This window comes from Procambarus clarkii, chromosome 60 (genome assembly GCF_040958095.1).
Source record: "Procambarus clarkii isolate CNS0578487 chromosome 60, FALCON_Pclarkii_2.0, whole genome shotgun sequence".
In the NCBI taxonomy this organism is placed as follows: domain Eukaryota; kingdom Metazoa; phylum Arthropoda; class Malacostraca; order Decapoda; family Cambaridae; genus Procambarus; species Procambarus clarkii.
Genome location: NC_091209.1, coordinates 21,530,269 through 21,602,357, shown reverse-complemented (window position 1 = coordinate 21,602,357; position 72,089 = coordinate 21,530,269).

Genomic DNA, 72,089 nt, shown 5'->3' with positions numbered 1-72,089 from the left:
TTATAATGTTTCTTTGTGGGTAAAAGATTTGTATAAATCTTGCGGTAGAAACGAGGTCACGGCTGAGGCTAGTAGTTGCAGTGATAGTAATAGGAGTAGTGGTAGTAGTCTCCATAGGAATAGTTTGATGTCCAATCTACACGTCAGAAAATGAAGAAACGACGACGTTTCAGGACTTCCTGGACCATTATTAAGTCGTGTAATAGAATGGAAGAGACACATAAATAAGGTAAGACAGTGAGGTGCAAGGTAAAAAGCCTGTAAGAGAAAGAAAAATGCAAGAATAATATGAAATGTAAGAATAAAAGACCAGGTAAAGTAAAGGCAAAAAGGAAGAAGATAGGAAAAGTATAAATTAGAACAAATTAGATAAACAGGAAGGAAAATATATAAAGAAAAGAAAAATTGCAATAGGAAAAATGTCGAAGAGGAAAAACCCAGTAATGTAAGAGACTAACAGGAAAGAGATGCTTGGTTTGGCAAAGATTAAGTCAGATCACGTTTGTAAAGAAGGGTTGGTGAACTTGAGTAGATACTGTGAAAGGGAAGAATCCAGGACTAAGGTTTATATTGGGCATTTGACTTCAGTGTCGGAAATGAGTGATGTTTCTGCGATCAGAATAGGGATGAAGTGAAGTTTCTATTTTCATTATGAGATTAATGCCCCAACGTGCCTGTATAACTAAACATCCTGGGACATGTGGATTTTCATCATCACTTGCTCTTAACAGCCTTAATATAATTATGGGTCTCTGCATCAATGCAAATGTACCAGAATATGACAATAACAGGGTCAGTGAAAAGAAGGTCTGAAGTTTCTGTTGTCAAAGTACGAGAAGTGAAATTTCTGTTGATGAGTGATAATAACTCGCTTCTATCTGCCTCCTCTCCCCCCCCCCCAGCCACTGAATATACTGTACTACATCAAATTTTAATATTGCTATCAAAAATGTATGTATATGGGGATTGAAAGAACTAGAACTATCCCCAAAAATAATAATGAAAATTAGATGAGTCATTTATCTTTACTAGTTGTCTTAAGAATAAGTGACAGTGAGAATACTTCACTGTTCCACGCTGCTGTGATTTCGAGGTGACGTTCCAAGGAAAACACCGGAATGTCTTTCAGTGACGCCAAATACGTATTTCTAGGATGAACTTTAAAAAACTACATAAATTTGACGACAAAGAAGAAAAATGCAAAGTTATTTCATAACTCAGGCTAACCCATTGAACAAGTGTTGTTTGAAAATAGGGATCTGGGGAGATCTTCGAACATCCTAATTCATACGTTCAAGGCAATTTTCAAAAGATTTAATACAATATATATTTTAAAATTTAGAAATGAACACATTGGCTACTGAATAAACTTCCTTTCCATTCTGCCCAATCAGCGTCACAATATAACCATTTTCTAAAAAAAATATGATATAAATAATATTTAATTTTAAATCAAACCGAAACAACCGCTTAGGCTATGAAACACTTGATTTACGTTGTGCTAAAAACTTATATATAAGTTCAAAGTTCAGCGTGTAACGCCTGGATGATACAATAGCAGACGGCCAATACTTCACCTTAACTTGAAGAAGTTGAGCGGTAAAAATGACACCAATACTTCAATATTGCATGAAGTTGAGAGGTAAAATGGAGCCAGATACAGATGATAAGAAAAGGAGCTAGTGTGGCTTGGAGGGAGGCCGACGCCCCTTTGTAAGGATGAAGGAGGATGATGCAAGGATAGCCACGAATAAGTCATTTTTATCCTGGGCAGAGCGATCTATTCGTCTCGCCTAGCCCCGCTCTGCTGCACTGACTGCCACACGAGATATTATTCTTCTCTTCCACTGTTGGTTCTTTTCTCCTCGCCTTTAGATGCTCTGCAACTTTATTCTATTTATTATAGTGGTGTTCTATTTTCTCCTTGTTTGATAATCCGTTTTTCATATTTTAGTCCTAGAAATAAGTCACGTTATTCAAATATATCTTAATTGTACGTTTTGGATTTAGAACATCACTCATTTCTTGCACGCTGGCTTTTGTATTTTGTACTGTAGACGCTGATTTGTTTAAACTTACTTCCTTTGTTCGCTTGTCATGATTCAGATTCTACAGTTTTAATTTTTGTTGTCGTTGGTTTCTTGATTCTTGGTCTAGACTTTGACTCCCAGTTTTTCAAGTAAGCTAATAATGTTGGATTCCAGACTGTCAATTCTAGATATCGAATATTTTATTCTTTTTACTTGGCATTAGTTCTTACCAATTTTTTCGACAAATTGTGTCAACAAAATCCTTCTCTAAACACGGATTTGTTGATTTTCATTCAGACATATTGGCTTGTTGATTCTGTTTTTTATACGTGGGTATCGTGGTTCCCATTTCTGTCTATTTTCTTCCAGAATTTGCGTCAATGTTTCACCGTCCAAATTCCTACTGTTTATGTATTGGGTTCCTGATTTTCATTCCTTTGACATCTGCTCCTTGCTTTCAAATTTTGGAGGTAACAACTCTGATTCCGTCTCCTTGTCGACCGGAATTGTTTTGGTTGTCGCCCGAGGTGGCCTGGTTGTTGACACTGCATAACAACCTTATCTCTTGTTCCGCTGATAATGAGCCTTGTGTTGCTGAGATGTCAACACTGACTTCCTGCTCCATATTCTTCACTGTTATCTGAAGTTTTTCTTTCATCGCCTCAATGCATATTTATATTCTATATTTTCATGTCTCTATCTCTGCGGCTCCGATTTGGAAGTATTTGTAATGTTAAGACTATTTTTCCTTCACACTGTATTTGTCAATCCATTTGAACTGGTTGGTTTAGTGACTTCTTGCAGGGTCGGCGTTCGATTGCCGATGGTGTAAGTCGTTGGGCCCAGATCTTCCAGTTCGTCCTTATATCCGACCTTATTGCCCTCATATCTCTTCCATGCACTGTAAAGTTATATTAATCGTTTATTCATGATAATTACCTTATATTCTACAGTGTATTAAATGTTAACAAAAGGAAAGAAAATAAGCAAAGATATTTACATTTCAGTAGGGTTTTATGGGCTATGCGAGGCAAAGACAAATTATAATTAACATTGTTAATGTTCATGCATAGGTATCGTTTTTTAGCTTACATTACATGTCGTTAATGTCGTTAATTAGTATTATCTGCGTCCCTTCTACGGTTTTCTCTCTTAAACGGTTCTTAACTACGTCCAATCTTAATCCAAATTAATCCAATTTCAATCCATTGTGACGAGTTCTATCTTCATCTGTTAAGCTCGATCTCTCCTCATTCGATGCGTTACCATTGAAGGTAGCATCGATATCCGTGAGCAAACACCCACACTATGCTCATCTAGTATTTGATCACTGTCTACTGTACTGCACTAGCTAGAGTTGCATCCCTCCTCCCAGATCACTGCACGTATCCTACTCAAACGTTTAAAATTTGCTCTAGAAGTTAATGAATTTTCATACAGCGGGTGATATATATGATTTGTTTTATATATCATTTTAATAGTTGGGGTACCCAGTAGTGCCTGGGTCAACCCGGAATTAGGTCACAGTTATACACACACACACACACACACACCTCCCTTCCCCATTTGCACGGGCGAGTGCTGCCATACGTATGAATGAACGTCTATACGATTACCCTCTTATCCACGCTAACTCTCACATCCGGATAATCTTTCTCATCAGTCAGAACTCTCATCTGCGTAATCCCTTTCATTAGAGTAACAAATACACTCTATAGAAGGTCATCCACGTGGCCTTATCCGTGTAACAGCATCCGGATGCTTGCTAATCCGGCGATATTACACTTGAGAAATGGAGACCACTAGCTTAGTGCCTCAGTTGATGTGTCTCTCACGTCCTGTGGTTCATATTCTCTTCTCTATTTATCGGAATAACTATCTTTTATTTTAATTATCTTTCCTCTCTCTCTCTCTCTCTCTCTCTCTCTCTCTCTCTCTCTCTCTCTCTCTCTCTCTCTCTCTCTCTCCCTCTCCCTCTCTCTCTCTCTCTCTCTCTCTCTCTCTCTCTCTCTCTCTCTCTCTCTCTCTCTCTCTCTCTCTCTCTCTCTCTCTCTCTCTGTCTCCATGCATTATTATGAACAGCTGACACTGCGAGAGTGTTTTCACCTGCCACGTGTCCGCCAGTGGGTCTCATGGTTCGTGGTGTTTTACTTCTTATTTATTTACTTTATTGTCAAAATTATAAATAGGATGAGGAAATCATGCTTTTTATTCCCTGTCTTTCAATATAAAACGTTGCCTCTGTTACCTTAACATTTAACTCAGTTAAATATCTAGCTCGTACTCAGTATAGCTGAATGTGACTTAACTTTTCCCTAGACACACAGATGGTCTGGGAAGTTCGGTTTTCTGTCTACCTTCACTTGGTTGAGTCAGAGGAACTCGGTTGGGACTGACAAAGCTATTGACCAGACCACACACTAGAAGGTGAAGGGACGACGACGTTTCGGTCCGTCCTCGACCTTCTAGACCGTCCTAGAACTTACTTTAGCTACGTTATTGTGACTCATCGCATGACAAAGCTATGCTTGGGGGGGTGGGTGTTTTACCTGACCATATCCCTCGTCTCACGTGATGTAGGTGCTTCCATCCCCTGTGAAGCATGATAATAACTGCCTGCTCCATTCCTCATTTGAAAGGGATACCCGCTTCTCACTTTAGCGTGTTAGCTCGATACAAAATAACTTGTCTCGCTCCTCCACACTCGCTAACTTACTCAAAGTGCCTTAGTCTGCCCTGCATCTCGTACCTCTCATCCCTATGTGATTTACCTTATATAAAACTCTATAAGGGACCACGTTTCTCATCCATCGTTTCTCTTTCCCTTCCCCCCATTAATTCCCTTCTAACCCAGTCCATCACTACCACTGCCTTCCCTTGTTCCATCCCCCCCTTCATCCCCACCTACCAACCCATCACCCATTCAACATCACCATCACCAATACCATCCCCTACCCGCCAGGCTAGAGTCTACCCAACCATGACAGTGGAGGCAGCATATCCATTCTCATCGGGTCAGCGCGCGAGAGCCATCGATCTTGATGTCTCTCTCTACGATGATGACAACAGCGAATTATAGGGTCGGAGAGAGGTTAAATTGTGGTCGATTGTCCTGAGAATGGATGGAGAGAGAGAGAGAGAGAGAGAGAGAGAGAGAGAGAGAGAGAGAATATAAGAACATAAGAATAAAGGTAACTGCAGAAAGCCTACGGGCCCCATACGAGACAGTTCCTATTTTTAACCACCCAATCCCACTCATATACATGTCCAACTCACGTTTGAAACAAGCAAGGGACCCCCTTGATTGTTTCTCTCTCTCTTTCTCTCTCTCTCTCTCTCTCTCTCTCTCTCTCTCTCTCTCTCTCTCTCTCTCTCTCTCTCTCTCTCTCTCTCAGAGAGAGAAGTAGTGTGTGTGTGTGTGTGTACTCACCTAACCTAATTGTGCTTGCGGGGGTTGAGCTCTGGCTCTTTGGTCCCGCCTCTCAACCGTCAATCAACTGGTGTACAGATTCCTGAGCCTATTGGGCTCTATCATATCTACATTTGAAACTGTGTATGGAGTCAGCCTCCACCACATCACTTCCTAATGCATTCCATTTGCTAACTACTCTGACACTGAAAAAGTTCTTTCTAACGTCTCTGTGGCTCATTTGGGTACTCAGCTTCCACCTGTGTCCCCTTGTTCGCGTCCCACCAGTGTTGAAAAGTTCATCCTTGTTTACCCGGTCGATTCCCCTGAGGATTTTGTAGGTTGTGATCATGTCCCCCCTTACTCTTCTGTCTTCCAGTGTCGTGAGGTGCATTTCCCGCAGCCTTTCCTCATAACTCATGCCTCTTAGTTCTGGGACTAGTCTAGTAGCATACCTTTGGACTTTTTCCAGCTTCGTCTTGTGCTTGACAAGGTACGGGCTCCATGCTGGGGCCGCATACTCCTGTGTGTGTGTGTGTGTGTGTGTGTGTGTGTGTGTGTGTGTGTGTGTGTGAGAGCTGATGGAAAGGAGCGTGTCACTGAGAGTACCGATGGAAGGGGGAATGAATATTTCTTCTCTTTCATCCATCAGACTGAGAGGAAATGTGGAGGTGGTGGGTAATGAAAAGGTAATGAAAAGGGCGGAGGCACGACGAAAAGAATGAGAAAGGGATAACGTAGAATGGAGAGAGGTAGTGAGAGGAGGGAGTGTGTGGGAGGGTAATGTGAAGATTTGGAGAGTGTGAGGAGATAGAGAGTAGTGAGAAGAGAGAAGAGTAGTTTGAGGTAGAGGGGTAGCGTTATGAGAGAGAAGGTAGCATTGGAAGAGAGAGAGAGAGAGCTTCGTGATGAGCGAGGGAATAGCGTGAACAAAGAGATGGTATTGTGAGAAGAGAGGAGTTAGTGTGAGCGAAGAGAGAGAGAGAGCGTGGGGCAAGCGGTTGTAGCGTTAGAAGAGAAATGTAGCTTGAGTTGAGAGGAGAACTATAAGAAGAGAGAGGGCTGCATGATGAGAGAGAGAAATAGTGTGAAGAGAAAGGGGTAGTGTGATATGCATGAGGTTGCGTGAGGAGAGAGAGATAGAGTGAGGAGTGAGAGAGAGAGGTAGTGTGAGGAGAGAGAGAGAGGTAGTGTGAGGAGACGTATGAGTGATCCACTAGACAACTTGAAGGAGATGCAGGAAGCGTGTATCACTGAGAGGAATCTCTATTAAAGCCGATATCAATGAATAGAGAGTGAGAGGATGGATGCTGAAACAGACGCCAGAGAGAGAGAGTGAGAGGATGGATGCTGGAACAGAGGCCAGAGAGAGGATGGATGCTGAAACAGAGATCTAGGAGATGAAGATGATAGGGTTAATGTTGCAGGAGGCAAGAAAGACCAGCAAGGATGCAACAGACGTCGACAACGATGCAATAGACACCAGGAATGATGCAACGAGCAATGTGGCAAGAAACATCAACAAAGATAAAAGAAACAATATTGCAACAGACACAGACAATGACGAGAGAAGTCCAACATCAACATCAACTAAAGGATAAGTTATTATATAAAAAAGTAGAGGGGCAGGTAAGTATATATTAAAACACTAGTAGAGAGGCAAGAAACACTAAAATAATAGTAACATGACCATCAAAACAGGAAATAATATAACATCAGATAGCAACAGAAACGTAACATAAAATATGTCAATAGAAATCTTGAGGTAGACATGAAATTATATAACAGGAAGCACAAGCAGGTCAAAGGCAATAATGTAACCTGAGACATAATGTTAGACAAGACACATTCAGACGAGGAATAATGTGACCGCAAGCACCATCAATGAACACAAACAAGTAAGCTTAACAAATCTAACAGAAACCACAAGCTAGGACGCAGAACAAAATATTACAGTAGACACTAGCATGGAACACAAACAAATATCATCAGAAATAATAGAATAAGGAGATATTTTAACAGGAAACATAGGTTCCAGAATTTATTTTATTGCAAACACAAGTAAGACGTATTTAAGTAATATATCAGTGTACTTTTATGGATATGTTGAAGGTTCATATAACAGCATACAAATGCAGATACATTATGTAAATGTAAACGCCTGTAGAGAAACAGAGAATTTTTTACCGCAAACCCCCAACAGGGAGTAATATTTAACCGCAGACTCCAACAGGGAGTAATATTAAACTGCAGGCTCCAGCAGGGAGCAATATTTCACTGAAGGCTCCAGCAGTGAGTAATATTCAACTGCCTTCTCCAACAGGGAGAAATACTTAACCGAAGGCTCCAACAGGGAGTAATATTTAACAGGAGGCTCAAGCAGGGAGTAATATTCAACCGCAGGCTCCAAAGTGGAGAAAGCAGGCAATACTCTCTCGACAGCAGACACCAGCTGTGAGGCAGGATATAATATACCCGCAGACACAGCAAACGATATTACCACAGGTGATAGTCAACAGCGCCTCGCCTGCCCAACGCTCCAACACCCAGCTACAGTGTACTTGTTCGATGCACAACGAAATAACGCCTGAATGTGTTTGTTGGACGTGTTTGTCGAGCACTAGAGCAAGTTGACTTACCCTAGCGCGCACCACATGCTCTTATGTACGGCTCGTTCTTCTGTGTATACTGTGCCGTGATGATTTGGCAGCGAGAGAGTGAAAGATTTCGGGAAATGATATGGGGGGGTTGGAGGATGTTTGCTCTCACTGTTTTTAAACCGAAATATCCGGTTACCGCCGTTTTCACCCTGTTGGGTAAAGAATGATTCAGTCCCGACTCAGGTACACAACAAAGGTAGATAACTTTTTAAACCCGCGGGGACTGAAAATTTGCAAGCATTTACTGGCAAAGGGAATCTAAAACCGGTTCGCCTCGCTTGCAGCTGAAGGGATTTTCACTAATGTAAATAAATCCCTCTGTGCGATTTGCTGAGGTGATATTGTGTAAATGTTTAAATGTAAACCCGGGGGTTGAGATAACATGTTGGCTACCAGCAAAGCATCTTAATTGAGATTCGCTCGCTCGGCAGAGCTCTTAATTTAATTGACAGTTTATTCCAATTGTGTTGACCTTAAGCTGCAGGCAAATTGTAATCAATCAATTTGTCTATTACCTAAATATTGCAGTAGTCCTATGCCTATTTGCGTTTATTCTCATTGCATACATTTCCTAAATGCTCAAGCTTCAAGAAGTAGCAGTATTCAAACCACAGTGATGCCAAACAATTCATCGAGAGATCTTTCGCCATAGCAAAGTTCTTAACCGAAACAAATGTAACGAAATATATGCTCCCATAATTGTGCTTGATCCAAAAGTGAATTGTGGATCAAACTTAATCATAGTCAATTCACTGAAGAATCGCAGGCAGTTGATATAGAGGTACACCTGTATCCGTATCTAGTTAATACTGATAACCACGTACATCACTTTTGCTTCTGGTCATCTAGGAGGTCCCAAAGAGTGTTGGGAAGAACACAAGCTAAATATAGGACATTACATTTTTCTTAGTGTCATCGTAGACCTTTGCGATCCTTAGTTTGTGACTGATCCCAACAAGAGGCGACTTTATAAACATTATTCCAATTAAATAGGTAATCGTAATCTATCATACACACGTTCAATGCATTATATTCCTTGTATGTTTTCAGTATATAATTGTGGAGCTTCATTTGGTATTCCAAATTCTTTCCATTTTCACCCCTGTACGCTTTATCACATCTTTTACAAGGTATTTTGTGAACACAACTGCGACTAGAAACTGATGACTCCTATATAAATCTTCTCTTCTCCTCACTCTATATTGCACTTGAATCGTTTGTTTCTAATTCTGGCACTGCTTTAGTGAAATCCAAGTCCTTAAAACTTCGTCTTTATTTTCTTAGAAAATGTCTCAGTGAATAAGTGTTTCCAAGCTCAGTATCTTCAACAATCTTTATCTTGCTCTGATGAAGGCGAATTGAGCTGAAAACGCGTTCAGCATTCTCTAATTTTTCATATGTGATTTTCTGCATACTTGAATCAGTGTTTTTGTGATCTTTGTTGTATATATGCATGTATATAAATTCTAGTTAATAATCACCTACTACCATTTCCATCGTTTACATATAAATGTATTCTTTACCTTTACCAGCTAATATATATGCATGATAGGTAGACACGTGGCTTACAGTCCGATAAACAGAGCAATACAACAATTAGAGAAAAACAGAGGACAAAATTGGCAAAGGAAAATTGGTAAATACACGATAGATAAACAATCTTATGTACATAACTCCTTGCGTCCTATACTTAGTCCCCAAACAAATTTTTCCACATGGAAACTTGAAATGCTTATATAAAAAAAACTCCCTTCTGTAGAGGTTGTAGCTCACTGTTCGTAACAACTCATATATTAGGTTGAACTACGTATTTGCTGGACACATGCCCTACAAATGTAGATAATTGCTAACGGAACCTTAGCACCTAACCTACCCCAGATCTCGGCCTAAATATGCATACAATGCTATTATAAAATGACATTAATTTATATATGAGATAACGCCAATTTTTGGTGCACCTCTCCCCTTCCCCTTGTCCACGTCTCTTGTGCTCTCGAGCCTTCATTTTCTTTCCCTTTTGTTCATCTCTACTCTTCCCTAGTCTACTTCTCCGTTCCCCCTTTGTCCACTGTTCGCTTCCCTCTTCCCTTCCCTCTTCCCTTCCACTCGTTTACCAGTCTCCTCTTCCTGGTCCACCAATCCCAGCTCCCTGGTCTACTTAATCCCTTCTTCTATTAGAGGTCAAAACTTGGCTACTAAGAACATCGCCAAGGAAAATTAAATTCCAGGCTGAGTACACGCACGCTCCAAGATTAGGAAACTCAGGAGTAGGTAACGAATAGTGGTTTCTGACGGTAGAAGATTTCATACCACATGTATACCCCACATCTTGTGAGTAATCTGAAGCCTCCACAAGCCGGCAAGTTTGTCTCCCCCTCCTACAATATTTAGACCAGAGAGATGCTTCTAAAACTTGGTCATTTAACTTTCGCTGCCATTAGTGTCTCTAACGAGGGGCGGGACCATGGCAGGCAGTCTAGCGACGCTCTGCTCTTAGTGAGGTCGTTGGTGTGTGGGTGGAAGTGTGGGAGGTAGTGTGGAGGTAGTAGGGAAGCAGTGACGTGAGTTTCTCACCTACTTGAATGACTCAAACAACTCCTTTCATATTTTTTTTAATGGAAGCTTGCACTCTTTATCTCCCTCGCCTGAGTGGCTACCTCAATTAATAAATTCATTTGGCTGTGATTCATTTGATTGGGTTCAGTGATTCATTTCCTGTAACAGCTAAACTCTATAATATGATATATAGTTGAGATATCGCCTCTTGATTTATATTTTACGGCTTTATCATATTGATCAACATATATCTTTTGGCGAGAATTTTGGTCTTGGGTAACGATGAAACTGCTAATGGGGAAAGTTTTCTGATGGCTGCTTTCCTAAGAGAGTCCGAGATGCCTCTTAGATACATGTAACAATCTCCACGGCAGACAAGGGCCCTCACGCACCCACACACACACACACACACACACACACACACACACACACACACACACACACACACACACACACACACACACACACACACACACACACACACACATTTACAAAAGAATTGTTAAAAATACGTATGTTCACAACGGGATTGCATAGATGGAAGCTTGAGAATCAGATGAGTCATAATGTTAGGAAGTTTTATTTTAGAGTAAGAGAAATAGGAAAATGGAATGAAGTTGGCTGTTGTTGCAGCCAATTACATTCATAATTTATATGTAGATTTGATTGATGAATAAGGCAAGAGTCATTGCAGTAGAGAGCCAGTGAATAGAAAGGCAACGTTCAAGAGCTAAATGATCGCTCCTGCAGGTAGAAATAAAGGTGTATACACACACACACACAATAAAATAATCTACTGATTCTATTACAATAGTAATTAGACATAATCAAAGAGCTACTAATACAATAATTTAAAACTATCAACAGAAAGCTCACAAAAAGTGTCACGTTCTCTCCGGAAACTGGACAGAAGAGCTAAATTACCCCTACACGTCGACCCAATCCACCCTCGAATTTGTAACATCTCACCTATTTCAACAAGTCTGATTAATGTGAATCGTGTTAGTATATATACTCACTTTCCCTCTGCCTCCGAACATGTTGAAGAGAGCTTCATCAAAATGTTTCATTTAAAACTAAGCATCACGTACAATAAGAATTTAAGATGAATTTTGTTGTGTAAATTTACCAGCTTCCTTCCCAATGTGAACTAGAATATCAGAGATATAAAGAAGAGTCGTGCAAGAATCACCGACTTTACCCATCTGGTCAATTGTGTATAGTAGATTTAAGCTGATTTAAGTATTGTCTTGCATCCTCTTTATATATATATATATATATATATATATATATATATATATATATATATATATATATATATATATATATATAAAAAGAAAGAATACTTAAATTGACTTAGACAACATGTTTGCAGTTGTAAATTAACTTATGCAAAAGTTAGATGTGTGGCGGCTACCAGCTGACTTCCACAAGTTTGAGACAAGTTTTTTGATATCAGGATTACATACGACTTGGTTCTCTCTGAAGGAAGAAGTTTTTTTTCCATAACACACACACACACACACACACACACACACACACACACACACACACACACACACACACACACACACACACACACAAACACACACACACACACTATCTTTCTCGTTTCCTGTTTGTCTTTTACGGAACTCTGTCAATAACAGCTTTAGGCATGAATGTTGTCGTGCCAAGAATCTTTCCACTACGACTATCACAAGGCCAATCTCTGGTGTTATGGGAAATCCATTAAAAGAAATCAGATTCTCCAGAGCCAGACCAACTTCTTTGAGAGGCGTGGCTGCTCTCCTGGAAATGGACCTTTAATGGCCAGTTATCTAAATTCAGTCCTGTCCATTCGGAGCTGTGTGCCCTCTGCTCCAAGATATACGATACGGGTCAGATCTTGCCTTGTGGCAATCAATTCAATTTCTGCAGTTTTTAGGAACGCATTATATTCACGGTAAAAAGCCTATTTTTTCCTTTGTTGGGGGGGGGGGGCCTTCGCTTGTGCAGGCTTTTGTATTTGTGCGTGTCTGTGTGTGAATATTTTTTGTGTGTGCATGTGTGTGAATAGTTTTTTATTTGTGTGTGTGTGTGTACTCACCTAGTGTTGCTTGCGGGTATTGTGCTGTCTCTCTGGTCCCGCTTCTCAACTGTCATTCAACTGGTGTACAGATTCCTGAGCCTACTGGGCTTTTATCATATCTGCATATGAAACTGTATATAGAGTCTGCCTCCACCACCTAATGCATTCCATCTGTTAACTACTCTGACAGTGAAAAAGTTCTTTCTAGCGTCCCTGTGGCTCGTCTGGGTACTACGTTTCCACTTGTCTCCCCTTGTTCGCGTACCGCTCTTATTAAACAATCATTATCTACCCTGTCAATTCCTCTGATAGTTTTATAGATAGTGATCATGTCTTCTCTAACTTTTCTGTCTTCCAGTATCGTGAGGTTCAGTTCCAGTAACGTTTCCTCGGGGCTCAGCTCGGGGACTAGGCAGGTGGCATACCTCTGAACCTTTTCTAACATCGTTGTGTGTGTGTGTGTGTGTGTGTGTGTGTGTGTGTGTGTGTGTGTGTGTTTGTGTGTGTGTGTGTGTGTGTGTGTGTACTCACCTAGTTGTACTCACCTAGTTGTGTCTGCAGGATCGAGCATTGACTCCTGGATCCCGCCTTTCGAGCATCGGTTGTTTACAGCAATGACTCCTGTCCCATTTCCCTATCATACCTGGTTTTAAAATTATGAATAGTATTTGCTTCCACAACCTGTTCCTGAAGTGCATTCCATTTTCCCACTACTCTCACGCTAAAAGAAAACTTCCTAACATCTCTGTGACTCATCTGAGTTTCAAGCTTCCATCCATGTCCTCTCGTTCTGTTACTATTCCGTGTGAACATTTCGTCTATGTCCACTCTGTCAATCCCTCTGAGTATCTTATACGTTCCTATCATGTCCCCCCTCTCCCTTCTTCTTTCTAGTGTCGTAAGGCACAGTTCCCTCAGGCGCTCCTCATACCCCATCCCTCGTAGCTCTGGGACGAGTCTCGTTGCAAACCTATGAACCTTTTCCAGTTTCATTATATGCTTCTTCAGATGGGGACTCCATGATGAGGCGGCATACTCTAAGACTGGCCTTACGTAGGCAGTGTAAAGCGCGTGTGTGTGTGTTTGTGTGTGTGTGTGTGCGTGCGTGTGCGTGTGCGTGTGCGTGTGCGCGCGCGTGTGTGTGTGTGTGTGTGTGTGTGTGTGTGTGTGTGTGTGTGTGTGTGTGTGTGTTTGTGTACACTCTTGGACTCCAGCCACCACCTTTAGTTCCAGGCAATCTCCCGACCTCAATAGTTACAAGACGCTTTCTAGGACTCTAGCAATGAGATGGAGATGAACGTTACACACGGAATTAGAACCACAATTCAAGCTTCCAGTCACCCGCAAGAATTACATACACTATCCGGAGTTTACTCGACACACGAAATTCAAGCCTCCTCTTAGATTTGCAGCCTGAAGATAATATAAAGTTCCGAGCTGGAACACCAGCCACCACCTTCAATTCCTGTCATTACGTGCAGTCACAGCCTAAGCCCAGACACGAAATTATCTTCAAGATTTCCATTCCTGGCAGAGATGACATATTTCTCCCGGTTACATCTCGCCTCCAGCAGGCAGACTCATCCCAGGTAAGTGCCACTGCTTCACTACCCGCTATTCGTGTCGGCTTCCTCCAACACCACTGCTCGTACATCTCGCGTCTGAGGATAGAAGGTGGGAGAGGCTCCTGATTCCACCTATTCACTCATCAAAACGCAAAACCTCTCTCGTACTCGACGATACTTGGGCATGTGGCTTGCTAGATGTGTATATATTCTTCATATTCCACTCCTCGTAATTATGGGGTCGAACCTTGTTGCAAACATCTTTCGCTTTTCCAGTTTCTTTAGATGCTTATAGAGGTGGGGGGGGGGGGGACCATAATGTGGAGAATAACCTTTGACCGGTCTCATGTAGGCGATTTGATCTATGTATGCGTGTATTTCTCTACGTTATGTGCATGTATTTGCGTACGGATGTGTGTGTATAAATACGAGTGCACATACATTTATATCTACAAATTTGGTCGTGTGTGTGTGTGTGCCTCTGTATAATCATCTACATTTATCACCTACGATATGTTTTACAGGGCGAAATTTAGCTCCTGGGCTTGTGATGGTGTTGAGACAGGGGAGGGTTGTGCTGTGCGAAGACGGTGGTGGTGGTGTTGTGTGGAATCCAAATTTATGTCTCTTCTTAGAGTTTCATTCTAAGGGAAATATCTAGTTCTCTTGGCAGCATTAATTCTCGTTTTATTTGATTTTCACTAATATATTTAAATTGGGCGAAAACCCAGGCCTCATTGTAACTGTATTGAGCAGACGACAGTAGTTACTCGCCTGTTTGGGTTGAGCTGTTGTTGATCCAGAGCTCTTGTTGACCCTTGGGCAAGTGTTGTTGATCGGGAAGGACAGTAACGGGTGGTAAATACAGACCCTGTCTCCATCTTCCCCACGCAAACTCCCCTCTCTCTCCCCACACACACCCTACCCATCTTCCCCCTTACACATTCCCTACCTACCTATCTTCTATGTCTCCCAACACAAACCCTCCCTATCTCTCCAAACATATACCCTCCCAAGTGATTATCTCTCTCTCTGTCTCTCTGTCTCTCTCTCTGTCTCTCTGTCTCTCTCTCTCTTTGTCTCTGTCTCTCTCTCTCTCTCTCTGTCTCTCTCTCTCTCTCTCTGTCTCTCTCTCTCTCTCTCTCTCTCTCTCTCTCTCTCTCTCTCTCTCTCTCTCTCTCTCTCTCTCTCTCTCTCTCTCTCTCTCATTTACAGAATTTACAAAAAGCTGTTAAAACCAGTTATAAGTCTTGCATAATAGAGCGCAGCGAAATGCTCAAAGTTTCAGGGAAATGTCTCTTATACGAACACTTTCTAATGAGTTTCTGATATGGAAATTTGTAATGGATATGAACTAAGAAACTAGTCAGTGACATCTACGGCCTTCAATAGATTAATTATCTATATATCTTATAAACCATAATCATTGTACCGGTTTAAAAAAAATGGTAAATGAGCTCATTAAGAAAATTAGAGAATTGCAATTGATATGGTATCTGAGGCGATCAAAAAGTTTTCATCTTTTTTTTTTTGTAACCTTTACTCTGTGTTTCATGTACCTGATCCTCTTCCACCTTTTAGAGTTTACATCTCTCTCTCTCTCTCTCTCTCTCTCTCTCTCTCTCTCTCTCTCTCTCTCTCTCTCTCTCTCTCTCTCTCTCTCTCTCTCTCTCTCTCTCTCTCTCTCTCTCTCTCTTTCTCTCTCTTTCTTTCTCTCTCTCTCTCTCTCTCTCTCTCTCTCTCTCTCTCTCTCTCTCTCTCTCTCTCTCTCTCTCTCTCTCTCTCTCTCTCTCTCTTTCTCTTTCTTCATTGCTAGTTAAGTCGATTATAAAGCAGTGTTAAAATATACATTGGATAGCTAAAGTAATTTCCTCTCATATTTGTTTCACTCATTTCATCGTGTGATTTATTTACACACAGTCAGCATAATCATTTTGTCTGAGGATAGAAGTGAACGATCTTAGCATAGCAAGTGAATGAATCTTGTTGATGTGTTCATAAGATACAATACTGATTAGAAGAACAAGAACGGAGGTGAACAGGTTATTTCACCCTGACATAGAGAAACTACTGATAAAGTGTGGAGAAAGGTTGACTAATTTCAGTGCAAACTTATGAAAAACATGGGAATTGTTAGAGAAAATTGAAGCAGCTCAAGGATAGCACATTGTGAACGTGATACCTCATGTCAGATAACATTCCAAGTTGCTTTAAAAACTATAAAATTGAATCTTCAGAGACATGTATAATACCTACGTGAGCCCAGTACTCTAATATGCAACCCAAGAGTTGGGAACCAATCAAAGTAAACGGAGAGGAAGATGAAACAAAGACTATTTAATACGGATGGCACTCGCACATGGGACACAGTTGTAAGCTGAGTTGATTGACAGTTGAGTGGTGGGACAAAGAGCCGAAGCTCAACTTTTACAGGCACAGTTAGGTGAATACAATTAGGAGAGTCCACACACATGCCTGTAGGGGATGTGTGTGTGTGTGAGTACGTAGATGTTATAGACGATAAATAGATCGGGATTCGTTAGACAACCAACAGTTAGAAAGGCGGAGTTCAAGAGCTAACAGCTCGATCCTGCAGGCACAAATAGTAAGTACACACACACACACTATTGGCCAAGGATGATGGCCACTCCCTTCCAACCTCACTCTCACTTTTCTGGCACACTTCTACCGTATTTGCTCGACCACAACTCCTGCTGCGCCTGCAACAGGAAGTGCTACAGGCAGCTTCTCGCCTCGACCTGTCCCCATAAACTAGACCATTGCTTGTGTGTTTTTCTAAAGTCGCAAAAGCGTGAGGGAAGCAAGTCCCTCACTTGACCTGCTCGAACTTACACGGACGACTCGGCGTTTCTCTTACCACAAATATTTCCCCAAAAAAGTAGATATTTCAACATTGACTTTATCCTACAATATAAATTCAGCCAGTTTTTATTGTTTAAATAAAAACAAGTTCTTCATTATTTTCTTCTTGGAAAATTGTTGGTTAGTGCTGAAGGCGACGGGTGAAAGGTGACCAAGTACAAAAAATTTTTACTCCAGAAAATTAAAAAGTGAAGAATTTTTGCATAAACATGACGAACCTATTTCCATTTTTGGAGTTAACTTCGCACTCAGAAAAGTTCGAAAGCCATGTGGCAAGATTATAGTGCAAATTTCTTGGTTTTAAAATAAATAAATATTAACTCTACAACGCGTCCAACTTCAAATTAGTTCCGCAAGGGAAAAATAGGTGCAGCCCCCCCCCCCCCTTCCACACACACAACCACATATACACACACGCGCGCGTGCGCGCGGCACACACACACACACATACGCACATATATGTGTGTGCGTATAAGAGTAAGTTATATGCGTTATAAGAGTAAGTGGAGACATGATCACTACCTACAAAATCCTCAGGGGAATCGACAGGGTAGACAAAGATAAACTTTTCAACACTGGTGGAACGCGAACAAGGGGACACAGGTGGAAACTGAGCACTCACATGAACCACAGGGACGTTAGAAAGAACTTTTTTTCAAACACAAATAGGTGAGAACACACACACACAACTACTTTTGAGGCAAAGGATAAAGCGTCACCCGAGAGAGGGACATTGCCTCTAACGCACTTGTTACTGGATACAGCAAACCTTTATATAACACTGAAATATATAGTTTATGTTTTATGCAACAATAGTTTATATTTTATGATCCGAAATTCTACAGTGTCCATTTTCCTCTTTACAGTGTCCACATTAAACGTTCACCAGGCTTCGAATAAACACCCACAAAGTTCTTACACAACCCTCTCATTATGCCCCAAACTTTTGTTTGCCTCGGAATTCATAACAACTACTCGACAATGAGGTGAGTGCTTTCCCACACTCATGAGTACTTTGTTCAGTGCAGAGCTGGAATTATTGTCCAAAGCTCTGCTTTAAATCCTTCCTAGATGCAATGTTTGGTGGTTGCAACGATTACTGGTTATAATGGTTGCTACCTACTATGTGTACGCTTTCCTTTCGACATATTAAAATATGCAATATTGCACAAATGCTGTTGTTTAGTCTAATTATTGTACAGCATTTCTTCATAAAGTGGCCCACTTTTCATAACGTTTTATGGCACAACGAAATGTGATAAGAAATGAAGAGCCATTTAGGTTTCATACTCATCTGCAGATGAGGATATGACCGAGACCAGAGGCTCATGATCCTGTACATCAGTCTATTAAAGGTTGAGATACGGACCCAGAGAGCTGAAGCTCAAATCCACAAAGCACATCAAACTGAGCAGTACACGTTTCGACGCCCTGTCAGGACGTTGCTGGTGTACGACCCATCCTCTCTCATGGGGTGTCATCGCTCCCTCGTGTTCTCTCCCTGCCAAGACGCTGTCTGCATACACATACATAATCCCAGTTGTTTATTAGGGGTTAGGGTGTGCGGTAGAGTTTTTTGGCTTCCAGCACACGTCAGTCATTGGTGTAAAGATCCATCTTTAGGAGGCAGCCCAGGGTTCCGGGGATGGAACGATCCTTTCTTCCCAAGACCACACGACCAATCTATTACATTGGATGTTTGCAATTGATTTTTTGGGGTGCGGACTCGTGTTGTGAGATTTCGTGTATGTGTGTGTTTTTATCAAGTATTCTATTGGTTTGTAGAGCAAGAGTAGAGAAGATGGACGACCCCTTACTCAAGATGTCCTGCTACTCTTCTGAATTAAGGAATTTTGACTTGGGATTATTTCATCTTGTCGTCTTCAAAATTTCATGGTTCCTGTTCTTTCAGTCATTCAATATCTTATCTTTCAATTCACTTACTATAATTCTAAAAATAAAATAATTTTCCTCAACTCTTTTCTCGTGTCTTTCTCCACTTCGTTGAACCTATGAGGTGGGAAAGAGAGTGAGAACGAGAGGGAAGAAGGGAGAGAGAGGGGAACGGAAGAAACGTCAATGGGAAGGAGGGAAAGCACGAGAGAGAGGGAGAAAGAGAGAGACCTGTATATCGTCGGGTCCATGTACTGACACTGCAAACCAGACATGACAGGGCTGATCTCACCAAAACCTTTAAAATACTGAACAGTTTGGGGGATACTGATCAGGACAACTTCTTCAAAAGTTCACATGTAACAGAAAACGGAAGATGCTATTTTACCCATAGCGTTATAAACCCTTCGAACCGCCTACCCACCGAAGCCGTGACTGCCAAAACACTGCTGAATTTAAAAATCCAGCTTGATCACACACACACACACACACACACACACACACACACACACACACACACACACACACACACACACACACACACACACACACACACACACATCTCTCCCATCTTCTCCAACAACTACCATCCCTCTGTCATCCCATCACTGTAACCATTTTCACTTGACAAAACTGGAAATTAAGAATTTAGCAGACACACCTCACCAATAACGTGATGTATTCCATACCAAAACCAAGTTTCTATTTCATGATTTCTGAAAGTAACAAGCGCGCGGCGACGAAGCACGACAAATATTTAATGATGCAAAGAATGTCGTAGGCGAGGGTGAAATGAAGAGAATATTGGAGAGAGAGTAATGCCAAACATGATGATCCAATATTGGGGAGGGAGGAATAAGGAGGAATGTGGTTCCGTTCGGGTTCTTTCTCAGGAGCGACTGTGTTCCTTCAGGACTCACCTAGGTGTTTAGCTGCAGGAATCTGCAGGTTTAGCTTAGGCATTAGAAACACACACACACACATACACATATATATACACGCCTTTGACCATATTAACGTACTGTAGCGCAGGCAGTGAGGTGGGTGGTGAGCGGTGGGGGCTGAAACCTTCCTGCTCGCCAGCCAGAAATTTGCAAATTAATGCTGCAGTTGGTGGCGAATCTCACAGCCGAATGCTCTGAGGCGAGCCACCTTGATCTTGAATGGTCTGGGGCTGGGAGTGTTTGGTGAGCATAGAGAGGCTGTTGGAAGTAGGTCGAGAAAATTGGCCATGCTTTGCAAAACCACATGTTATCTGTAATGGTATGCGCTAGAAGCAGCGGGAAGATATCACGGTCTTATCAAATTGAATCATGATGGTATAACAAGAGGAACCAAAAAGGAATGTAATTGATTTTTTTAGCTTTTGGTTATGAAAAATTAATAATTAGTTATCTATGTTGGTTTAAGTGATCAGGGATTAACATAATTAGAAAATGGAACACTATGTTGTTTAAGGTTTGCGACTTGAAACAAAAAGTTCCAAGTAACACAGGCTATGATGAGCCCGTGTGGAACACTATTATGATATATTTCGATTCATTATTCGGTGTTGGACCAGGTGTACAAAAACGAGAGATAAAAAGGGTGTGTTATAAACAGTTGCTACCCAGCGGTGCTCGGGGTAGTCTATATCTCTCCAATTTCCCCATATCGGTCCTCTTCCTCCATCTTTCTTCACGCTTCCCCTATTTACCCCCTCTTCACTTCCACCCCTTCCCCTCTCTCTTCCCCATGGGGAGAGAGAGGGGCGGGAGAGTGTTTCAGGGGTTTAGTTCATTTCTTACCTCTCTTATCTCCCATCTCCTCTATTTTCCCACCCTCACCCCTTCTCCCTCTCCTTCTTACGCCCTCTTCCCCGTCTGACCTACAGCCTCACCTCATCTCTCTCCTGAAACTTTCTCTCCCCCTTCTCTCAAATATTATTACAGAGTACTCAAAAAACTATGGGAAACACACCAATTATCTCATACTTGACTCCACGAAAATTGCATGCGTTTATTGTGATTAGATCATCCTAAACCCTGCAAGACGTGTAGAGATTGACAGACTGGACACAGTTATTTCGTCTTTTGTGGAGAGGACGAAGGGATTGTAACAACTGAACTCCTGTATCCTAGATGATACAGCTGAACTTATGAGACGCATATCCTGCAAGGGAGGATAGTCTGAGACTCCTCAATAGGAAGCCCAGTCGATTAAAGGATAGAAAGGGGCTTCTCCGAAGGACACTGTGTATAGGACGAATCATAGGTTTTAACAAGGAGAAATTTATTTTTGTACTTCTAAGAGGATGTTGTTTTAGATTCACCTACTCGGAACTAGTGTTGCAAGTAGCACGGGCTATGGTGAGCCCGTAGTGGACTTGGTCTAAGAGGAGGTTATTGGAAAGTGATCTTAGTTATTCGAGCAGTGAGAATTTTATGCAATATGATTAAAAGTTAGATAATTACCTGGTCTTGCGCGTCAAGGATGTTGGGCTCTACACCATCCACGCCACGTCCTATTGAAAGATATACATTTAGAAATTGCAATTTAAATTTACACGTTAATATGGTTTTAAGGAGAATTAGAGAGAGAGGGAGAGAGAGAGAGAGAGAGAGACGAAAAAAAGAGAGAGTGAGAGATGAACAGAGAGCGTGAATATGACGGAAAGAGAGGAAGAGAAGGAAAGTGAGAGAGCAAGACGAGAGACTTAATCTAAAAAATTTATAGAGGGGTATTTTCCCCCGGAAAGTGCGACCAATTGCATTGTAAAATGTGAGACTTCAATGTGAATTCTGAAAGCATAAATTCGAAATCGCTGAAACGCATTTCCTGACTAATGGATCTGCAGGTAGAAGGAGAGTCGCTCTATAACAAAAACAAAAAAAAACAATGACGATAAAAACGGAAAATTCAGCGGGTTGCCAAACGAAAAAATGGCATAGAAAAAAATTAAGGGGTAAAATAAATAAATATATATATATATATATATATATATATATATATATATATATATATATATATATATATATATATATATATATATATATATATATTAACATATATATATATGTGTGTGTGTGTGTGTGTGTGTGTGTGTGTGTGTGTGTGTGTGTGTGTGTGTGTGTGTGTGTGTGTGTGTGTGTAAATCACGAAAATTAACACGTGATGAAAAATGTGACAGTGTCAGACCACGGAGGAAGAATTGAAACAATAATTTCCTTAAGTACTTTCGTATATTAATACATCTTCAGAAGGAATGAATTCCTTCTGAAGATGTATTAATATATGAAAGTACTTAAGGAAATTCCTGTTTCAATTCTTCCTCCGTGGTCTGACACTGTCATATATATATATATATATATATATATATATATATATATATATATATATATATATATATATATATATATATATATATATATATATATATATATATACTCCGAAATTACCATCTCTTTTAAGGGTCTGAGCAGGTGGTGGAGTGGGTTAAGGCGTACCTGTTATGCCAGTTGCTGGAAGGCTTCTGTGCTGGCTAGGGTTCGAGTCTCCTGGTGGGAAAGTGTTCTAAAGTTGTATACTTCACTCTCGTGTTTAGGAGAGTTGTGCCTTAAGCATAGACACAGTGTTCTCCCATATTAACAGGGACTGGATGAAAAAACGTAAAAATGACCCCTCACTTGCTCTAGTGCTCTTGGGAGGTGGTATATCTTTGGAGTGTATAAATACTCCGAAATTACCATCTCTTTTAAGGGTCTGAGCAGGTGGTGGAGTGGGTTAAGGCGTACCTGTTATGCCAGTTGCTGGAAGGCTTCTGTGCTGGCTAGGGTTCGAGTCTCCTGGTGGGAAAGTGTTCTAAAGTTGTATATATATATATATATATATATATATATATATATATATATATATATATATATATATATATACATATATATATATATATATATATATATATATATATATATGTACATATATATATATATATATATATATATATATATATATATATATATATATATATATATATATATATATATATATATATATATATATATATCCAAGCCAAATAAGTGACCTTCCCCAGGATACAAACAACAGCAGCTGCCTAACACAGCTCTTTTGACCATGTCGTAGCTCAGTCGATTAAGCACAGCGTCTGGGATGCTCTCGGACGCAGATTCGAATCCTCGTCACGGCCCTTGTGGATTTGTTCAGCAGCTGCCTAGCTCTCCAGGAACCTATTTACTGTTAAATAGAGATATATAATTGTAAGGAAATATGCAAAAACGTCTCACCCTGCCCGAGACTCAAACCTGGGACCACGTAGTTTTGACGTGACTGGCCACCGCATAACCTCGTAACGTTATTTCAGTTCTTCAACTGAAATAATATATCAGGATTAATAATATATCAGCGTATTTTATTATTTCTTTTTAGATAAAATTTTTAACAGCGATGGCTGTTTATGCAGAATTTTGAGAACTGTCAATATGAATAATGATTTAGTTAATGAAAAATTTTCATCACAAATTTTATAACAAAATACTTCATCATTTTCAGTTACGTATCTGTCATACGAAATTCTTGAAACACATCTAGGAACTTGGCTCCCCATTTCAGACGCCAACTACTGTATAGTTCCCCAACACTTCAGGTGATTCACAGTCCCTTGCTGCCTGCAGGGGGCGCGTAGTGATTGGTTGAGACTCGGCTCACGTTTATCCTGGTGCAAAGTTGACTTCAGTATTTAAACTAACAATAGTTAAATGGATCTGACCCATGACTAGAATTGTCACGAGGGACGTAATCGGTCTCAGCGGAGCTACAGACCTCTCACACGTTCTCAAGGCTTTCGTCTCCTCGTTTAAACTTTCTCTTGTTACTGTGTGAATTCTCAAAGGTCATATTGCAGGTTATTTTCGCCAAGAGAAACATTTCTGGAATGCGTTTCAACAAAGTGGAAGAATAAAGGTATCTGAAAACTGTTGATGACGAAGAAGGGGCGTACCGAAACTGCCGATCCGAAGAGCTTAAACATTAAGATGTTTAACATCAGTAAAAGTCGTAATATCAGAACAACTCTCTCTCTCTCTCTCTCTCTCTCTCTCTCTCTCTCTCTCTCTCTCTCTCTCTCTCTCTCTCTCTCTCTCTCTCTCTCTCTCTCTCTCTCTCTCTATATATATATATATATATATGAGGCTGTGGGTCCCTATAATTGCACCAGTGGTGGTACCCCCCTATATATATATATATATATATATATATATATATATATATATATATATATATATATATATATATATATATATATATATATATATATATACACTTTAAACTTGTATTGAGGTCCTACCCCAAGGTCGAACTACTGACCCTCCCCAGAATGCTACCATAAAACAATTTCCTAACTCCCGGGTACCTATTTACTGCTGGGGTGAACATGAGTATTCTGCGAAAGGAAACATGCCCAACCATTTTTGTCCATCACGGGAATCGAAACCGAGAAACCTGATTGTGAGTCGAGAACGAAGCTAACTATACTACTTATGTTCACATAAATAGTATATTGTGCTCAAGTTCCCATACAAAACACATATCTATGAATGGAAGAAACATAGCCATCTGAACAGCAGAAACTTCGCTTTATGGAATGCAGAAACTTCACCTGGACGACAGAAACTTAACCAATTGGACGGCAAAAAGTTCACATCTGTATTTAGGAAATTCGACATACGGATGGTGGAAATTTCACCATCTAGACGGCAGAAACTTAATGTTTGATCTTGCGATATGAGCTGAGGTTTATGGTAATATCTCAGGAGGTGGGCGAGCTACGCATTACCAGTGATAAACGACGCGGAGTTTTATTAATACTATAGTGAGATCAATATATTGTTGGCTTGCTCTATGTTGGCGGGTGTATGTTGGCGAGTAAATATTGGCGGCGATTGTATTTTGATGGATTTATGGTGACCTGGTGTATGTTATCTGGTGTATGTTGTCTGGTGTATGTTTGCAGGGTAAGGTAAGATAATCATCAAGAGAAAGCACTAAGTCATTACGACTATATAGCACTTGGAAGGGATGAGGCTATGAGGCTAAGGATTTGGGATAGGACGGAGGAATGGAATAGTGCTTATAAAATATAGGCGATATACTTTGATGTATATATATATATATATATATATATATATATATATATATATATATATATATATATATATATATATATATATATATATTGCCACACTGAGGAACCTGGAAAGAAATGTAGCTGCTCTGGCTCTCCTTTCAATGAACCTTATACCCAGATCCCTGAGAAAGATCCTATCCCCCTTCTCACCTTAGACCTAGGGTCTCAGTTTCGAAAAAAAAACTTAGTTTTATCAGTGCCGTATTTCCCTGTATTTATTGAACTCGACCTGAAGTGAAAGTAATATTGGTGTCTGTCGAGGTAGACACGGATGTTGTTCCTCAATGGGCATAATGTAATTCAATCATATTGATTAGCAGGGAGAGCAAATTATGAGATATTAGAAAAACACGGCTCTCTCTCTGCTGGACACTGAGCAGCAGTAAGGTTTCTCTTAATGATGTAGTTACCTTCATCATGCCTTGTCATACCTTGGAATTTCCACAATTCAGAGTATGCAACCCTTTTTCATCTGTTTCTCTCTAGTTACATATGCACTCATATACAGAGAGGATTGAGGCTTCAGAGTGAAGAGGCACAGTCATAAGCTTGTGCTACAAATCAAAACATATGCCTGTTGCACAAGAATTGAACAATTATGTCGCATTAACTAGCGTCATTCTGTGAGATAATGGAAAGAATCTTCGGATAAGAGGGACTGTAAACAGAAGCTGGAAGAGCATAACAACATCCGACCACACATTACCACCACATAAAGTACTCCCACAACACAGCCGCCGTCCAACCAATACTCCCCTCTGCGTCGTCCTCCTGAAATATTACTGCGCAAATTACAGTCATTGTACCGTGTGTGTGTGTGTGTGTGTGTGTGTGTGTGTGTGTGTGTGTGTGTGTGTGTGTGTGTGTGTGTGTGTGTGTGTGTGTGTGTGTGCGCGTCTGCGTGTGTGTGTGTGTGTGTGTGTGTTATAAATTTGTGTAAAACGGACGGATCTGAGTGACAAATGAATGGAGTGATGGAGCTTATAAATCGAAGTAATGACGGAGATAAAAATATTTAGTACCCATAAATCTGTCAAGAAAAATATATTTTGTAACTGATCTAAATTACGAAGGTAGAGTTTCTTTTCTCACTATATATATATATATCAGTATATATATATATATATATATATATATATATATATATATATATATATATATATATATATATATATATATATATATATATATAATGTGTGTGTGTGTGGTAATTCTGGTGGTTATTTTAACTAACCGGTGGTAGCCAAGAATAAATAAATGCAATCAGAAACGAATGTGGCACTGTGCCTGCTATCTCTGGCCCCGAGGCCCGTGGCTACGTTTGGGAAGGACATTTAAATTATTACTCTTAACTCTTGACCAGCTGACGACCGGACCCGGGTTCTGGCCGCTAATGATTGTGTGACATTTTAATAAAGAAGGCAGCCTTAACGTGCCTTTCAAATAACAAAAGTTCTTGAGAGAATGTATTATTACTGTTATTATCCCTGAGGCAATATCGATTAGAAACCAAATGCAAGATAAAACCCAATAATCTCAGTATATTTACCCAAAGAGACTATTCACTTTTGGTTTATTGAGCCAGCTGTCTCCTACGGTTATTGAGATATCCCTCTTAGACGTTTTAAGCCATCGCTTCTGCCATCACTCTCCGTGTGCTTAGGACCATGAAAAAGGCACTCACCCTCACATCTGCAAATGTCTCCTCTCCTTTGTTGTGTTTGAAGGTACCTGGTAAAAACTTGCGCTGATGCTTTTATTAAATACGATTTAATTCCATGATTTTATATTTTGTAATCCACAAAAAGCGCAGAGATTATACTAAAGGTCAAAGTAATTACAGTTCTCAGTCGGTTGCTCGTTCGTAAAGCAGATACATAGTACTCAGTACTCAGTACTCAGAAGATTTATCGTATGAAATCAGTTATAGGCAGTATTGAAATCATTCTGTAAGTAGTTGAAAGTATTTTATTAGTTTCGTCGTTCGAAAACGTTTGGAGGCAGTTGTAAGTAGGTTCCTAGCTCGAAAACAGATGTAGAAAGATCTCAGTAGCCTAATCATTCGTTAAGTAACTGCGAGCCTCACTTTAAATTGTAAACCATTTCTTCTCAATTCTCAAAATCTTGAAAGTTTGTGAGAATTTCAAGCTTTTTCGTTGTCTTTCATTTACTGTTAGGACTGCAAACAATGTTATATTTTGTTTTCAAAACTTGGTTGTGTATTTAATTTGGTGCTAGAGGATCGGACTCAAATGTAACATACTTAAAAGTTAACAGAAAAACAGAACCAAAAAAGTTTGTTCTTTGTGAACTGTTCTCATACAATAAACTTGGATCGGTGAGGCCGGCTTCTATTAGCAGTATTTTGTGTAGAATGATCTTTGGACGGCTCCAAGCATGTGCATTATTATATCCGAGGCTGTATTGCTGCTCTAATTACAAGGGTGGGTAATCCAATGCATTTCTTCACTTTCCATTCGTAACAGATTATAGAATTCCTTTCTCATTCACTTTCTGCTGTAAATATACTTTCTTTGTCAGCTCTTGGATAACATCCACTTCCTCCATCTTCTACTTTTTTTCCTCTTCCCCCTCTTCTTCCTCCTCGTCCATTTTATGCTGCTTACGAAACTCTGGGGAGTGATAAAAGGTAAACTTCTTTTCGCCACGCCTACTAGTCTTTTCTTTAACTTAAATGGCTTTAGAGATTTTTGTGTTGTATCTGCCCTTGAAGTTATCGATGGAGATGTTTTTTACCATTTTTTATCTCAGAGCATTTTACTTGATCACCAGCATAGGGGTACGAGTATTTCCTTACAATTTTTGACGCATTTCTGCTTCAGGCTTCTACCTCTTGCATTGTGTATACTCCTTTCACACAGGAACTACTTTCACACTCTTAAGTGCACGTTGTTCTTCTGTTGCGATATTTAGCTTCTATAGAGGTTTCTCAAATATCGTAATTATTCTCTCTAGCACTTTACAGAAAATTTCTGTTTTATTCGTCTAGAATTTAATATCTACTCTCTGTCAAGTCTTTTTGAAAGTTTTTGAATATTTACCCAAATAGATATTGCTCCCGTTGCCGTCACGCGAACTCATACTATAGAGACCCATCAGACACTGCTGCTAACACAGCCACTGACACCACAACCAACCATACCGCTACCATGATAACTTGTACCTCTGCTGACACAGCTTCCTAACCTACATCCAATTATAAACACTCTTACCTATGTTAACACAAGCAACTCAAATACATTATGTCCAGATTCACCCATGGTACTGCAGCCAATTGCATACCACAACCACCAGCATTTCAAACACCTCAACCATCTCTATCTTGCCACCATCACTACCATGAGACACTTCAATCATAAGCTCAACTACCATACACACTACATTGTTCACTACGATAACAACCTCTTCTGCCATTTTTTAAAAGTTCTGTTACCAACACTTTATCATCTACTATCATTATATATAAGTATGAGTGCCACAATTACCACCCCTACGATGACCATCACCATCTCTACGACCATCGATACTGTACGACCAACATCGCTACTTCTACGACCACCATCACCACTTCTACGACCAATGTCACCACCATTGCGATCACTCATATCATAATCAATAAAGAAATAGCTCACTTCATCACTGAAAATTAAATTCATCATAATAAAAGAGCAAATTTTAATTAAAAGTGAAATTTTGACTCAAAAAGGTCGTAACAAGCTAACGTATATTTAACAAAAACGTTTTGCACGTAATTACAGCTGGTCTGCTATTTTTGCAGTGCTGTTTTATGGGAATCAACGCAGCTTTGGGGGAGGGGGGAGGGGGTAGTAGGGAGCTTATCGAGCTTGCTTTTGTGTCTAACAATATTACTTCCAACTATCCTCGCTGGTAATTTACTTCATACAATAAATACGCAGCTTGTGAACAGTCATTACTTAACCATTAATTAAAAAAGTAATTCTTTTTAATTTTAATTTTAAATCAATTATAAAGAAAGGTATTGGTGTGGTACATTGAAAAACATTTATTTAAAACAAGAGTATTAAAATTTGGAGAACATGATTCTAAATAACAATCAAAGCTTGTTTAGAAAACTTATGTGTACAGAGGTTTTAAATAGTTTACTTTTGCACACTGAATAAATTCTGCAACTCAGTGCACAACGTTCTTCGTTTGGCCGGCATTATTATCGTAAGCGAACCTGACGAGTTAAATACATTTCAGATTGTATCATGTAAATTAAAACAAAAATCGAGAATTTAATTCAACGCTTTCCTTCACCCCCCAAAAAAATAATTTGTCTTCTGAACTTCTTTGTATTATTGTTTAATTATTCGAAATTATTCCTGCCAGATTTGTTACATCGTCGCCATAATTAAGCTTAAAGGGCATCCATACTCAATTCTAGTTTACGTTTTCACTCTCAGCATGTGAAGCACACATTTGCTGGCAAGCTTACACAAGATGCCTCCACAATGACTGCGTATAACAACACCACTTAACAAATCCACAAGGGCCGTGACGAGGATTCGAACCTACGTCCGACTGAGCTACGACATTTTAAAAGAGTTGAAACCAGAAGTTCTACTGAACTTACTTGGATCCTGCAGCCTCTCCAAGACACAAACCAGGGTTTTACACAACTCCTCCATGCACTCGATCTATGCCAATAGGCCGTTCTACCTTTTCGTCCTTACTTCATTACACACAGAAATCACAATAGCGTGATGCATCAATGATGCATCACGCTGTTGTGATTTCTGTGTGTACAACACCACTATCACCAGCTCTACACCAATACATCCCACCTACGAAGCAGATATTGTCACTGCTGCAGACCACCACATCTATTCCTTTACAATCATAGTTATTGCAATCACTGAGTCCATAATCTTCACAGCAGCACCCCCATACAATTATCACAATACCCAATCTCAACCACCAAAACCCACTCTCACAACCCCCCCTCCCCTCACAACCACCATACCACCCCCGCATCCTCTAACAACCAACACTTAACGACCTCACAAACTCCACACTACCATTGTCACAATTATCCTACCTCACCCTCTCCAACCACAACACTGCCGTTTTAGCAACTACCAATCAAACACAATCAACATACCACACCGTTCACAATCACCACATCAAATAGTTTCGGGCAGGCCTTTAATCTTATTTTTTCCTGCAATACGAATCGCCAAATCGTTTAACAATCAGGTACCCATTCACTGCTGAGTGAACAGAGACGTGCAGTTAAGGATATACAACTCGTCCTCCAAAAATGGGGAGGTAAATGTAACAGCACAAGTGGATATGAGCCTAGTCAATCCTTCCCTGCCAGGATACCAGCCCAGACCAAATCGCTGTCGAAGCGCGGGGCGAGTGTCTTACCACCGCGTCACGGGGATTGCAATAATCATACCAATCTCCTCACAATCACACTACGGCTCATTATAGCCCGTGCTATATGGACATTTTGTTCCGAACAGCTGAATCTAAAGCACCAACTGCTACCTCCATCACATTGAAAACATCATCTCTTTCACAACCACCACACCACCCATCCCTCACCACCACCACCACCACAACAACCACCACCACCACCATCACCACCCATCCCTCACCACTACCACCACCACAACAACCACCACCACCACAACCCATCCCTCACCACCACCACAACAACCACCACCACCACCATCACCACCCATCCCTCACCACCACCACAACAACCACCACCACCACCACCACAACAACAAACCCACCACCACCACAACAACCTCCACCACAACCACCACAACAACAAACACCACCACCACCACAACAACCTCCACCACAACCACCGCCACAGACCACAGGGAGAGTCCTATACACACACACCATCACACATTATCATATAGATCATCACCTATCACGCGTTAATAACATTTCACATCAGTCTTCGAGCGGTATTTGTTAGGTGAAACCCGGCCCTTGATTGCATTAAATATTCGTAGGTAAATTGAAACTGTGTTTTGATACCCACGTTTAGTACACTTCCATTACAACTCGTCCTCAGGCTAGGCTCGTCTAGGCTGCGTCCGAGCTCAAAGGCGTTTTCATCTATTTAAACTTACAGTGTATTGAAAATCGATATCACATCAAATATAAAGTATTATTATACATTATGATTGTGTAGATGATTGGTTTGGTCTTCAGGTTCTTTGTATAATTATGTGGATTTTATACTGCGCGGGTGAAGCATTCACAGTTGCGACTCGAATTGTAGATGTTTGAGAAGCTCTGTTCGAGAATTGTTCTAACGTTGTTTGTGAGTCGGGAGTAAAGGGATTTCCTTTCATAAACAGAGGGGTTAGCGGCTGGATTAACGAGTATTTGGTCTTTGTGTATGAGGACGGGCTCCGCTACTGGCAATTAAATACAGACACGGTTTAATACGTTCAAGAGGCTTGAATGAACGGGTATTGTGTTCAGCTATTGAATCGAGAGTTTGATTCAATAATATCATCCCGTCATTATGAAGAATGGCAAAATACTCGTTAATCAAACACCTATTTTTTGAAAGGGAAACATTTTCACACGACTCACAACAGATGACGTTCGAATATTTACCGAATAATGCTTCGATGACGACCTCTATTAAAAATAGCAACTCTGTAAATGTTTCACCCACAAATACAAATAATTGCCAACTGAATCTAACATCCTACCTAACCTACGCCTAAATATGCACAATATGTTAATATAATATTGGTCTTATTTAAGAAAATTCCTATTTTGACTGAACAGCATAATAAGATCGATGATTGCGTCTTTGGGTCGGGTCTGGATGGTGTGAACACAGCCCGAGGACAAGTTAAAATACAAATAATTGTCAAAAACAACCTTTACGTCAAACTTAACCTCGACCCAACTATGAAGACCCAACTTATCTGTGTAATAATATTAGCTATATACGATAGGATTTCGATTGCACAGTACTTTAAAATTTATGAATGCATCTTTGGTATAGCACATGTTGCAAAATACGTTTCCTTACAGTTTTGTTATGTAATTTTGGTATACCTTATATTTTTTCCTTGCAATTTGTTTAAGAAAAATCTCAATATACAAAACATTAATTGCATATTTTGTTTCTAAATTGTTTTCTGTTCAGAATCTTTGTCATCTGGGACCGGAGGACTTATGAATGACATAACTCCTTATTTCCCTTCAAACGTTTCTGTATTTAGAAAACATTTCTGACAGGACGGAGTGGCCATAGTGAAGACAAGATTTGGTGGATAATGTAGGTAGCAGACCAGGTTTGGGCCCCCAGGAGTGTGGAACCCATGGTGTTGATGTCCAGGTGTGGGCCTCCAGGTGTTGACCCTCCAGGTGTGGGCCCCCAGGTGTGAAACCCTAGGTGTGCAGCGCCAGGTATGGAGCCCAGACTGTGAATCCACACACCAGGCAACACAAGCGGGCCGATGAGCATCGACCCGTCTGCCTTGCATGACACAGTACCAGATCGGGTGAATATGATCACATAATCTAGCCAATAACACTTTTATAGGCTGTTAACTGTCCATACATTCCGACTGGATGAAAATGTAACCACGCATAGTATAGTAATGAATAATTGTTTTATGGAGGACAGGGTTAGCGTGAAACACATTTAACACCTTGTATCTCTCTATCAGGATTCAAATGAGTCTGTCAATGCTAACAAGGGCTATCCATTACGATTTTCATTTTCAGACAATGGTGACAACCCGAAATACTCAGTCATTATGATAAGACAAATAAATTATACAATGAATCAGCAATACAACACATCTATTATACAGTAATACGGTACCGAAGCCTAACTCCGCAGTGAAAACATTTATCCATTAATTAGTAATTTCTGAAACAAATGAAATTGTTATTGTTGATTTTATGGTTCACACAGAAATTTGGATAAATTTATGGGATGTTAAAATGATCTCAAACAACGCTAATGTATTCTGATGATATCTTTCTTAGTATTGTTCCTTCGTTACCTCCATTATGGAGGCCACGTAAGAATCTATTCTAATAAGAAATTCAGGATCCTAATGCCACGGGGCATCTTAGGGGTAGTAAGAGAAACTATTGTGTAATCTTATGGCTTCATTTTTGGTTACAGCGGACCTGAACCCCCGTTCGACAGGGAAGGAATATTAAAATATATTTTTAGGTTTTTATTATTTGAGTCGGGGAAGTAAAATATCCTAAGATGTTATGAGTCATAACATTAACATTTTTATGATCCCTGGGAGTATATATGCACTCAATTGATCAATAAGAGCACATGTACACTCTCAGGTGATTAATAAGAGCACATGTGCACTCTCTGGTGATCAATAAGATCACATGTACACTATCAGGATGTCAATAAGAGCACATGCATAGAGACTCGGATAATCAATAATAACACATGTACAGTCTCAGGTGATCAATAAGAGCACATAACTGATCACTGATTAATGATACACCTTATCCTTCACCAGTTTACCCCATCATCAACAGTAGCTAGGACAGATGCTAGTACACATGCTCCACCAGTAAATAACAGTAGATTACAGACCCGTTTACAACAGTTTGTGAGACCGTTGAGAGCGGGTGCACTTTCCCCGTTATCAACAGCAGGTGTCTTAGTTGTTGTTAATGATTGTGACGTTTGTGTGGATATATCTTGAGTTATTGCTCCAGGTTCCACGGGGTTTGTATTTGAAGCCTATAATACTGCGTCGGTATAATCCATTCGTGTGTGAGTGTGCGTGTGTGGGTTGTGTGTGTGTGTGTGTGTGTGTGTGGGTTGTGTGTGTGTGTGTGTGTGTGTGTGTGTGTGTGTATGTGTGTGTGTGTGAATCAGAAAACATCAATATCACTTTCAACAAAAATAACAAAAAAATGCTGCAGTTGCACTTACAGAAATTCAATTAAATGTAGCATTTTCAGAGAGACCATGCAACACACAGCTTTTCTCTTCAAATATATATTTTATTGACTTTTTCTCCTTGTGTGTTGCTATTTTCTCCACTTTTTTTAAATTATTCTTTGTAGTTTTTATATATATTTGTGAAATATAAATGGGTTTTTGAGCATATCTTGTTTGATATTTCCTTGAGAGGAATATGCTTTTTTTTTCCCTATTCCATTCCAAGGAAATGGAATGTCTCTCTCTCTCTCTCTCTCTCTCTCTCTCTCTCTCTCTCTCTCTCTCTCTCTCTCTCTCTCTCTCTCTCTCTCTCTTCTCTCTCTCTCTCTCTCTCTCTCTCTCTCTCTCTCCACAAATAATTTTTAATATACTTGGAGAATTCTAGTAAGTTTGTCACCTAAAATTCCACAGGATAACATCATGCTATTAAATATTTAAAAATTATATCATGAAACAAAAGCACATCAAATTAATCATAAATATTAAATTACATAAATTATTAGTTCCCTGGAAATTCGAATAACAACATGATGGAAGGTGGACCCGAAGCCCTCCACCCGTGGACCTGGAACCCTCCGCTCGTGGACGTGGAGCCCTGCACTCGTGGACTTGAAACCCTCCGCCCGTGGACCTGGAACTCTCCGCTCGTGGACGTGGAGCCCTGCACTCGTGGACTTGAAACCCTCCGCCCGTGGACCTGGAACTCTCCGCTCGTGGACGTGGAGCCCTGCACTCGTGGACTTGAAACCCTCCGCCCGTGGACGTGGAGCCCTGCACTCGTGGACCTGGAACCCTCCACCCATGGACCTGGAACCCTCCGCCCGTGGACCCGGAACCCTGCACTCGGAGACCCTGACCCGTACGGCCGGAGACCCGGCTTGTGCAGTTACCTCATTGTATATTAAAGAAACCCGATGACCACCGCCGACAGGACAGATAACCCTACCTATGACGACATTGTAAACTACATTGGGAGCTGCGACAACAATGTAAAGAGGCTAAACTTTATTATGTAATGCAAAACCCACCACCACTGCCCACTCTCGCTCGACCCACACTGCCCTCTCGCTCGACCCACACTGCCCACTCTCGCTCGACCCACACTGCCCACTCTCGCTCGACCCACACTGCCCACTCTCGCTCGACCCACACTGCCCACTCTCGCTCGACCCACACTGCCCACTCTCGCTCGACCCACACTGCCCACTCTCGCTCGACCCACACTGCCCACTCTCGCTCGACCCACACTGCCCACTCTCGCTCGACCCACACTGCCCACTCGCTCGACCCACACTGCCCACTCTCGCTCGACCCACACTGCCCACTCTCGCTCGACCCACACTGCCCACTCTCGCTCGACCCACACTGCCCACTCTCGCTCGACCCACACTGCCCACTCTCGCTCGACCCACACTGCCCACTCCTGCTCGACCCACACTGCCCACTCTCGCTCGACCCACACTGCCCACTCTTGCTCGACCCACACTGCCCACTCTCGCTCGACCCACACTGCCCACTCTCGCTCGACCCACACTGCCCACTCTCGCTCGACCCACACTGCCCACTCTCGCTCGACCCACACTGCCCACTCGCTCGACCCACACTGCCCACTCTCGCTCGACCCACACTGCCCACTCTCGCTCGACCCACACTGCCCACTCTTGCTCGACCCACACTGCCCACTCTCGCTCGACCCACACTGCCCCCCCCCCCACCCCCACACTCCCCACTCTCATCCATGAATCATTTCATTTTCACCCATTTTTTCCACCTCATTCTAGTGACAGCTGAAAAATACCTATGAGTGCCAAATATATCCTCTAAATTTTACAATTAACAAACGCTTTTGAACATGTGTTCTCACTATGCGTGCCTTCCCTACAAAGTCACATTTAGTACAAACATCTGTGTTTCTCATCAGTGGCAATCAAAAAAGTATTGCTCGCCGAATACATATACATATTTTCATACACGGAACAATTTTTTGGAATCAAAGCAGTAGTAGCGAATCGAATATTGTATTATTATTACTACTGAGTAATCTTTACTTAATTACAACCTTCCATCCATGCTATTCCCAATCCTAATCCTCAAATCCCTTCCAAATGCTGGTCAATCATAATGGCTAAGCGCTTTCTCCTGATAACTATCTTCAGTATTGCACGAGGTATAGTTTGTGAACCTAATAGGCACAGGAGGCCTGTTAGGTTTATGAAGGACCTTCCAAAACGAGGTTGATGTTTTACGACAGGTCACCCAATCAGTTACTGACCAGATCCAGCCGTGCTTAACCAACTGATCGAATGAAGCGCGTATCTTCTCCATTGGTTACCTTTTCTTTTGTGGACTATCAAAATTTATCCGTCTGATTGTTCGTGTGTGTTTTTGCGTGTTTGTCCGTGCGTGTCTGTAGGGTGTTTGCCACTGTGTTTTAGTTCCCAATGGTCCGAGTGATGGGCAAAGTTTCTTCACTCCATCCCCGTATCTTGTCGTCATGTCCCTTATTAGTGCTGTATAGTCATTCTGGTTTAACGCATTCTTCTGATTATTCTTTTCCAGAAATGCCATTCTGTCTTAATTTGTTTAACTTTTGATTAGCATTCTTTCACTATATAGTTCTTTTTGTCATCTCGTCATCACTATGGAATGATTTCGTTTAGGAAGATTATTTTATTTACAATAAATCTTGCACCAGCCTAATTGTACTTATCAATATTAATTTATTGTATAACCTCCAACTCTATCATTCAGCCTAGCTTCTCGTAGGTCTGCTATGAGGGCCAAGTCTCACCCCAAGCTCTGCAATGGAGCGAAGTCTCTCAGAAGCTCTGCCATCAAGTCAAGCCTCTCAGAAGCTCTGCCATCAAGCCAAGCCTCTCAGAAGCTCTGCCATCAAGCCAAGCCTTCCCCAAAGTCTTACCAAAGATTCTATGTCTTCCGTCGGAGTCAAACAAAGCCTCAGCCAATCCCGTCAATGTATATAAGCCCGTTTCTCCCTCAGAACGGTAACACGTGCGTAGTTCTTATTTAGGCTGACCCACGAGCCTACCTTACACATGCAAACACTTTACTTCCTGGAAATATTTCATAACAATCCTCAAACGACCTTCAGATAATTTACATTTATAGTGGTTCAGTAAAAATAGACCGTTATTCCCTGTTTCCTATACCCAGTGGCGCTGTGAAGAGTCATGCTGGATGGAACTTTCGCCTGGTGTCTCACCCATTCTTTCACTTTCTCTAGCTTTATGTTTTCAATTCACCTTTCTTCTCCTTCTTCTTCTTCTTCTTCTTCTTCTTCTTCTTCTTCTTCTCCTTCTTCTTACCATTTTCATCTCCCCAACCCCCATTTTCTTCATTGCGATCTCTTTATGCATTTACTGTACATGATTTTCTGAGTATAAGACAATCAAAATAACAAGAACCAATCTCTCACTGCTCTTGTAGGCTATTTCCTTCATCCTTCAGCAACACAAGAACACCTCGCGTTCAGCAAATCAAGAACACCTCGCGTTCAGCAACATAAGAATATGGTGCACACTATTATTATTTTTATAACGTTAATTCTGACTATTATTACTTACGATATTATGTTATTTTACTCACATATACAAACGAAAACTTGAAAACAAATCACATGACAACTCACTGATGGTGTTCTTGTAACTATGAAGCGGCAGACTAATCGAGTAAGAAATAAAGCCTCACCAACAGAGCCCCAAAAACACAACAACAACACGATGCCTATTTCCCAGGTGGCATCCAATCTCGCAAGATGGATCCTCCTGCCCAGATCACAGGATCCAATTAAGCAACAAACAGACTAGAACTAATTACTGGTCCCTTAACCCACCTTCAGGCGTTGTCTAGGTGGTGTTCTCCTGGTGGCTTAGGGCTGCGGGTTGTGTTTCAGTGATACCTTTCTAACAGCTCTTCCTCATTTGCGAGAGCAACGTCAGTAACCAACCCATCCTCCTGTTTAAATAATACCTATTGTGACGAGCGTTAATAGTTAGAATTCGTACATTCTTAGCTTTATGATAGTATTCTGACTAGTAAGGAATTCTTTTAAAATAAATGAAGCTAGAACATAAACTTAAATATTCCTAGCCCTAGTATAGTACATATATGTACTATATTAGGCCTCAGATATCGGGCATTAGGCCTGGGAGGTTAGGATAGGTTAGTTTAGTTTGTTAAAGCAGCGCAAGTCAAAAATAGTTTTCCGGTTTGACTAACTCAATAGTTCTCATTTCTACGTTCTAATTTCGCTGTACGTCGGTATATATGCTATGGTCCTCATCGTTGCTATAAGTACTACCGAAACAGGAGGATGGGCCGCAGAAACGTGAAAGATACATGTTGACCAGACCACACACTAGAAGGTGTAGGGACGACGACGTTTCGGTCCGTCCTGGACCATTCTCAAGTCGATTGAGAGAATCGACTTGAGAATGGTCCATGACGGACCGAAATGTCGTCGTTCCTTCACCTTCTTGTGTGTGGTCTGGTCAACATACTTTAACCACGTTATTGTGACTTATCGCCTGCATGTGAAAGATACAACTGGAAATGAAATTCGATAAAATGGTCGAGCATATGCTGTGTTCTACATCAGCAACGATAGCTAGAAAAATTACACATAAATATATAACACTAAAAACAATTACTGAAGGCCTAATGGCGCATAATGGGTAGTTCTTGTTGATATCAACCCAAACTCATTCATATTTATGATCATTACAACATTTAAAAATTCAGTTATTTAATTGTTTTAAAAGATTAGGGTAATAATGAGAAGAATTCTAAGCCAAAATAACTATTTAGTCCTGAGATGGAAAATAAGAAAGAAATGGTGACCAGCCACTTGAGCCATCGGGAAAGGCTCAAATGGCTGTATGTGAAAATGTATGTAAGCAATATATAAACTATGTATGAAATGGGATTCAAACTATGTGCAGAAATTAAGAATGCATGCAGGCACAACGCAGTGTATGAAAAGGAATGCAGGCATAATACAAACTGTGTATAAAAAGGCATACAGGCATACGTAAGCAGTGTAGTCAGTCGTGTCAGCAACGTGTCACACCCTGTCACCTTAACCTATCACCAAATGTGCAAACGTACAAGTTTCACTTGGGACTTCTACTCTCTCTCCAGCAACATCTCCCTCAGCCTCTCATCATCGTTTGCCAGATGAGAGGAAAAAACAAAGCCTACACCGCTCTTCTCTAACCACCATTTCTTACAGGAACGTGAGATTTATATAATCTCATATTAAATATTTTCTCTCTGTCACATTCACAAAATCCGGCATGAATTGTTGCTGTTTTGGGCCAATCGATTCTCTTGTGACAACTGGTTCTGGGACATGCAAAACCTCTCCTTCCCACGCGCAGGATTCTCATGAATATTTCTCTTGCATAAAGATTTTCTGATAAATTATTTTACTCCAGTTGTTTAGTACTAGGAATGATTTCCTCGGCTGGAATATTTTATTTCACTACATCAAGGTAGAATTATGAATGATTTCTGTGGCTTGTGTAACTTATTTCCACTTTAGAGTTTGTTATCATTAGAATTTGTTATCATTCCAAATTTATTGTATTATAAATTATGTGTGAATACTTGAGATAATGATTAATAGGACATTTCCAACGCTTGTTAACGCTTGATTGGAAAGAACAGTTAAGCGTTCACTCGTGCGTCATATGACTTCGATAAATAATTTTTTTTAGTTTGGTAGTAGAATCGCAAGCATTACTACAGTAGGCATTTCAGCCATGCAACTCAGCTCCTTCTTCCTTCCAACAGATATTGTAGAGATGTTGACCAAACCACACACACTAGAAAGTGAAGGGACGACGACGTTTCGGTCCGTCCTGGACCATTCTCAAGTCGATAGTGAGAATGGTCCAGGACGGACCATTCGACGTAACGTCGTCGTCCCTTCACTTTCTAGTGTGTGGTTTGGTCAACATATTTCAGCCACGTTATTGTGACTCCTCCTCTGCATATTGTAGAGATGATTGATCCCACAGCAGCCAGCTTCAGTATGGCGGATGCTGGCGGGATAATATCTCGCTCCACTGCCGACCACCTTCAACACCGGCAGCTGTTACTTAGAGCAATAAATAGTCCCTTGCTCCCTATGAGACAACCTCGCAGCGGGTGGATGCTATATTACGTAATATCTACCTCCCATGCCATCAGAATTTAGAACGGGCGAGATGTAGTAAGTGGATAATGAATACCCTTCTAGCCAGCTTTAGCACCGTTGGTTGTTGGACAGAAAACCAAAGATCATAAGAGTAACAGCAGCACCAGCGTCTGTTGACCCCTGTCGTCCCCTCCAGTCACTTTCTGTGCCGTAGGCTGTTGGATTCGAGTCAGGCTCCACCACAACACTTCCTAGTGCATTAAATTTAATAACTACTCTTACACTGAAAACGTTCTTTCTAATGTCTATGTGGCTCATTTGGGTATTCAGCTTCCGCCTCTGTCCCCTTGTGCGTGTACTACCCGTGTTAATAATCCATCCTTGTCTACCCTGTCAATTCTCCTGAGAATTTTGTATGTGGTGGTCATGTCTTTCCGAGCTCTTCTGTCTTCCAACGACGTGAGGTGCAGTTCACGCAGCCTTTCATTATAACTCATGTGGCATACCTCTGAACTTTTTCCAGCTTCGTCTTGTGCTTGACAACGTACGGGCTCCATGCTGGGGCCGCATACTCCAGGATTGGCCTTGCATATGTGGTATACAAGGGTCTGATAGATTCTTTACATAGGTTTCTAAAGGCAGTTCTGATGTTAGTCAACCTCGCATACGCCCCCGGTGTTATTCTTTTGATGTGGGCTTCAGGAGACAAGTTTGGTGTGATATCAACTCCTAGATCGTTCTCTCTGTCCATTTCATGAAGGACTTCATCTCCAATTCGGTATCCAGTATCTGACCTCCTATTTCCTCCGCTTAGTTTCATTACCTTACATTTACTTGGTGTTTGTGTGTGTGTGTGTGTGTGTGTACTCACCTAGTTGTACTCACCTAGTTGTGTTTGCGGGGGTTGAGCTCTGGCTCTTTGGTCCCGCCTCTCAACCGTCAATCAACAGGTGTACAGATTCCTGAGCCTATCGGGCTCTGTCATATCTACACTTGAAACTGTGTATGGAGTCAGCCTCCACCACATCACTTCCTAATGCATTCCATTCCACACACACATGTGTGTGTGTGTGTGTGTGTTTGTGTGTGTGTGTGTGTGTGTGTGTGTGTGTGCATGCAGGCACACGTGCAGCGTACACGAAAATCAACAATTCACAACAGAAAAGCAATTACGCACCAAATTCACATGTCGCGCTGAGTCCCATCTGACAACACCATCCCAGATGTCCGGTCCCCTTCTCAACCCTCCCTCCAGGACATAGTGCTGTCACCAGTCTCTATATCTTCACACACCATAAAGTTGATGGACGCATCAGCCGGTCTCGAGCTCCGTACACTCAAGTAAATTTTGGAACACTTTATTTTGTTTCCAGAAGCAAATCTGTTGCTCAAATCAGTTCTGTGAAGTTGGAGACATATTTTAATACGTTAGGCGACAAATGCACATTCCATGACCAATTTAAATCTGCTACATGACAGCTTTTATTGACAAATTAATTCCACATAGCGCAGTAAAAATGTATTTATTTGATCCTTAAGAGTAGCGTCATTTTTCTTTCATTTTCCTTCGTCTTGAAAAATTGGTGATCACAAAAGCAGCAGTTGACTAATACCCAACAACTGCAAGAAAATGCAAATATCAGCACCCTTATTAGCAATACTGAGAGCATCTGTACGTTTTCTTGGACTTCTTTTCAACTTTTTTCCCGCATTTAAAATTTTCTAAGACTGCTCTAATGAGCTCACACATCGGGTGCTGATGGAACTCCACTTGAGATTAGTTTATATGCAAATGTGTGTGCGAGTGTGTGTGTCTCTGCATACTGCTGTGTATTAAACATGCTCATATAGTGTATTCCTTGAACATGTGCAGTTACACGAAAGGTCTCGGATTATTTTTCGTTCTTCTTTTCTTGTGGATACCTGCACATACATTTATCCATATACATAAGACATAATGTTTGCCTATCTGTGTGTAGGAAGGCGAATGCTTGTAGCCAGCCTCGCCAAACTTTTCAGTGTGAATGGGGAAGAGTGTATAGGACTGGCATTGGCAGGTGAACGTTGCTCCAATTGAAATGACTTGCGAGGGCTTAGAATCGTAGTACATTACGGCAACTTGGAATATATTAATATATCGCAACGACTCCCAAGGTCGGGCCTTGTGGCAGTTCCTTTTGATGCCTTGGCCGACGCAAGGTCAGGGTCGTCCAGAGCTACCGACATTCTTATGGCGCATCCTCTTCGAGCCGACCCGCTCATGTTGATCCCTCATTTAATAACATGATGTATCATGTACTTACTGAGCTACGAGTAACCACAATAAGGAAGGATTCCAAAGGAACCTACTTGCTATCCAACTGGGACTTTAGGCCTTCCCTGGGGTGATACTTTGGCATGAAGGGGTTAGGTGATTCTCGTCCTAGTAATATTAATTGCTAACCTCCATATCGTGATTAATAACATCTCATTCGCTTGGACCATCGGAGCCTTGAACCACATAAACAGAAACCCATAACTCTACTTGGTGTTACAGTAGGTAGACCTGCGGGCTACTGTTTGTGTGGTTACTGGTTTAAGGCTTCCTAACTCTAACTTATATACATTTGAAATTTAGGTTTGCTTACCAAAAATTGTTTGTAAAAAGTTACCAAATTTCTAACATTCTGTTTATTCATCTGTCTGAAAAATGTCACAAAATATATTGAAAGGAATCATATTCTGTTACAAATTGTAAAATCATTTCAAATAGAAATATTATTGAAGCTTCTCTAATACAAATTACAAAGTCACATAACATGAAAATTAGTAATGGATTATACACTTTGGACTCAATTTTAATTGGTCAATTAAAAAACGATATTAGTAAGAGGATTACCACCACCTGCAACTGTCCCCATTACTCCTCCTCCTCCTCACTGCACAGTACAGATACACTGCACAATCGAATACACTGCACATTACATTCTACTCAACTCCAAACCTCTAATAGCCTTTCTCTCTTTCCAACACCCCCCTACAGAGAGAGAGAGAGAGAGAGTGAGAGAAAGAGAAGGGGAGAGGGAGAAAGATGGAAAAAAGGGTGAGAGAGAAAGGAGTAACAGCGCTCCTACTGACAAACTACAACGACGCTGCTTTCATTTTCCCACGTGGTTATACATTTTCGCATTATTCATCATGTTAATTTCTAATTGTATCAGGTGGCATACCTGGTTTGTATCCCACCTGACACCCACTAGGCATCAGGTGGGATACCTGACAGTGATGGGGACGACACAAACACCTCTAATGTGTCTGTGTACCCAGAGTCTGTCTCTGGGTGTGTTATGTCTTCCTCTTTCAGTCAGACTGCCTGTGTGTTTACTATCTGTGCTTGCAAGATCATGCTGTTAATTCTTGGATCCCGCCTTTTCTAACCGTTTGTGGTCTAATATACTGCCTCCCGCCGTATTTTCTTCAATGATATCTACTTCTTGTATTTCTGTCTAACACGCACTAGTTCTCAGGATGCAGCTGTTGCATCTGTCTAATTCCCAGGTACCCAGATACGGCGAAGTGGTCAGTGACAGCAGGTGAAAGAAATTATTCCCATTTGCTTCTTCCTCGACCGAGAATCGAACCCGGGTGCTTAGTACTACGACCCAAGAACGTTGTCTACTCAGCTGCGAGGACGTGTGTGTGTGTGTGTGTGTGTGTGTGTGTGTGTGTGTGTGTGTGTGTGTGTGTGTGTATGTGTGTGTGTGTATTCAGCTAGTTGTATTCACCTAGTTGTGCTTGCGGGGGTTGAGCTCTGCTCTTTCAGCCCGCCTCGCAACTGTCAATTGATCAACTGTTACTAACTACAATTTTATTTTCACACCCTCCCCCCCCCCACGAAGCAGCCCGTAATAGCTGTCTAACTCCCAGGTACCTATTTACTGCTAGGTAATAGGGGCATCAAGGTGAAAGAAACTCTGCCCATTTGTCTTTGCCGGCGCCAGGAATCGAACCCGGGCCACAGGATTACGAGTCCCGCGCGCTGTCCACATAGCTACCAGGCACCTGTGTGTTCACTAGTTGTGTTTTTGCGGGGGTTGAGCTTTGCTCTTTCGGCCTGCCTCTCAACTGTCAATCAACTGTTTACTAACTACTTTTTTTTTTTTTTTTCCCACACCACACACACACACACCCCAGTAAGCAGCCCGTGACAGCTGACTAACCCCCAGGTACCTATTTACTGCTAGGTAACAGGGGCACTTAGGGTGAAAGAAACTTTGCCCATTTGTTTCTGCCTCGTGCGGGAAGTGTGTGTGTGTGTGTGTGTGTGCGTGTGTGTGTGTGTGTGTGTTCGAGTAGGTTGCTCCTACGTCAGTCTCCAGAGGTCATGCTCAAGACTTTCCCCTTTAAATCACAAGTGCCAACGCCTCAGTCTGCTGGCTTTTTAACCCGTGCACTTCAGACCCTCTGGCAATACTGCCTCCAATCTCAAATCTTCTTGCATCACATCCTCCAATCTTAATTACTCTTTCAATACAGCTACCAGTCTAAATTCCTCTTTCAAAAAAGCTTCCAATCTAAATTCATCTTTCATAACAGTCTCCAGTTTTAATTCTTATTGCAACAGAACCACGAATCTCAGATCTTGTTTTATCACTGCCTCCAATCTCAATTGATCTGAAAATACAGCCTCCAAACCCAAATCTTCTTGCAACAGTCTCCAAATCTCTATTCCTCTGTGAGCACATCCACCAACCAAAACTTATCATACAATAATCTCCAGCATCATATTTTCTTACGACACAACTTCCAATACATGCTCCTTTTTGAAAAACTTTATATCGGTAATATTATTGCAGCACAGACCGCAATCTCAGCTCGTGTCGAAACATAGATAATAATATTAACTACACGTGCAACACAGACCCCAATCTTATCTTCCCTTGCAATGAATTCGCCATTCAAAAGTATCCCTTATATAACGTCCTAGAATGGAAAGCAATTTAAAACAGGCACCAATCTTGAAAACTCTTTGAACACCATTCCTAGTGCCAGCTTCTCTGTCGAATAAGTTTCAGGCAAAATAAAGTAATTCCTATCCCCTTCCATTCTGAACCAACAAGCTCATAATTCATCTGTTAACTCCTATCCGCCATGCAGAACCACCCGAGAGTTTTACACATATTCCATTTCAATTTCTCACTTCTGTCTGCAATGACATATGTTCAGCTGGCGGCGGCAGCGTGTATTGTGCTGCCTCGAACCATTGCCTCTACAGCACTGTATGCATGATATATAAATTCCAATACAGCTATTTATTATCGTTTCATGTTTGCTCGGTTTAAGAGGCAGAACCTGTAAAACACAAACACACACACACACACACACACACACACACACACACACACACACACACACACACACACACACACACACACACACACACACACACACACAAACGCACCATACACACACAGATACAAAGTATATTCCTAATTGTCTACTATATATTTAATTTTCGAAAGAAAACAAACTAGAAACTTATTTTAGCTAAAAACCCCAGTCGAGCAAGACTGGAGGCAGAACAACTGACAAAGGATCAACCAATAAAGAAAGAGGAATAACAAAACGAGATGCTAAATGATGCTCTAATACCTTTCTCAGGGGAACTGTAATATTAAAATAAAAGTTGTATAAGAATGGATCTCTCACCAGGGGCTCATTTATCGGCCTGGGTGACGGCGAGCGGAAAAAGTACGTGTGTATATTTGAAAAATATATAATATTTGTATAATTTTTATTTCTGCATCTAAATATTTATGACTGCATGTGTATATGCTGCATTAATTTATGTATGTATGTATATGTGAATCTTTATATGTATAAATGCATGTTTGTACTAACGATGACATCCACCTCTTATCTTATAACCGACTAGTGAACAGTACCCATTGGGTTCTATTATATTTACATTTGAAGCAAAGAACGAATTCTGCTTCTATCACATAAATTTTGAGTTAATTCTATTTCAGTGTTGCTCTGACACATTTGAACATTATATATAATATTGCTGTGGCTCATTCGGGAACTTAGTTTCCACTTTTGTTCGTGTACTTTCAATTAAAATTTATCTCCTGGGTATTTTATATACTGTTAACATTTCTCTCAGCTTCTTATCTTACATAATGAGAGGTTTAATGCAGTTAGTCTTTCCTCGTAACTCAAACCTCTCAGCTATGGAATTATTCATGTGGCTTATCAAATATATTTTACAACTTCTTTTAGTGTATGGCTAAGTTATGTTTAAAGAGATATTAGTATTTACAACACGCGACTTCCATGTAATCTTGTGTGAAGCATTTGGTGTTAGTCCCCTAGAATGTTTAGTGATTGCAACAATATATTCACTCAGAGACCCATACGGTTATTTTAGTGATTCTTAATATCAAATATTTTGAGAGAAGTGAGGGGAAGGGGGAAGGGGAAAAGAGACAAATTAGATTCTTAATGTTAAATTTTCTGATTGAGGGGAAAGCTGGCAGGACGAAGTTTTTTTTTTTTGAGATATATACAAGAGTTGCTACATTCTTGTACAGCCACTAGTACGCGTAGCGTTTTGGGCAAGTCCTTAATCCTACGGTCCCTGGAATACGATCCCCTGCCGCGAAGAATCGTTTTTTCATCCAAGTACACATTTTACTGTTGCGTTAAACAGAGGCTACAGTTAAGGAATTGCGCCCAGTAAATCCTCCCCGGGCAGGATACGAACCCATGACATAGCGCTCGCGGAACGCCAGGCGAGTGTCTTACCACTACACCACGGAGACTGCTAAATATATATGTTTATGTCTATTTAAGGTTGACTGGTAGACGAAGAGAAGAGAGGGGGGTGAGGGAAGAGGAAAAATGATAGAGGTGAGAGAGAATAGAGGAAAAATAATTGGAAAATATAGTGAGAAAGATGGTAGAAGGGAGAAAGGTGGGAGGGCAGATGAGGTAAGAGGGGAACGTGAGGAGAAGGGGAAGAGAAGAGAGGTAGAATGGAGGATAAGGGAAGACACAGATTATTTCGGGCACCACCGGTGTCGTTCCCATATATATATATATATATATATATATATATATATATATATATATATATATATATATATATATATATATATATATATATATATATATAGCCTCTAAATACGGTAAAAGTTTTACTTCCTTAATCGTTGAGGTGGGTAGGGGCGGAGGGGATAGGGGCAGTGTCGCACTAAATCACAAGATCTTAATTAAGCAACATGCGGATGAGACCCAATTAAGCAACTTCTGCTCGTGTTACATTATTCAGGTGATGGAGCTCTAATGGTCTCGTTACTTTAGTTTCCTAAGCACAATGGTTGTTTAAAAAAATTATGTCAGAGAGGGTTATTTTGTTCCAGAATGTTATATATATATACAGGACTCTATACCACAAATAACGACATTGAAAGGTGAGGTAGCATTTCCGCAGAATTCTTGAAACGATGGTTTTTAATTTGTAGAACAAATTATCAGGTAACGTAATAGAGCTTGGCTTGATATTAATTGTATCTGGCTTTATGGGCCAATAGACCTTCTGCAGTCTCCTTGATTCTGGTGTTCGTGTGACGTGTAAGATATTAATGATAATGTATTGAATGAGTGACAGTGTTAGCGTCGCGTTTTTCTAGTCGGTGTAATATTCTCTGCTTTTTCTTGGTTTGATCTAGACTGGGTGATACCAAATGTCTTTTAGATTCTGAGATACCAAATGGTTTCTAGATTGAGGCGTACCAAAAGTGTTTTAGATTCTAGAATATGTCCCACTAAATGTATTCTATCCTATGTGGTATTAAATGTATTCTGGACTATGTGGGTACTTTATGTGTTATAGACTATGAGATGTTCTAACTTATTTCGTACTACATGTATTCTAAACTATGTCGTACTAAATAAGCTCCAGACTTCGAAGCACGAAAGAAATTTCTCTTTAACATATAAGGTTGTGGAATTGTTTGCTAAATGTTAAATTTGCTTATGAGTTAGAAAACGTCACTGCCACGTATCTGAAACTGAAATTGGTGCAAACGAGAAAAAATAATTTAGGCTCTAAAAGTCATTCATTTGATAGCTTTAGATTCTCGACGAGACCAGCAGCTCTCCTGTGTTGGGCGACACACGCTTCATTTATTATAAAACAAAATGCTTTCAGTTCAGAATGCCCCAACTAGGCCATTCACGAGTAAAAAAATTCGAACTCTGCTTGCAGTGGAAGATGAATAATCCAGTGGCAGATTTTCTGAATGACAGAAAAAATGTATTTAGAGCCCAAAACGAAACAAATATAAAACTCTACGAACATATCCTATTATCCTTCAATCCGCTCATTAATCCGGACACCAACGTCAGATTCCAAAATTTCGTAAATTGCGTTGACACCGGATTTGGGATTATATGCCACATTTCAACAATAGAGTGTTGAAATTATAGAAAATTACAAACTGTGGGAGTAGAACGAGAGGACGCAAGCGGAACTAGATGAGAAAGAGAAATAGACAATAAACTACATTTACATCACGCCAACAAAAAGTGGAGCATATGAACAGAAGCTCCCTTCCCCTGCAAGTACAAAAATGTAAATACACACTCACGGTTTACAAGTCACACAGGCACGTACTACTTGCATAGTTTTTATATTTGAATTAACAAAATATTTTGCACATAGTTGCAAAGGATCTTTTGAGCTAGGCAATGTATTCTGACTCTCACAGTTTAATTGTACGATATCCAAAGCAAAAAATACCAGACTAACTTTTTCAAGATTAAATATTGAACAGGTGTAAATATTAACAATATATATATATATATATATATATATATATATATATATATATATATATATAGATGTGATAGCCAGCAGGCTGCATATGTAAATTGAATCCAGTAAGGGCTCAGTTTCTAAGGCAACGCTTCGTCAGTTATACAGTTATAGTGGCCTTAAAATATGTATATTTTCTATAGACGTGAAAACGGTTTGGAACATCTGAGAAAAATGGTGGAGTAATGCTGTCGACTTCTACACATGGAAATATATTTGCTCAAACCAGGACGCTCAAATCATGCGTGTTCCGACTGAAGTGATCACACAGTCTCATTTGTTTAAGTAACGTCATAAAAAAATTGTATTTAAACTGAATTTATTTCAACACGTCCTCTCAACTAATGCGACGTTAAGTTTACCAACATACAAAATGCTACGTGCTATGAAAAGTAGCGGGTTTAGATTCAGCTACTGGGAACAAAAATTTGTAGCATGGGCCATGGTGAGCCCGTAGAGGACTTACCTGGCATAGAAGAGAGGCTGTAACTGTATGAGCGGGCTCACAAAAATTCACGTTTTTTATGTATCGCATTTTATGTATTGCTTACGTTAGGTAGGTGGCTTGGGTTCGTCCTCTTCTGATTAGGTTAAAACGCTGGATTTTGTAGTTTTATTAATTGTTGGGCGTAGAGCTTCTCAACCTCTGTAGGAGAGATTAAAGAATCACCAGTACTACTTAGTTTTTAAAGTGTCATGGAAAATTCCATATTAACTTGCAATGCTTACTTGGAAGGCGCGATAATTGCGTATGCAGGCGAGGAGTCACAATAACGTGACTGAAGTATGTTGACCAAACCACACACTAGAAGGTGAAGGGACAACGACGTTTCGGTCCGTTCTGGACCATTCTCACAATCGACTTGAGAATGGTCCAGGGTGGACCGAAACGTCGTCCCTTCACCTTCTAGTGTGTGGTCTGGTCAACATTCTTTAGCCACGTTATTGTGACTCATCGCCTGCATCAGGCTGGTATTGATTAAATTGGAAAATAATTATTTTAGTTTGTATAAAATATTCCGCAATATTTTTCATTATATTAAAATTCAACAACAAATGTTTATTATTGTTGATAAATCTCCAGAAATATGATTTAGAAATGAAATAAATGCTACAGTGTGAAAAAGGACATGACATCTCTGCTTTAAGCGCTTGCAATCAAAGCTTTTCACACTTGTTTTGAGTGAATGGTAGTGATGGGGGGAGCGGTGGGGGGTTGATTTTAGTTTTCACTTGGCAGGAGGAGATTTAACTCTAGAATTTATTAATATTATACAAATCCTGACACTGTAGAACCACAGCAGTTGGTGGACATTGTATATTTCCTAATGTTATTTTGCGTCGACATGGGAGATGACCGTAAGAAAAACAACTTTGTTGTTAATTCAATGTTTCAAGGATTATTAACAATGGGGAGAGAGAGAGAATTAGGAGAACGCGCCAGGCCATTACGACTATACAGCACTTAGAAGATGGTCAGGATAAGGATTTGGGATAGGAAGGACCCTGTTTTTGTTATGATACGGCAGCAGCTGTGGCTTGAGCCTGAGTAACCCCTTTGGAGCGACTCTGATGAATTTCTCTTCCAGTCAGCATATTCTGTCTCGTCTAGACTTACACGAAGCAGCTCAGATGCAGACTTCCAATTAGAGGTTGACGAGTAAGCAGAATTTAGGGTCTGGGGAATGGTTTGTGATGGCAGGGATAGTGAGAGTCGCGCTGACGTCTGGTACCCGCTTTGAAACCGTGTGGTGTTTGCATTTTAAAACGACGTGTGGTGCTCGCTCTGAAAACCTGTGTATGGTGTTCGCTCTCGTGGAAGCCTTATCCTCAAATCTCATCAAGACCTTCATGGAAAAAGAGGTTCTACGATAGCACCAACAAGATTTTTCAGGAACCCTCGTACGACCGCTTCGAAGAAACTTTCTTTGTAGCCTGGAGTTTCGGCGTGATCTCTCCCACACATCGTCGCTACCTTACAGAGGTAACGCACCTGTTCTTCCACCTGCGACAGGATGGAGGAACAAGCTGTTTAGGTGCAAGCTGTTTAGGTGATTGTGAACAAGCTGTTCACAATCGACTTGAGAATGGTCCAGGACGGACCGAAACGTCGTCGTCCCTTCAATTTCTAGTGTGTGGTCTGGTCAACAAGCTGTTTAGTTACAGCTTCTGTAACCAGTTCTGGAGACGATCCTCACCGAGATTGCCATCTTTAATACAAATATCCGTCTTTGTCAGACGTTGACTTCCAGTGGTTCCATAAGCAACAATATGTTCTACTTCCATATCTATTCCATGTTCACAACTGCTTAATATATATGGGATTTACTTATATTGTGATAATAAGCTCTTCATGCGCTCCCAGAACAATGCAGTTAGTAGTTTCATTCCAATATTTGTGTCAAATAAATATTTATTGACTTCATTGGCAACGAGCTTGCTGTGTTAAGGATTGTTTTTTTTTTCGTTGTGAATATGGATTCCGTGTTGATTTAAATATTCTTAGAATACTGATCGAAAAGCACTTGCCTTTATGAATTTAGCGATAGTGGCAGATTAATGGCACCAGTCACTGTCTGTCTACTCTCACCTCGCTACTGGAGCCAGTCAGCCAGCTAGTCAGCCAGGCAGCCAGCCAGCCAGCCAGGCAGCCAGCCAGGCAGCCAGCCAGCCAGCCAGGCAGCCAGCCAGCCAGCCAGCCAGATCCTAAATTGTTTCAAGTTCGTTTTGTTGCATAATTAGATCCTGATCTGTGCTGGGGAACTCATCTTGCAAGCCGGATCTCATTTCTGAAGCGTCTAGCTGTTTCTGTGTTTGTCTGACTGTTTGTGTGTTTGATTGTCTGTTTACCTGTAACTTTGCTTGCCTGTGTTTTTGTCTCTTAGCATTGTCTGTCTCTCAGTGACGCGTTTTCTCGTTTGTCGATCCCTTTGGCTGTCTTCAGTTCTGTATGTCTGCCTGTGTTTTTATCTATTTGATTTTTGTTATGATTATCGGTTTCTCTTTCTTGTGTGATCCAGTGTTCCTCATAGTACTAAGGCCATGAACAGGCTTTAAGGTGATTTGTTTTCTAAGAGAGCAATAGTGTGCCATGGGGCTCTTAACATCGTGGTACAAATCATATTAACATCCGCCTAAATATTGAGTATGTGAACAACGGGCATTTGTTGTCAATTTAACCACAAATTCAGAAATAATTAATAATATACTATAAGCAACTTCACACGTAAGAAAATAATAAAAGATTTAATGTGAAAAGGCACATGCACAAAGTTTTGTTGCTAAATGGAGGGAATTTTTTTATACATGCATGTATACAAAAATATGCAGGTGTGTAGCTCACCACAACGCTACGGATGTGTAAGCCACAAAAGAGGAAAAAATGCCAAAGCTCACCAAGTCGTATATGTTTCATAATCTATCTTTTTTTTGTAGCTTTTCACTTGTTTGTTGTTTCCATTCGTTTAGTTTGCTGTTGTTTTCTAATTGATTGAGTCAATCCTTAATAGCGTGGCACGAGGCGGGTATATAGCCACTGTGCCACCAAAGATTTCTACAGGTATCTCCTTCCCTCTCGTCTTCACTTCTCCCTCTTTATCCTCTCCTCACTCCTAAAATTGATAATTTATCTCCTCCCCCCCTATGTCCTACACGACTTTGCACTCTTCCTCTCTGCATCCTCCCTATATTCACCTCCTCTCTCCCCAACATTACCCTACCTGGTTCCTCTACACTATCATTACTATTCCATCACTCCTGCTCTTCATATTCTCTTTCCCACTCTCTTCCCCCAATTCTTCCTTTCCTCCTTCTCTTCGTCCCTCCAATCCCCACTATTCCGTCAATCCTCCGGTGCAGATGTTTACGACCGTCAACTTTAATAATTCACTTGTTCTCCGCAGGGAGCGACTCCCAGCTCCCTCTGTCTGTCACGTCCTCCAATTCATCCAGACACCTCAAGCGCCTCCTTAAACTTTATTTTCTTCAGATGTTAATAACAAATTCTCAGCTTCTGATTCTCCGCCGTAGATGTTAAATGATTACCACCTTTTTTCCGAAAAATTATATAGTTCCTATTACTTGATACTCTTACGGAAATGACGGATTTTCCCACTTGCAAAATACTGTCACTCTGGCGATAATGATTTCCAGCGGTCGGTTGTTCTTCTGTAAATGCTGAAATGTTTTCAAGTGTCTGGTAGTCATATTCTGCTTTTCTCAGTCATATCTCGAGCTACCGTCTGCTGCTTTCCCCTGTGTATGCAAACACACACGGCACAGCTGACAGGCGGAACCAAAGAGCCGAAGGGCAACCCCCGCAAGCACAACTAGGTGAGTACACACACACAAACACACACACACACACACACACACACTCACAGATACACGTTATGTTCGCAGTTGTGTTGTGCCTTTCCATATAACTTTTTTATCATTGTGCTCGCCTCTCGCATCGTTACCATTGATGTTGTGTCGTGCTCACTCGCCCATTAAAACTACATCACTCACAAACGTCAATTTAGGCCGAAAAAAATATATATAAAATATTTAAAAAATTTGTTATGGTTTTATGTTTTCTTTTCCTTCTCTGTCCCTCCATCTTCCTTCCTTTCCTCTCCCTTCACCCTCCATGCTTCCCCTCCCTCTGCGTTGCTACACTGTTGTTTGCATGGAACAAACATCATGGTAAAACCAATCTCTCTCTTATCCCAACATCTGCTTTAAACACTTTTATTTATTTTTTAGAGAGGGGGCTGACATGAAAGATGGATGTGTGTGTCTGCTAAACTTAATCGTATTTATATCTAGAAGCGTTATCAATAAAGTATCTTAGGGTTTTATTAAGCTTTATTTTGGTCACAATTATAATATGCAGGTTAGTTTGGTCATTGTAATGGACATAAATTCAATGAAGGTTGACAGTTTATCCTAGAATTTGAAATCTCATTTATGAAGAGAGATTAAAAGTGCACACTTTACATTCTCTAGTGACGTGACTGAATTATACAAATGAAGTATAACAAAAGGAGAAGTTTTTAAGATATTAAATTTATGAACATAAAATTGAACACGAAATAATCGGTACAAATTGGATACGTTTAGAATCAGAGAAGACTTAAATATATACTGGCTTGGAAGCAAGACTGTTGATTTATGGTACAAAATATCCGGTACCACAGTAGGCGTGGGATCGTTGGAATGTTTGGTTAGGTATACGTGTGAGGTACCTCGCATACACCAACATGTATTCTGCGGTGTCCTTTCTTCGTATGTCCTTAAACAGTATCAGGAATACCTGTGTTGTAGATTCCATACAGTATGATGTAGTGCGATGATGCTGCTACAGCTGCTGTTGCTGCTGTATTGTCAAGTAAAAACTTTGGCTACAGCAGGAAGAGTAATATTTAAAGCAATCGGTTGAGAAGTTATATTTACACTCTTCATTCTGTTCAGTTTGGGGATATTTATGAAAGGTTTTTGTTTAATTATTTTCTCATGTACAGTGCTCCTGTTGTGCTTAGCAGACCTCTTCATATTAGCTGAGCAGTAAACATGTTCTGTATGGAATTCTCGACCTTGGCACATTCAATACGGCCCTCTCTGCTCCTCGACAATGGACACCTGACAATGCGGTACTTTTGTCTGCTCGTCACTCAATGACATCTCCTGGACAACTCTTAATGTATCATTTTTATCACTTTCTTCACGTCTGTTCTATTGCTAACTAATCAAATTTAACCATCAACAAGCGGACTAACTATTCATCTTTACGGTCTCAGATGATATATTTAGTATTTCTGTCTTCCTATCTTCACTAACGCTGTCTCCTAGTACTGTCTTCTGGCACCGTCTCTCAGGTCTGTCGAAGCAATCAGCCTTCATCCTCTTGTCCATGAAGTTTCCTCTGATACTTTTTATTTTATTTCTTTTAATCACTCTCCTACTTCTTTGTTTATTTGAATATATTGATTTTTTTTGTTTTAATTCATGAAGTTCAATATTTTGTATTCGTTCAGAGTTTTTCAACTTTGCTTGATACAACTTGTACGTTTCTTTTTTGTCATTGTCCACTCTCACTCATACTTATTCACTCTCACTGATATCTACTCACGTCCACTTACTCCCTCTGAAATCCACTCAGACCTACTTGTACTAACACTACATTACACTTACATCTAATCACATTCACTCATACACACTCCAACTTACATTCTCACCCTCACTCACACTCATTCACCACTACTCACACCTACTAGCACCCACTCACACCAAATAATACTGAGTTACACCCACTCACCTTCACTCATGCAAATTCATTGTCACTCACACCCACTTTGTTTCTGTCGCTGCTCCGTCGACAACAAGCTTCTTATTCAAGAATATTAACTTCGTTTAAGATATTTTTTCCTTTAAAAATGAATTATATTTAAATATTACACCCATGTAATGCAACCTGAGATTCAATTGAATCCTTTAGAGGTTCTGAGGCTTTAACTGAAGCCCAGTAAGAGTTTTCTCACATTGACCCCATGGACTCTGGCTGTGGTCCAGAAGTTCTACATCCACCGATGAAAGTGGAGAAGTGAAATAAATCGTGCTGGACCATTTCTGTCCCACCCGGGGATCGAACTCGGGATCAATTTTGAGTCGAGAAATTAGCCACTGTACTACCGAGAGCCTAAATTAAAGTGTTTAATTAATACACAGCAGGTGTGAAGGCTGTGCTAACGAGGATATGGCGGTGGTAACGAGCTGTATTAATTAGTCTCGTTTGTGATGTTGCATCGCAAGGTTTTCAGAACATGCAGTCAACCAGCTATTCTCTTTAATGCCTCCTCACAAACAACTTATAATATGGTGATACAGAATGTCCTTGGCCTGAAATCACGTTTCTTGGATAAATCGGATGGTCTACTTTAACCTGGGAGATGAAGTGGGAGGCTGGCTAGCAGCGAGACACAAGTGAATTAATAATAGGAACAGCAGTGACCGTAATAGTCACGATAGTGAGCTTAAACGCTCTGGCGGTGACATAGAAGCTACGGCGGTGATTGTAAATGCTTCGACAGTAACCATAAGGACCTAAGCAGTGACCACGAAGACCTCGACAGTGACTATGAAGACCTCGACAGTGGTCATAAAAGTCTCTTCTCCCGACCCTCTCCCGCCCCCCGCTTACCTCTATAATCTCACCTAATACCACCGTTCTGACCGGACACGGCCAAGCAAGGATGAGGAGAAAGAGGTGGTGACGAAGGAGGAATAGGAGGAGGAGGAGGAGGAGGAGGGAGAAGGGTAAAGAAAATGAGAAATATTTGAGTGCAATAAAGCTAAGAGAATTCATATGATGACAGGCATAAACAGGGTAAAAGAGAGTAACCTGGAGTAAGAGAGGATGAATGATAGACTAAAGAAGACTCAAGAGTAAGACTAAAGAATTACATAAGAAAATTGGAGCCATAGAAAAAGACTACAAACGGAAGAAGAGAGTAGAAAAATACAATATAATAACATTTATCTGCAGCACAAGCTGCATGAAAATAATGCTAATACAGAAAAATCTAAAGATTCAGTGATGAGGTGAATGAGAAAGATAAACAAAGGGTAGTGAAAACGACAAGGAAAATCAACAGACGGAAGACGAGGAGGCTCAGAAGAATTACAGGAGAAACTGCTCTATCTTTATAGTGCCACAAAACCGTCCCTGTGGCCGTCTTTCTTCGGGAAGAGATCATGGAGGGTAGCGCTTGAGTGAAAAGGTGATGCCCATGATGAATAGCCGCCATCAGCTGGAAGGTGAAAGGGTAGAGAAGAGTGAAGGGAAAGGAGAGATATAAAGTAAATGTTGCAGGGGACGAGAAGGGAATAGGGAAGGAACAGTGGAAGGGAATGTGGTGTAGAGAATAGGGAAGATAAGGAAGAGAGAAAGGGACAAGCGGCAGGGAGGAGTGAACAAAAGACAATGCCGTGTATCGCTCGGCACTATTCTTCTCTAAGAATAGTGGTACATCAAGCTGCCTGCCTTGTGCTTCAGTACGTAAGGGTTTAGAATAATAAGATTAAATGTTCGCTGGTAGGAATGTCATCTTAGTCAAGTATATGTGCGTATATTTATTACTACGTACATTATAATCAGCCCCAGGACTCGAACCTGCATAGCCAGGGCACACACCCTCCTCTCTCTCTCTCTCTCTCTCTCTCTCTCTCTCTCTCTCTCTCTCTCTCTCTCTCTCTCTCTCTCTCTCTCTCTCTCTCTCTCTCTCTCTCTCTCTCTATATATATATATATATATATATATATAATATATATATATATATATATATATATATATATATATATATATATATATATATATATATATATATATATATATATAAATATATATATATATATATATATATATATATATATATATATATATATATGTGTGTGTGTGTGTGTGTGTGTTGTGTGTGTGTGTGTGTGTGTGTGTGTGTGTGTGTGTGTGTGTGTGTGTGTGTCATACTAAAATACAAAACTACCAATGCTAACGAATATGTGTACAGGCCCGAACGAACACAAATAAAAAATGAATGCCATTATATCTACAGCTGGATCTGATAAACATATAATCATATGAGATAAGAGACAGTAATATAAAAAAAACTGCAATAATTTTCGCAGCCCTTTTCAATAACTGACTGATGCTCACCGGGAGACTGGCATTGAGCCAATGTCAGTCTTGTCATTGGTGGCAAAAACAGGAGCAACATGCCTTGCTGTTGCCATATTAATCTCAGTTCTCTGATTGGAATACCTCTGATGGCCGTTAGGACCAATTTAGATACAAATAAAATAATTAATTACTCCCTACACGATTGCCGACCCAGAAAATATTGCGGCTCAAACTCTCGTGAATTTTACTTCGATAATTATTATGAGACTTGTAATCATGTTCAATATGATATATAACGAAAAATTGGCGATGCATTTGGAGAAACATTAACAAATTTCAAACTCTTCTTTAAACTGTCAGAAAGTAAGGGTATACACAAGTTATATTTTCACTGGAAAGTGATTTTCGCTTCTTGGAGAATATGCATTGAGAGTTTAATCTAGTCTTGAACTATGTTCAGGACTAAATTATAATTGATGGTTGGTCAGTAATATACTGTAGTGCCACAATAGCACTCCAGAGGCTTACAGGCCTTAAGTCCATCAACAAACTGATGATCGAAGTGAATGCAATGCTATTATTGAGGATTGTATATATGACGTGGATCAGAGGCGGATTACAACTAGATACAATAATGGGGCTCCAGGGAAGGTTTAAATTAACAGGTAACATTTGTGTAACTTTCTTTACTGTGCGCTTCCCGGACTAGTTGCTAGAGTGAAAACTCGTAATTTTCAGGGCCTGAGTTTGAATTTCTAATTCATATAAGACCATTACGGTCTGATGTGTCGTAAACCACTGGGGAAGACTACAAGACACGAAGAAGTCAACTACTTCATCAAGGGGAGCCTCCCTACCACCGTCTGCTCAGCACTAAGAAAACCACGTTGACCAGAACACACACTAGAAAGTGAAGGGACGACGACGTTTCGGTCCGTCCTGGACCATTCTCAAGTCGATTGAGAATGATCCAGGAAGGACCGAAACGTCGTCGTCTCTTCACTTTCTAGTGTGTGGTCTGGTCAATATATTTCAGCCAGGTTATTGTGACTTATCGTCTGCAAGAGAATCACACCTATATTGACGACGCTCAAAAGCGTCAGAGGAGGTCACTATGCTTCCCTGGAAGGATGGCAGCTGGTGGTGTAGCAGTATACCTGTGCCTCCACATTAGCCAGTACCTACCTTCACTACAGGGCAAATTAGGTGGCAGGCGCCTGCATCTTTCAAGAAACGAAGTAAACTATTACATGCTGAAGATTGTAACATTATTTTCGTTTCGTTCCTGATAGCTTCGAAACCTTTAGCTAGTAAGGCAAATGTGCCCCAAAAATATTTAATGAGCTAGGCAATAGACTAATTAGGGGTAACCAAATGCGACTGACCAAGTTTGTTTTTCCAACATCATAGAAATACTGTTCAGAGGGAGGAAAATGCTTGCTGCATTCGACGCTGAGGAGGTTTTTGAATATTAGGTGAAATATTAGTTTTTATTTGCATTACGTAATTCATTTTTTTTTAAATATTATTTGAATAACACGTAAACAAACTATACAAGTTATAAACAAAAAAAATGAATGTGGTGATATGAGAAGAAAATATTCATTCAATTTTTGAGGGAAAGGAAAATATTTTCTGTCTTTTTTCTTGATGTAAGGCTTTGAATCATTTCACCTTTCCTAGTGGTGATGCAACAATAAGCACACACGCGCTTGCTTGCTAGCGGACAGTTCTCTGAGGCCGTAGCCCAAAGGGCCGGGTTTGATTCTCTTTCGAGGGTGAAATAAATGGGCAGAGTTTATTTCACCAGATGTCCATGTTCACCAATCAGTAAATAGGTACACACATACACACACACACACACATATATATATATATATATATATATATATATATATATATATATATATATATATATATATATATATATTTATATATATATATATATATATATATATATATATATATATATATATTTATATATATATATATATATATATATATATATATATATATATATATATATATATATGTGTGTGTGTGTGTGTGTGTGTGTGTGTGTGTGTTAAAGTGAATTTCCGGCAGTGCTTGGAATAATCTGTATCTGTCCCATCCCCATTACCACTTCTCTCCCCATATCTTGCCCCCCTCTTCCCTAATTCACCTTCCTTCCCAACTTTACTGCCCCTCTTCCACCTCACTCCCATTACTCTCCTACTCCCCTCCCTCCACTCTCCCTCACTTCTTTCCATTTCCCTCTTTTTCCCACTTTCCACTTCACCCTTCTCTGCTTATGCTTCCCTTCTTTTCTCCCTTTATCTCCTCCTCCCATCTTCACCCTTCTTCCTCGTCAGGTATCCAACCTCGAACTGACAGGCGCTTTTGGTTACGTATGTATCAAACAATCTAGGGACTCTGCCCGACACATTTCACTTACTAAGGTGAGGTCTGTTATGCAATTATCATGGAGTCACGCGTAAAATATTTAGTGTGATGTCCTGAGATTTATTAATAGCAATAATAAATGTTCTGAGTAATCTTCCTTTTCCTCTTCCCTTTCCTATTCTTCCCTTTCTCCCCATCTTCCCATAAATGAAAATTCAAAGCGATGTGGCAGAGACTTCAACTCCCACTCTCATGATGCAAAGCTGAGTGCTGTCCCACTGGACCACCACAATACAAAAGAATGAGGGAGAGAGAGAGCGAGAGAGAGGAGAGAGATATGGACATAGTGCTCAAGAAGTTATCGCCATAAAATAAAACAAGAAAAGGCGAACATAAACTTCTGAACATTTATTTCTTGCGGCCAAGGAGTCTCATCGTTCGGGCCGACAATTCGATCCATGCCAGCGGTCGGGTCGGGAATTCGGTCCCGGCCAGCGGTCCGGTCGGCAATTCGGTCCACGCCAGAGGAAGGTTCCTTTCTCGGCAACGGTTAGATAAAAGCTATTTCCCCTCTCTTGGCAAAAAAAAAAATATTTGATCTCAAACTGACAAATAACAATTTTAATTATTAATTATTTGTTTAGGATTACTGGATAATAATTAATACTAATGAAATATCATTAAGTGTAAAGAATTATGAAAATAAGTAATTTCATATTCATTTTAAATTTGCATATCGACCTTCGGTATATTACGTAGAATCTACCTGACGAATCACTTCTTTACAGCTCTCAAATTTGGTTTTTAATAGATTGCTTATCTCTAGGCAGGAAATACTGTTCATGATCTCAAAAGTAAAATCTTGTGAAAGTCAAACTTACATGCATCAAATTCAGTGACGTTCTTCCGAAACTCTTCAGACACAATACATGAGGCTGGTCGATGTGTATTCTACAAATTTAGTGATATTAAATTTTTCACTTTCCAAGAGTGCACTGGCTAACCTGAGAGGACGAAAGAGGACCTTTGACAAAAATTCTCTTTTCATAAATATTGGCAACAGACTGCCCACCAAAAAAGACCAGCTCAAAGTTTAATCTCACAAGTGGCTCAGTGACTCAAATCTAGTTCAGTGTATTTAAGGAACGATTGAGCCACTTCTTTCAAATTAATAAAAAAACAGATGAAGACAAGAACTGCATTGTTACAGGTAACGCTGCATGAAGAGTGCAGGCCTAGCCTGCAACATCCAAATGAAAGATGTATAAATGATGTGTATAATTACAAAAATGCAATTAAAAGTAGCATTAATAATTAAATTTCGTTTACGGATTTTGGCTTAATGTTTCCACCAGATTTATAATGAGTTCATTTAATTTTATAATCAGGCATACACAGGTTACAGTCACTGCCAAAAGTTATATGCGTACATACATAGGTTACATTCACTGTCAAATGCAATACCGGTATTCAGACATACACACTTCACATTCTTTGCAGTAAATAATATCCCACTCTGATGTTTTGCCCGAAATGACGTGCTCTGTTTACCAAGATGTGATCCCTCTTTATCTCTATACAATGATAGTATTTCGGTTCCAGAAATTATTTTCATTACTATAATATAGTTAGGTGTTAATTGGTGAGCTGGGTGGGCATGCATTGCGAACTCCGAACCACAAACCAAACCAGGAGTAGTTTTCTTTAATGTAATGAGGAGTGCCCTCACTGACTCACGCCTCCAGACCTGGTCTCTGCTCCCCCTTCCCTCATCACATGCCCCATCAGCTGCTTATCCACTCCTATACGCTCCACCGGCTCGTGCCCACCCCATACACACACACACACACACACACACTCTCACACTGGCATCTCCCCAACCCCTCACACACTCCATCTTTCCCCCAACCAACCCTCGCAACCTCAATCTAGCTCCAACCAACACCCACATGCTCCACTGGTCCCTAACCCATCCCCACACAACTAATCTTGTCCCTCACCCACGCAAGCTGTCCCCAGTACAGCTAAGCTATCCCCCAACTCTTCCCACCTGTCCTCAACTCACCCTCACCCGTTATAGACCATTTGCAGCAACACAACTACAGGTCGAGGACTCTTATATATCATTTCAAGTTAATTTATGCAGTTCTGACCGTAAATATTTGATCAGTAACACAATGTTTGTTGTTTGGCTCAGTCTCCCAGCATACTGGCTTAGAAAGAAAACAATGCCAATGAGGTCATGCAGACTTTTAAGCTTTAAAAGTGCAAACTTTACTTTGAAGATATTTTCATTCATACTGAGTGTCCGTTTAGAAATTGCAGACACTTTTTTTTAGTCTCCACAGTGTAGAAGACCAAACGTGAAAGGTCACCTAGTTGACCACCTCTTTCTTGGCCAGTTGTATGTCGCTGCATCATTTATTTCAGGCTAAAGAAAGGTAAGATTAATTTGTATGTTTAGTGATTATTGTATATTGTTAAAACTCATGAATATCTTTAAGATTAATGTACATATACGATTTTGCGTAAAATTATTATTAATATTATGCTAAGGCAGTATGATTGTAGAGAACTTGAATATGAAGAAAAAGAGCTGGTATGGAACGAGGGAGAAAGAATGGAATCCAGCTATTAAGACCATAGGGAATCGAACACCGACCTGCATGAAATGAGGCCGTCGCTGGTGTTATTCTCCCTCTGACATAAACAAACACGTAGGCCACATAGTCCCTCATAACTTAGCCAGGAGAACGTCAGAGCCATGAGAGGCACAGTATTCCAACAGAACTTGTTCCACATCACTTCTGTCATCTCTTGGAAACTCAACTAAATTCATAGATCTTATTTCTTGCATTAGCCTCCCACGATTACTGAAGCTAAAATTAAGCTACGAGTCCGTCAGGAACCAATTCTAGTGCAAGTGGAGGAAATCTCCTGCTCGTGATTGGATCAGGGTTCGTATCTCTGATATAATTGGAAATTAAATGCTGCCAAAGCTGTCACGTTTTCTTGACTGTCTATGTCAGTCAGATGACCGATAGGAAGCATTTTCCTCTCCACTTTTCATATATTAATTTGTTCTTAGCGATACGGAATTCATTTTATACCATTTATCTCCCTTACAAAGTGGCGTTACGCCACTTTTTCTGCAGTTTTTCTCCGTTTTCTGAATGTTTTCATTACCTCTCATTCCAATGCTTTCCGAAGAAAACTTATTCCGTTCTCTCTTCCTTGCTTCTTTCCTTCCCACTCTGTGTCTTTCCTACTCTTCCATCTCCCCGCCGTCATTTTTTCTTCATCGTTCTTCCCTCTTCCGTTGGTCTTCTTTTTTTTATTCTGTACGTATATGACTTATTGGCATTCATTTCTTGCCTCTCCTCTGCTCTCCCAATCTCCCCCCTTTTCTTATCTCTCCCTCCTCTATTTCTCTATCCTACCCTGTCCACCTTTCTCCACCTCTCTCTTTTCCTTTCTTCCAATATCCCAACCTCTCCCACTTATGCTCTACTAACCCTTCAACCTTTTTCTTTACCCCCCTTCGCCTTTCTCTCTCTCTCTCTCTCTCTCTCTCTCTCTCTCTCTCTCTCTCTCTCTCTCTCTCTCTCTCTCTCTCTCTCTCTCTCTCTCTCTCTCTTAGAAAATTTAATATTACGAAACATAGAACCTGCCAACTAATCAACGAAAAACACAACTTTAGACTTAATGAATATCGATGGAGGATCAATATACGAGTCGATATTTGTTGAGGTGTTGCACAGAGGACAACCCAGTATGGCACTCTCATACTCGTCAAGTGTGATCTTGGAAAATTAGTTGAGACAAGCCCCAAACGTGTGGCCTGCAATCTCGGACATTTTCTTTTACTGGTACAAATATAATAGAATGTTTGTTTCTCTATCTGCCTGACTGCCTGTCAGTCTTTCTGTCTGCCCACAGTAAGAGGCCAATTTATTAGGAGTTAGCTTAGGCAAACTTTCCAGACTGAAAGATAAGGGTGTGAGTGTCACAGGCCAGTTAGGGTTGGCGTAAATTGCATGTTTTAAAATATATCGGATCTGTAGCGATGCCGCTGTAACAGATGTGTTTTCCATAGAATTTTACATTTACACCTGTTATTTACCTTGTAATTTCTGAGACAGAAAGCCATTTAGAGACGGAGTGATAAATAGTGAAAGAGATTCGTAGAAAGAGAGACGGAGGGATAGAGAGATAGGGCAGAAAGACAGAGAAGAGAGGGGGTAGGAGAACGAGAGGGGAGGAGAGTGATAGAGACACATAAAATCTCGAAAAATTTATAGATATACGTTCGTTGCGTCAAAATATTTAAGAATGAGGATAAGCACATACAACTGATTTACTTTTTTTTACTAAAATATGTAAACAATAATATTAATAATGAAATAAGTTTTAACTAAGTTTTACTAAAAGATACAAACAGCAGTAATATAATATCAAATCTGAACACAAAAAATTTCACATTTTTAATTAAAATTTCCATCATATGATCGTTCTAATTGTAAAAATTATTTAAAAGCAAAACAATACTCATTATTTGCATAGACATATATATTTATACACATCCCAGTAAATAGCCACACATTCTGGGAACCAGTCACACATTCCAAGGAGCCAGCTCCATAACCCAGGAACCGGAGAAACATTCTAAGGAACCAAGAAACTCTTTTGATCACATTTCGTCTGGTAAACAACTTAATTAAAAAAGAATCCATGTCTCACCTTTCCCTGGAGCAGGTACGTTTCCTCCACGACAACGCAGGAGTTTCTGAGAGTGAAAATAGAATCAAGAGTGCGAGTTTATACAAGATTGCAAAGTACGTGCTTTTTCGCTCTGAACTATTTTATATATGGGAAATGTGGAATTAAAAAAATAGTATTGATCACTTACTAAAACAATTTCCCAAAACGTTTCTTCTTAATCACAAAATTTTCTCAATCAGAGATAACCTGTACGTAGGGGCTGAGGGATGTTCAGTCGAGCCAAAGAGCGTGTGACCTGTATCTGAAGTGACTGACCTGTTTCAGGAGCATGAAACCTGTTTTAGGAGCGTGAGACCTGTTTCAGGAGCGTGAGAAATGTTTCCGGTGAATGAGACCTGTTTCAGGATGGTGAGGTAGAACTCATATTATCATATATATGATATATATTAACTAATAGAACTCATATCAATTATTATCGTCAACCAAGAAGTAAAGAAATTTATGAATTACACGACAGTGATTTATTGATATAACAGAACATCATTTGTAAATCAAATAACACTTTATATGTGAAAACATAGATAACAGAAGGCATTAAACTGTTCATATTGAGTTGATCTGTGTTAGCAAAGCACCATTAAGGAGTCACCTTATTCAACATAAATGAATTAACTGGATTTGATCTTGATTTCTTGTTAAGCTTACGACCTTTCATGTCGGGTTCACCACAAAAGCTTCCTCACCATCCAACATGTATTAATTTATCCTGGACAAAGACGATATCTAAAACAAACTTTAAGCTTACATATATACCTATCAATACATATTCCTGCTTCCTTCGTCTCATTATAATCGACTTGATAATTGTCCAGGATGGACCGAAACGTCGTCGTCTCTTCATTTTATAGTGTGTGGTTTGGTCAACACATATTCCTGGAAAAAAAGGAGGTAGGGGAGCCTAATATAGTGAAAGCAACACCTTGACACAACATACATATTGAAAGCATTTTTCACGTCGAATAATACACTGCTACATCACTATTCGTATCATCTATCACTTTTCAATTTCACAGTTTTGTATGTGTTTCTCTACAATATTCGTATCCGTTAAAATATATGCATTACAAAATACTGTAAGTTCCTTTCTTCATTAATTCATGCGTTACAATATAATAATTTTCCGTGTATTTATTATGAAAAGAAACATGCTGTCAAATGAGCTTTAAATATTAATACATTTTATTTTTGTCGGGAACGAATACACTATTAGCACCGAAAGGTTTATAATATTTAATTTGCTACACGTCGAATGTAAATTGTTTATATTGTAATTTGGTAATTGTAAATTTGATAATTTGGCGCCAGAACTTAATTTTCTGCTAAATATTTAACTAAAAAATAATATATTACAATTTTATTAAAATAAATGTTACATTGTTAAAGTAGTAACTTCATTAAGAGAGTACTTGAGCACAATTCCTTAGGTTATAAGATATATTGAAGATTTTAAAATCACAATGATTAATATAAGGTCTTTCGATCATGGTCCTTCAGCAAATTTGCCAACACCCGCTCAAGGCCTTCTTATACGAGTATTTCATCGAAACTCTCCGTGTTCCTGCTCAGAGGCTTCTTGCCGTCCAGACTTGGATTAAATGTTCATTACTGACGCTACGGCAACATACATGTAACAATATATATATATATATATATATATATATATATATATATATATATATATATATATATATATATATATATATATATATATATACACATATATACATACATATACACACACACACAGACAAGTACAAACATTCACGAGCATAAACACGTAAACACAGTTGGAATAATTTAGTTGTGACCATCTGTAGTTTCAAAATGTTCTATGACTGAGCATAGATAATTACACACACACACACACACACACCACACACACACACACACACACACACACACACACACACACACACACACACACACACACACACACACACACACACACACACAACACTGCGACACACACACCGTCAGCCACTAGGGTAAAAAGTGAAGCGTTATACTTCAGACAGTACCACCTTTCGGCCTAAACCAATCACTCAGCCTCCTCCCATCAGCATCGCGAGCCGTCTGTGATTCTCTCACAGCATTTCAATCATCCTAATCGCATCCCCAGGCATCAATATCTTGCCATCCATTGACATCCCTTTCCTGATGTGTTCTTCTATAATTTATATTTATCTTAGTAATTCTAACCTGCGTTACCAGGTCTGAATCTGGTAACCATCAAGGGGTTGAAACCAGGGGGGTCAAGAGGAAGATGGGGTGAAGGGTGGAGAGAGAGAGAGAGAGAGAGAGAGAGAGAGAGAGAGAGAGAGAGAGAGAGAGAGAGAGAGAGAGAGAGGTGGGGGAAGAGACCCGGGTGCAGCCGGATACCTCCTTTACATGTATAAAGGAAAATATTTGTTGAATGGAAGAGAAGGGAGGGTAGGGAGATGGGGATGATTGAGGGGGGGGGATAAAATAGAAGAGCAGTTAGGGGTAGAGGAAGGAAGGAGAGGAGGGGGTAGGAATCGGGAAAAAGGTGGAAGGAGCAAGAGGGAAGATCGGGGAAGAGGGGGGGGGGGGTGTGTGGGGTGAGAGGACAGACAGACTATCCCGGGCTCCGCCATGTTCGATTTATTCATATTAAATCTACAACTAAATCCTAAATTCCTGCCTCATTATGGAGCTGACTCTTTAATTTTTATATATAATATTTGACATGCCTTTCTCTTTCTATTTTGTTCTGTATTCACCAGTTTTGAATTCAGCCAAAATCTTACCTGCATTGCTCAGACATTCGATAGTTACTGTGTCAAAATTCACGGCAATCAGTAAAATCACTCCCAACAAAAATATACTTCGGTCTATAGTTTGACCACCACAAAGATTTTTTTTTCATTTCGTTTTTTTAATACACAGTCCTTTTTTTCTCTATTTCAATTCGGACGTTGGACTATTTTTATATGGAATTTTGAGCTGCCGCTCACAGAGGAAGCTTTACTTAAATATTCTGTAACAAAAATAAAATACCGTTTCAATTATTTGTATAGAACACAAAGTTATTTTACGGAAATCTTTGTTATTGATGCTGGGAATATGATCCCAAAATATATGCTGAGGTCCTGAGCCAGGTTCAGGCTCCATGCTATGGTGCTCAGGCTGCACCCTCCCAGCTCGTGGTTCACTATCCAGGCTCAGGCTTTACACTCTTGGGCTCAGTCTCCACGCTCAATCTCATTGCTCTGTGCTTTTATTATATTCTCCAGGCTTATAGACAACAGCGTCCTGGAACGTACAACGTGAGAATGGCCAACCTGGATCGGGGCTGAATGATATTTCAGGGTCACTGGATTGAAGGTAATCCGACCTCACGTTATTTTTCAAACCGCATCCCTGCCGCCAAATGATGAATTCATTGAATATTTGAAACAATGTAATAATTCTTGCATTCTCTATTATTTTTCTACGGCTGTGTGTGTGTGTCTCAGAGTTATTCAGCGAATGACAACTTTAGAAGGCAACGTAAATTAGGTATTCTAAAGGTCAGTGGGGGAAGTTGATAGCTGTTGTGCCAGATCGCCTACACATATGAGTCCAGACAGATCACCTACACATTTGAGTTCAGGAAATACATACGGGTCTATACTAGACATATTGGAGTAAGGACATATGGGTCTAGAGTTGATCCATTGGCAACTTCTCGCGATTTTCTAAAATAATTCCTCGTTACCAAAATTTATAGTAAAAATTAAAGAATAATTAGGAATAAAACCATATATTAATTATTGATAATTATTAGTAATAAAACTTTCGAAATTAACATTTTGTACGAGTACGAGCACTAATCTTGTTGGTAGATTTACAGTGTAGAGTGAAGACTAAAATGTTAAATCCTAGACAAATATGTGTAAGACATTCGTGACCATAACTGGAGCACACAAGATCGTAAGATATTGCGATCGTAAGATATGCGATTCTAAGATCGCAATATCTTACGCTCCACCATAGCTGGAGTGTAAGAGCGACGTTACTACACCAGAACCTGTGTGTAGGGTTTTCAACACGCATGTGTCGACAGCTTTTCAACCTTAGGTGAGACTTTTAGTTCTCATACTTATATCTTTTTTTATTATTTATTTCCTCGTTTCCATTTTCGTTCCATCTTCAATCTCTCCTTTTACTCGTGTTGTTGTCACCGTAATTGTGTTCTCTTCTTTCTCCTGTTTTTTAAATTTAATTATGAAATTAATATAATTCACCGGTTTTAAAACCTTTGATTTACTGTTAAAATATCATAAATTTAACGTTTTCACTCTCTTTTCATTTACCATTTTTAGTTGCTTTATTTAAGCATTTCTAGTATTTTAAATTTAGGGTTTTCAGTATCTTTAATTTACTACTTTTAGTATCTTTTCCTTACCATTTGTAGTATCATTGATTTTCCATCTTTCGTATCATTAATTTACCGTTTTTTTTATCTCAAATTTACCGTTTTCAGTATCTTTACTTTACTTCTTCAATTATCTTTATGTTACCGTTTCCAATATATTTAATTTGCTGTTTTCAATACCATTAATCTATCATTTGAATATTTCTGTACAACTAAGTCTTCCCAAACCTAACACTTAACGACTAATAGAATTTCATGGATATTTCTCAACAATATTTGCATGTCTTCGACCTCTTTTTTTTTCTTATTTTACGTTAAGAAGGGGATATGTTATATACTGTTTCTTGTGTGTTATTTCCTTAATTCCTTATTTGTTTCCGATTATTTTATATTTTAAGCTTATGCATTGAGAGATCACAACCTTTTCACTCTGGGTATAGTTGTGTTAATAGCTCTTTCGCCGTCTACAAAGAACGCGCAACTTTTCTCCTAAATCTTCCGTCCGTCATTACACAAACCATTGCGCGTTGTGGGAGTGGCTATCATGCGCGATCTGACCCCTCCCCCCTAAGAGACACTACGAGATACATATACACAAAAAGTAGGCAGCAGCGCCTTCCTTTCTTTCTTCAGCAGGCGATCACTGCTCGCACGCTCCTGAAGGCGCCTCCATTTCCTTCCCACAATGACTTCTACGCCATTAATCCCGGGAAGTTACGATCCACGTTGTATTACTCAAGTCCCTCCACAGGCTATTGCCGCTTTCCAAATGGTTCTTTGAAGCCATTCGGAACAGTTTTGAGGTGTGTTTCTCCCCCGACAGGGGGTTCAGTCGAATGGCCACCAGGATCTCCAGAACTAACGTCACTAGACTTTCTTCCTTCGTGTCTGTTGAAGTCGATCGGAATCGGTCCAGAACAATTATTGCACTAAAGGTGGAAATGATCTCTGCTTGTAACATCAGTTCTGCTACATTAAGGAATGGTTTAAGTTCTTGTATTCAGCGTATTCTCAAATGTCGCCAAGTGGAAGACAGTCAGTTTAAGCATTTACTGTGTAATACAACTTTCACATAATTTTTTGCCAGTTAATCCAGACTTTTGGGACACCCTGTATATATCCCAAATAAAAATCTAAGTAAATTTATAACCTCAGTAATGAACAAATTTGTAACTTTCCCCCAAAGGCATTCGTTAAATTGAAATACACAGTTTCTCAGTTAAGGAAATATAATTAAATATCTTGACATATTACTGATACTACAATATACAAAATGGAGCCACTACAGTATTATATTAATTATCGTCGAGTGACTATAATCGCTGATGTTACGCTTATATTGGTTACCGAAAATAATTCATGCTTACGAGGCGGAAATTATGGCCTCTTTTTCGTTGCTTTGCCTTCATGCGGGGAGGTTACTGTCGTCGTGCCCATCCAATCTTCTGGACGACTCCCACTCACACTCCTGGTCGTCTGTGTGCCTCCCTCATGCATTATTACGCTTCCCATACTTGCTTCTACCTTCAGCACATTCCAAGATCAGAAACACTTTCGCACACTCACATACACACACACACACACACGTGTGTGTGTTATGTATTGGGACCCATAACACATCCTAATGTGTCGGGACCAAAGAGCCAGAGTTAAACCCCCGCAAGCACCACTAGGTGAGTACACATACACACATATATATTTAGTAGAAATATATGTAGAGGAAATATATGTAGGGAATAATAGAGAAAAATAGATTGTTTGAAAATCCAAAAGCTAATAGCTTGATTCTGTAGGAGCAAATAGTAAATAAACAGGATCTATATAGAACAGCATTCCTTCCTGGCATTAGATAGAGAATAATACTTGGGAATTGATATTTCACCGAACCAGTCACGAAAAGCCCTTACTAAAAGAATACCATCAGCTTCGTATGAAGGTTAGCCGATATAGGAATTGTCGTTTGGAATCTGACAATAGAGTCTTTCAGGACCTTATGTGTCTTATTTGTCAAACCAATTCTGGAATATGTGGCTCCATCTTGGAGTTCTTTTCTCGTTAAAACCAAACCACGATACAAGCATAACGTATATATACACACACAGGCTTTCTGTACCCAAAACGGAATTATAATTAATATCAGATTTTCAAATGTTCCATTACATTGTCTAAAGTCTATGTACTATACAAAATAAGAAATTACATCTTACCAAGACGTAACTTAACCCCACCCAAGCAATTTCTGACAGCGTCGATTTCACCTCCCTGATTTTCACCTTTTACCTCTCCAAAAGATTGAGTTTCCCCTTCCTGAGTGCTCAGAGCCAGAAATTTGGCCGACATCAACGATGGTGCACGACAACGACCCAAGAGAAGGGACATCAAGACACTCGCGAGGTCGCCGAGAGGCACCTGCTTCGCAAATCAAGTTGAACGAAAAATTCCTTGGCGGATATCAGGTGAGAAGAGGCGGTGCTGGGAAAGGAGATCGCGGCTCGTCTGGTAAGGAAGAGGTAGGAGGTGTTCCGTCCACCAGGGGGGGGGGGGATCCGGGGCGACTTGGAGAAAGGAGTTTCTTTTTAGTATGTTCTCTGCATGCGTGTGTACTGTTGCGGGGGTTGTGCTTTGGCTCTTTGGTCCAGTTTTGGTCTCTTTGGT